The sequence below is a fragment of the Diabrotica virgifera genome, chromosome 4 (assembly GCF_917563875.1).
Source record: "Diabrotica virgifera virgifera chromosome 4, PGI_DIABVI_V3a".
Taxonomy (NCBI): domain Eukaryota; kingdom Metazoa; phylum Arthropoda; class Insecta; order Coleoptera; family Chrysomelidae; genus Diabrotica; species Diabrotica virgifera.
The window spans coordinates 130199059-130271147 of NC_065446.1; the positions used below are offsets into that span (position 1 = coordinate 130199059).

Below are 72089 nucleotides of genomic sequence, written 5' to 3' on the forward strand. Positions count from 1 at the left end.
GCTACTCATTTATACATAATTTTTTTTTCTTTTTTCCAGCTTCTGCACTTCTTAGCGAAAATATAAATTCGATAGTCTTACGGTGTATATAGATTTGTAGTATATAGATATATAGTAAAAAATATGGAGATAAAATAATAAGTCAATATATGGTAAAAATATGTAAAAATTGCAGTGGTAATAAAAAATTCAAAAATAAATAACGTTATATTAACCCTTGTAAATAAGTAGTTAGAATAATAATTTAAATGTATTATGCATATAGCGTATATTTGTTATATCGTATATTTATTTTGATAGGTATATTTACGATAGCAAATATTAAAATCATAAAAAATTGCAAAAATGTACTAAAAATCAGTAGTCAAATAATAAATGAATAAAAGTCAGCAAGGATAAAGTATACGTTGATAAATATGTAAAAAAAATCATATAAAATTGTATCATTGCGTCCTATAATAACTTAATATGAGGGTAAAAAAAAATCTTTGTATATTGATAAATATTGGTAATAGAATAGAATAATTAAGTAAAAATAGGTAAACTTGAAACATATATTAATGTAATTAAGGTAGCACATAATGTTTATACTTTATACTTTATATTAATCAGGAAATACCATAAAAATAGCTAATATGGACTTACCACTTTTACACGTCTTTGTTCGTATCACAAGTCCTCGCTGCACGTTCCATAGCATTGTCCATTTTCCATTGTCCCACGATGTTCCATCTCCATACTATTCCATTTTCAGCTCCGCGTCGGATTGATGTCTCCATCCATTTTACATACCACACTGTTGTCTAAGGTGGTCTAGGTGCCTGAACATTGACGTGTTTTCTCATTTCTCGTTCTAGACTGCTAGTTCTGAGTTCTCGCCTGGTCTTGGATCGCCATATGACAGCCCTGGCATTAAGGCTATCTTCTCCCGGTGAGGGTGGTTATCCCTTATCCGAGGGGTGGAATAATTGATACGCTTTTACTTGTTGAGTTGTTTTATTTACACTCGCATGAGCATAAGCTGGTAGCACCGCACCCAAAGAACGTCTCGTGTAGAAAGAGACACTATCTTTAATGTGGAAATATTACGTCTGATCAAAAAATAGAATGACGAATGTCTCCTATAATAATAAGAATTCCCTTGTTATAGTTTTGCTGTTTATATATTTAGAAATGCCTATTCAGCATCGACCATGAAAAGTGTTTATAATTGACTCTGCAATTATTAGTGAATCGTGATCTAGGATAACAATATTTATATAATCGAATGAAGGTTGTAATATTGTTATGATGACATAAATAACTGAAGGTAATTATCGTAGATAATTACAGGGTGTTTTTAAGATATATCTACTGAGTACAGATGAATTCTTGTACAGAGGTCATGTTTGATACCATTCGATAGATTTTTCAAAAACATAATGAAATTGTATTTTGCAGTTTTTCGATCTGATGTTTATTTTGCAAAATATCGCGGGTTTGAATTTAAAATTTAAAATTTACCCCCAACCCTCTCCGTGAGGGTCATGTTTGGTACCATTCAATCGATTTTTGAAAAATATTGAAGACATATTTTTTAGTTTTTTGATCTGACGTTCATTTCGCGAAATATTCGCTTTTTTTTGTGAAACTTTTTGATTCACGCATTTCCTTACGCCCCGCTCAAATCGTCAGATTTTTGAAATATACACTCTTTTGCATGTACTTAACTTACCTTATCTTATGACAATTTCGAGTATTTTTAAGGATAGATTTTTTTTTCGGGCCCCCCATAACGAACTTCCCTGTGTTAAGAGCCAATATATGGCAGATGTACATCTGCAGGGTTCCAGGTTTCTCCCTATATGATAATCTGACTCGCTCAAGTAACTGTAAAAATCCCCGCTTGGGCTCCCCTGCCATAAGCGCCGATTTTTATATAAACAAATATGAGCGTTCAAAATTTGAAACTTCATTGTTTATCTATGAAGCATAACGTAAACAATTAACGTAAAAAGTGAAATTATGTATAGTTCATATCATTAGCTACAAAAGGTAAAGTTTCAATTTTCTACCTTGTAAAAAACAAGATAATTTAAGCATTTTCCCTTAAAATCGTTTATTTTTTATTTAAACAATTAATAAACATAAAAAAAATTTTTATTGACTATTCGTGTATTGTTCCCGCGAATACATATGTCTGCAAATTTTCATTCATTTGCATTGAAGACAAGGTAGTCAAATTAACGTCTAAAAATTTGATGCAAACTATTGAACTAAATAAAAGCGTTTAAAAAAGGAGACATGGTGGTGTGTGATAATTGTAGAGGCACCACTCTACTCAATATGGCATACAGAATGTTGTCCAACGTATTGTACAAAAGAGTCCTCCCCTACACCTAAGAAATAGTAGGAGGATATCAGTGCGGTTTCCGTCCTAATAAATCAACAACGGACCAGATATTTACAGTGAGGCAAATCCTCGAAAAAACCCTAGAGTTCGGCTTCGACACCTACCACATATTCGTGTACTTCAAAGCCGCATAGCCACTCAGTTAATAGTTAATAGAGGCAACCTTCTACTTACTCTGGTAGAATTTCAAATAACGCTTCATCTTGTCCAATTAACAGATCTTACACTCACAGGAGCAAAGAGAATGGTAAAAATTCAAAACGATTTCTCAAGACCCTTCCATTGCAAAAATGGACTAAGACAGGGTGATGTACTATCTTGCCTCTTATTTAAGCTCTAGAGCTCCAGATTAATACGAATGGTACTATCTTTAACAAATCAGTACAAATTATCGAATACGCAGATGACACAGATATCATAGGTAGGTCCACAGAATCTCTGACTGAAGCATTTCGGTCGTTAAGATCATTTGCACAGAGAATGGGACTAAATATAAATGTTCAATAGACCATTTGAGGTTTCTGTCTAAAAAAATACAGGCAAAGGTTGAAGAGCTCCATTATAGGATAATGCTACTGTTTTATCTACATTAAAAGAGAGTAAATTAGAGTCCTACCAGGTCTTTATCGTCAGTAGATCCGAAGTTATAGTTTCATGAAAAAATGCAATAGTTGAGTTGCTCCAAGTGATACTGGTATCATCAGAAAAAAGAAAAATTTTCCCATCGCTTTTTAAATTAATGATGTCATTTATAAAGATAAGGAACAGAAGAGGACCCAATACTGAACCTTGTGGTACTCCACATACAACGTTTTTGAGACTAGAGTCAGTATCATTTGCTCTAACTAGTTGTTCCCTATTATTCAAGTAGGATTGGAACCAATTCAAAGAAATACCTCGAATTCCATAGAAATTTAGTTTTTTAATCAAAATGTCGTGATTTACACAATCAAAAGCTTTGGCATAGTCACAGAAAACAGTGGCAGTATAAAGATGATTGTTTAGTGCTCGGTAAACCTCATGTAGTACAGAAAACATGGCATCACTGGTACATTTATTAGTTAAAAAGCCGAACTGACTTTGTAATAAACTGTTGTTATCAATGATAAAGGACATAAGTCTATAAGTCACTCCATAATTCTCCATAATTTTGGAGAGTACCGGTAGTAAGGCAATAGGTGTATAGTTGCAGGCATTAGATTTCTCACCACTCTTATGAAGAGGAATAATAATGGCTGTCTTTAGGTACTCTGGAAATTTACCTTTTTCGAAGGAATCATTAATTAGTGAGACGAGGATTTCCAACACATTTTATGTGAGATTAGAGAAAATTTTTATAGATAGTCCATCAGTACTACAGGATGATTTGCTTTTGATACCATTGATTGTTTGGATCAGTTCAGAGTTATCGACTGGTCTTAAAAAGAATGAAATCAAGACGCTTGAGACCCTTAAATTAGGAAGATAGGAAATGGGATCTTGTTGCGGCAAAATAGTTGATGTTATATTTTCACTCACATTAACGAAGTAATCGCTTAGACTTTCAGGATTTGGAAGAGAAAATGATTGAGCTGTGTGAGTTTTATTTCGAAGATCGTTTATTCTAGACCAAGTTGCTTTTGCAACACTTTTAGAGCTTCCCAGATGATTTTGATAATAGGCTTTTTTTAGCTGATTTGACAAGTTTTAGATATGTTAACCTGTAATTCGTGATATATTCAGTGACAGAAACATTGGTAGTAAATTTCTTGATGTATAGTAGTGAAAGCATATTCTTGGCTGATATGCGGATACCTTTCGTAACCCATGGTTTCCGATGTTTTGGCTTAATAGGAATGAAAGGAAATGCCATATTGAAGATGCGGAGAAGCTTATCTAGAAAAACACTGAAATTATAGTCCACGTCTATAGAAGGAAAGTGCCAGTAAGAAGTTAAGCATAAATTTTGGAATTTACGAAAATTCTGGGCGGAAAACATCCTACCTAAACGCCGGGTTTTTGAGGAGGGTTTGATGAAGATGTTAAACTTCGTATACACTGCTTCATGATCAGATAGTCCCGCATTAATAACTGTAGAGCAGACATCAACGGGTAAGAAACCTGAGACAATATAATCGATTATGGTAGATGTAGTTTTTGTAATCTTTGTAGGAGAATTAACGTGCATTGAGAGACCATACGATTCAAATGTGTTGGCCAAGGACACTTGGGTAGCACAAGTAGCAGCATAATTAATGTTAAAGTCACCGCATAGAATTTTTTTGCTTTTATGAGGCAGGTCATCTAACAAATTTAGCAGGTTCTGAAAAAATAGTTCCACGATAGAGTCAGGTGATCTATAAATGCTAATAATATAAAGATTAAGATTTTTATTACAAACTAAGGAAAACTCAAAGAAGGATTCACTTAACAAAAAGTCATATTTTGTTACCAGAGAAATATCATTATTTCTAGAAAGAATTAGGTTGCCTCCATAAGCCGAACTTGGACGATCATACCTGGCAATTGTGGTATATTTTTCTACAAAAAAAGGCTCGTTGACTTCAAGCCAGTGCTCTAAAACCGCAACTATCGGGGAAATCCTAATTCCTCCAGAAACAAAAATATAATTCATCAGTTTTATTTCTTATAGAACGAATATTAATCAGAACTATGCCACAGCTGGCATCACTAAAATATTGAGGTTTCTAGTTCCTCAGAACACGTCGTCGTGAAATTATGCCCAACCTTGGGCTTAATGACCACCAGAAATTCAATCTTTGATATTTATTTACCGATCCCATCCACTGAGTTAGTAAAGAAATCTATATTATATTCCGCAAAGAAACTTTAAAACCATATCCCTTTACAACTTAAATCTGCAACATCTTTCCCAAAGTTCCGTAAAATGACAAAAGCCCTTCTACCTAAAATATCATATTATTATTCAGTAGAAGTATTTCTTAATCAAAAACTAAGAAAATTGGGTTTCATACGCAGTAGCTTAAACTTTTCAGTTCCTAATGTTGTATTTTATTTGTTGTAAGTATGTTCAATTTGCAATTTATATAAATTTTGCAATAAATTCTTTTTGTCTTTGCTTTTATATCTTATATACTGTATATTGACGATTTATCTAATTTTAGTAAATTGTAGTTGTTATTTGTTATTGATATTATTTTTCTTTTTACTGTATGTAAGCTTTGTCCATAAAATTATAAAAAAATTCAGTGACAATAAAGCATATTTCTATTCTATTCTATTCTATTCTATTCTATTCTATTCTATTCTATTCTATTCTATTCTATTCTATTCTATTCTATTCTATTCTATTCTATTCCATTCTATTCTATTCTATTCTATTCTATTCTATTCTATTCTATTCTATTCTATTCTATTCTATTCTATTCTATTCTATTCTGTTCTATTCTATTCTTTTCTATTCTATTTTATTCTATTCTATTCTATTCTATTCTATTCTATTCTATTCTGTTCTATTCTATTCTATTCTATTCTATTCTATTTTATTCTATTCTATTCTATTCTATTCTATTCTATTCTATTCTATTCTATTCTATTCTATTCTATTCTATTCTATTCTATTCTATTCTATTCTATTCTATTCTATTCTATTCTATTCTATTCTATTCTATTCTATTCTATTCTATTCTATTCTATTCTATTTTATTCTATTCTATTTTATTCTATTCTATTCTATTCTATTCTATTCTATTCTATTCTATTCTATTCTATTCTATTCTATTCTATTCTATTCTATTCTATTCTATTCTATTCTATTCTATTCTATTCTATTCTATTCTATTCTATTCTATTCTATTCTATTCTATTCTATTCTATTCTATTCTATTCTATTCTATTCTATTCTATTCTATTCTATTCTATTCTATTCTATTCTATTCTATTCTATTCTATTCTATTCTATTCTATTCTATTCTATTCTATTCTATTCTATTCTATTCTATTCTATTCTATTCTATTCTATTCTATTCTATTCTATTCTATTCTATTCTATTCTATTCTATTCTAAGGAAAGCAAGATCTACTCGCACTCCCGATGATTACTCATCGGCCGAATGTCAGTCTGTATCAGTCAAACTGATAAGTACCACTTTTGTTTGTTCGAGCAGAGAAACCATATTGCTCTTTAAGTATAAAATCTGTTTTCGACCTAGTGTCGCTTTACAAATTTAAATTTTAATTAAAAACCATGTAAGTATTAAAGAACATAAGTAAAACGGAAATTAAACTACAGCAGATAAAAGATATAAATGGAAATATGATAACTGAGGATGAACCCAGTATAGAAAGGTGTAGAGAATATTTCAAGGGACTTTAAAATACTGAAAATACAACAACTAGTATGATATAATTGATCCAAAAGATGGCATAAACCAGACATCCAAAGTGAAAGTTATCCTCCAACACCAAATTATTGTATATGGTCCACATAATGTTCAGAACGAAATCACACCATTTTGAGCGTCGGGTTTGGGGCTGAGGGGGGAGAAATCGGTAAATTCGTAGTTTTTTACGTTTTTTGTCAATATTTCTAAAACTATGAGGTTTAGCATGAACAATCTTCTAAACAAAAATATTCTACATTAAATTTGAATTAAAAAAGGCATAATTCTTCTAAAATGAACGGCTCCAAAGTTACGGAGGTAGTATAGTATAATTGGTCCAAAAAAAGGCCTAACCCAAACATCTAAAGTAAAAGTTTTCCTCCAACACCAAACTGTTCTATATGGTCCACGTATTGTTCAGTAAAAGGTTACACCAGTTTGAGCGTCCGGATTGGGGGGGGGGGGGGGAAAGTAGGTAAATTAGTAGTTTTTTAAGTGTTTCGTCAATATTTCTAAAACTATGCTTTAGCGTAAACAATGTTCTATACAAAAATGTTCTACATACAATTTAAAACAAAAAAGGTCCTATACATAATTGTTATAAAATCAACGGTTCCAGAGTTACGGAGGGTGAAAAGTGGAGGTTTTCGATACTTTTTATATTTTTGGGCAATTGATGATGATTTTGGGTGGTGAGGTTGACGTTTCTTCAAGGGCTTATCACTAGCATACCATCTGCCACAGAAATAGCAAATTTAATTTTCAAAACACAATTCTGTTAATGAAAATTTCTTTTATAAGTAATAATATTATAAATTGCCCGAAAAATATAAAAAGTATCGAAAACCTCCACTTTTCACCCTCCGTAACTCTGGAACCGTTGATTTTATAACAATTATGTATACAACCTTTTTTGTTTTAAATTTTATGTAGAACACTTTTGTATGGAACATTGTTTACGCTAAAGCATAGTTTTAGAAATATTGACGAAAAACGTAAAAAAACTACTAACTTACCGACTTCTCCTCCATATTCCCCCCAAACCGGACGGTCAAAATGCTGTAACTTTTTACTGAACAATATGTGGACCATATAGAACAATTTGGTGTTGGAGGAAAACTTTTACTTTGGATGTTTGGGTTAGGCCTTTTTTGGACCAATTATATTATACTACCTCCGTAACTTTGGAACCGTTCATTTTAGAAGGAATATGTATGACTTTTTTTATTTCAAAGTTAATGTAGAACTTTTTTGTATAGAAAGTTGTTCGTGCTAAACCGCATAGTTTTAGAAAGATTGACGAAAAACGCCCCCCCCCCAAACCCGACGCTCAGAATGGTGTGACTTTTTTTTTACCATTATGTGGTGTTGGAGGATAACTTTCACTTTGGATGTCTGGGTTTAGGTCTAGTTATACCATACTAAATAGAGAATCGCATACAGATAACAGACGAACCACTTGAAAGAGGTCAATAAGGCATTCATGAAACTAAAATAAAGATGGAAGAAGTTGAAGCGGCATTAGAAAAACTAAAAGTTGGTAAAGCAGCAGGGATCGACGGAATAGATGTTGAATTATTGAAATATCTTATATACACAACAGGGTAAACAAGAATTACATGACCTACTAAATTTAGCGTGGACAAACAAAAAATTCCAAAGGATTGGAACATTGCAATAATACTACCTATACACAAATAAGGAGACTCTAAAGAGTGCAGTAATTATAGGGGTATATCACTCCTCTGCTCAGCGCTGAAGATCTAAGAAATAATTCTAGACAAGAAACTACGAGAAATAGTCGAACCTCGACTGGCAGATATACAAAGTGGGTTTAGACCATCACAGCCATATATTCACTCTACAGCAAGTCACTGAAAAAACACTCTTAAAAACGATACACTGTACCTACCTGGCGTTCTTAGATATGAAAAAAGCGTTTGACATGGTCAATAGAGAAGGAATGTGGCAAAGCCTGATAAACAAGAAAGTAGATGAAGAACTCGTAAGTGCAATAAGGAGTTTGTATGTCAACACAAAAAACCAGGTCAAGACAAGTAACCTAATCTCAGAAGAATTTTCTAATAACGACGGGGTTAGATAAGGTGGAGTGCTGAGCAACCTGCTATTTATTTCTGTTATGGATGAAGTGATTAAGAACTGCTGCAAAAAACTAAAAATGGGCTATTGGGTTTAGAAATCTGCAATAAATTAAAATTGAAGCCTGTGTATTTAGTGATGAAATTGTTTTAGTTGCAAGAACTGAAAAAGCTCTTGCAGATAATAATAAGAATTTGGGTAGAGGAACTAAAAAGCTACAACTTAATACTAAATATGGAGATATGGAGAAAATGAAAGTAATGGAAATAGCCAACAAAGAAGGAAATGTAAATATGTATTGAAATCGAAGGGCAAAAAATTGAGCAAGTAGAGCTCTTTAAGTAAATATTTGGGAATAATGTTAAAAACAACAAATGTACACAAGAAGATGAAATTGGAAACAGAATAAAATTGGCAACGAGAACTTATTATTCACTGTATAAAAATTTCGTAAACAAAAAGGAACTATTGTCGAGTCGTTATATGGCAGTGTCCGTATTTAAAAGAGATTTCTGCTTTATACAATACATACGGCGGGCCATATGGTTTGTTTTTCGTTGTTTTAAGGTGAAGGAATGTTGGGCTTACTAGCCCACTTGAGATTGAAATCTTTGATAAGAATTTATCGCAGTTTTAAGGAATGTGTAGATATTGTATATGTTTTTTAAAGTTAGTCGAGTTTGTAACATTCTTCGGATAACATCCAAATAAAAACTTTGTTTTAAGCTACACTTGCGTATTTTTAATAGGGGTAATTTTCTGTAATCGAAAGTTATTTTCTATAATTTAATTTCGAACCTAGGGATCTTTGCGTAAAGGAACTCGTGGACATCCCAACGTAACGTAATTTGGCGACCGTGATAAGGACTTTTATACGGGTGTGCTTAAAAGTTAGTTGTTTCCGCTTATTTTAGTGTAAACTTTTTACCTTTTTAAGCGAGAAAATATGGCATTAGAATCAGAAACAAAACGCCGAACAGTGCTTCGTACTACTTTTACGATAGCTGCTAATGTTTTGGACAATTTGTTATCTGAAACGGTGGACACTCGACCCTGGCAACAAATTAGTGTACAGTGGGAACTTTTACAAGTTAAGTACAATGAGCTTTGTGTCGTGGAAAGTGTGGTATTTGAAGCTATGGTCGAAAAGGCTTCCGAAGCAGAATTAATCAGTGAGATGGAGGCAAAGGATAGATACAGCACACGCTACTGTGAACTTAAGTACAAATGTGATAACGGACCCAGTTTAGTATGTATGTATGTATGTAGATAGGGGTGATAGGTACACTGCGACCCGTAGGATCTATTGTGTCCCCCTTGCTTGCCATGAGTCTGATGTTTTCTCAGACCTATAGCAGCTCTTCCAGTCCTATTTTCCTAAGAAAGATTAGGACATCGTCGGGCTTCAATTCAGGCAGGTTCTCCTCTTCTATTTCATGTGCCCCTAGGTATCTGGCCCTGGAGTTCTGCAATGCAGGACATTCTGAGAGTATGTGTATTGAGGTTTCGTCCTCTTCCTCACAGAATCTGCATTTTGCTTCATCTACCAATCCTAGCTTCTTCATGTGACTTCTTAACCGGCAATGCCCGGTCATTATTCCCGTCAAAATCCGGATCTTCTTTTTACTGAGGTTGAGAAAGCTAAGAGATCTATTCTGGTTATAATTTCCCAGAATTGTCTTGGCTTGTCTCAATCCTTCCAACTGATTCCAGTACTTGGACTTTTCCCTCTCCAATTCTCCTCTTAGTTCTCCTAAGATTGCGCTACTGCTGATCCCACATGATGGTTCTGGTCCCAGATATGGGGTTTCGGCTCCTTTTTTCGCCAGCTGATCTGCTGTTTCGTTCCCTCCAATTCCTATGTGTCCTGGGACCCATAGGAGGGTGACAAGGTTCTTCTGGCCTAGTTCATTTAGCTTTCCTAGGCACTCCCAAACCATCTTAGAACTGATTATATGTGAGCTCAGTGCTTTGATGGCTGCTTGACTATCCGACATGATTACAATCTCTTGTCTGCGATAGTTTCTTCCAATGTTAAATTCCACACATCTTTCGATGGCACGGATTTCTGCTTGAAAGATGCTTGGGTATGTGCCCAAGCTTTCTGAGTGTTTGGCTCTCGGTCCAAAGACTCCTATTCCAGTTCCCTCTTCCAGTTTGGAGCCATCCGTATACCACTTTATGGCATTTGGGTTCAAGTTCTGTATGGTATCTTCGTCCCATTCAGATTTATTGCTCAGCTTAGTGATGAATTTTCTCACAAAGTTGAATTTCTTCGGCATATCATCTTGGGGCATTTCCCAAGTTTGATCAAATTGAAGTGATCGAGGTTTTTCTCTGATGATTCCTTCTCTGATCATCCTGTATATTGTTTTCTTCCTTACATTTTCTAACTGAATGTGCAGTGGGGTCAAGTTTAAAATCACCTCCATTGCAGCTGTGGGGCAGGTTCCCATTGCTCCAGTGATACATGCACAGGCTAGTCTCTGAATCTTCGAAAGCTTTTTCTTTGTCGTATTCAGATTAGCTCTTGTGCCCCAAGCTACTGCCCCATAAGTGATTAGTGGTCTCACTATTGGTCTGTACATCCATTGCAGAATACGTGGGTTACATCCCCAGTTTTTCCCTGCAATGTTCTTACACACCATGAGGGCCTTGGTGGCTTTGTGTATTACTTCCTCTTCGTGTTTATTCCAGAGTAACTTGCTATCTAGGATCAGCCCTAGATATTTGACCTCTGTTTTCCATTCGACGATATCCTCCCCTATTTTTATGGTTTTTAAATTCGGGTTCTTTTTCCTTGTAAAGGCTACTAGTGTGGTTTTAGTGGGGTTGATGTTAAGTCCCAACGAGTCACACCATTGGTTTGCAATATTCAGTCCTCTTTGAACTATGTCGCAGAGGATATTTTCGTACTTTCCTTTTGCAAGGATGACCATGTCGTCGGAATATCCTTGACATGGTATGCCTTCCCTGGTCAATTGACAGAGTAGGCTGTCCACAGTGAGACTCCACACCCAGTTTAGTAAGTTCAGAGTCATAAAATGTAAAAGGTAAGCGCAGTTTTAAATTACCTCTAATCGAATTCAATAAATATTCTGGAGACTTGATAGATTGGCTTCCATTTTGGTCGCAGTTCAAAGTAGTGCATGATGATCCATCAATTGATTTAAACGACAAAATAGCTTATTTGAGACAAGCCACTGTAGACGGTAGTAAGGCCAGACGTTTAGTGGAGAGTTTTTCTGCAGTAGCCGATAATTACTCAAAAATTATTATAAAGAGTTTGAAGTCTAGGTTTGGCAGAGAGGATCTCCAGATTGAAGTATATATTCGGGAGCTCCTAAAGTTAATTTTGAGTCGAGTTTCTAGTAGTTCTTGTAATGTGTCTGCATTATATGATATGATAGAGAGTCAACTTCGTTCACTTGAGACCTTAATCCGCGAGTAGTCGCGCGGTGAGATAGAATGTCAATTTTTATCCTTTTTCGCGATAACTTGACGAAAAATTTTGCAATTTTGAAAAAATTTCGTAAGTGGCTCGAGGAAGGGTGTAGTAATGCGTAGGAGTTTTTTCTTCTTTTTGTGGAATTTATGGCTTTGGGGAGTGCCAATTAGCTTTAACCCGCGAGTAGTCGCGCCGTTAGATAGAATCTCACATTTCATCCTTTTTCGTAATACAGTAAAACCTGTCAGTAACGGCCACTAAAAATGAGAGGACTATTGGCCAATACAGAAAGGTGGACGGTATTGCCAGTTTTTGTAGTCTACATATAATTGGTTTGGGAAATTTTTAAACTGGCCGTTAGGAAAGGTGGCCGATGTTGGCCGGTGGCCGTTAAAACAGGTTTTTTAAATAAAATTGTTAGAAATATATATTTTCAATATAAAAAGTAGATGAAAATAGTACAAAATAACAATTTGTTTTAAATTCGTATTTTGAGATAGAATCTCACACGCGACTATCGACGTTACAGAAGTGAGCGCGACTACTCCCGGGTTAAGCATAACTGCTGACAAATATGCGGCAATATTATATCCCCTTATTGAGTCATGTTTACCGGAGGATATGATCAGACTATGGCATAGATCTTCACAGTTTTTAAGGCCTGCTGGTTCCGTATCCATGCACAATGTCAAAGAATCTGCAGAAGTTACAACTTTGGAGATAAGATTAAGTGGGCTAATGAGTTTTCTACAAAATGAAGTTCAAAATGAACAAAAATTAATTTAGCAACGGAAGGTTTTGGTTTATCGACTGAAAATAAATATAAATCCAATAACCTGGTTGAAAAGAAGAATATAAAATTACCAAAGCAAGGAACTGATCAGCCATCAGCGACCGCTGCTGGGTTGATACATTATGACGTTGGTATGTGTATTTTTTGTGAAGGACAGCATAACAGTACCAATTGTTTTAAAGCACAAAAATTTTCTATGGAACAGAAACGACGAACATTGCCAGAAAAGAAAGCCTGTTTCGATGTTTGAAAGTAGGACATTCTTCGAAGAAATGTAGAGGACGTTTGAATTGTATTTGTGTTGTAAATCCCATGTTGTTTTGATGTGTCCTGATTTACCTATTAACAAAATTGATACATCGACCTCTAGTATTAGCCGCTCGGAAGAAAATAGGACTGAGGATCAGACGCTCTCGAATTTGAATAATACACAGGTTTTTTTACAAACTCTGCAAGTAAACATAAGAAGTGTACATGGTACTAAACAAGTAAGGGCACTTATTGACACTGGATCGCAGAGAACATATATTTTACAGCGTACCACACAATCAATGGGGTTTTCTGCTAAAGGAACGGAAAATATCGTACATACGTTATTTGGCGGTAAAAGTACTTCTGAACAACGACATAAATTACACAAGGTAACTGCTAGTGAAGGAGCTTACTCATGTTCATTTGATGCCCTAGATCAACCAAAAAGTTGTGCAGATGTCTCTCCTGTTTATCACGGCCCTAGGGTTGAGGAACTTAGTGACATGAATATTTCACTCAGCGATGTCGGACATATAGCACCAAATGAGATTTTGTTTGGAGCTGATGTAGGCAAATTGTATACAGGGCTGAAATCAGTTACAGTGTGGTCTTGTAGCAGTTGAAACTTTGTTAGGCTGGACTCTTATGGGCAAGGTGCCGGCAGTTGCTTCTAATTTCAGCACATCTATGATGTCGATTTCATTGTTTTTTGATAGTTCTTCTGTAGCGAAACTCTGGGAGTTTAATATTATTGGGATAACCGATCCTGTAGAAAAATTGACACGATAGGCCAAGGAGGCTAAGAATTTTTTCTATGAGACTATCCGATGTGACAACGAAGGTAGGTATGAGGTTATGCTACCTTGGTTGAAGAAGCATCCTTTAATTTCAGATAATTTAGTTATCGCTAGAAGAAGGTTAGAGACTACTTTAAATAAGTTGAAAAAGTCCAATTTGTTTGAATCGTATAGTTTAATATTCAATGAGTGGTTGAATGAGGGTGTGATCGAAATAGTAAATAATCCCGAAGAGAATAATTGTGTGCACTATTTGCCTCACATGCTCGTTATTAAGAATAGTAGCGAAACCACGAAAATTAGGAGAGTCTTTGATGCATCATCTCATGAACAGGGTCGTCCTTCTTTGAACCAGTGTTTAGAGGTAGGGCCTAATCTTATTGAACTTATTCCTTCTGTGTTATTACGATTCAGACAACAAAAAATAGGTGTTGTGTCGGATATTCGAAAGGCTTTTATTCAAATTTCTGTAAATTCGAAGGACAGAGATTTTTTGAGGTTTCTATGGGTAAACAATGGAGGAAAGGAATTTGTATTTCGACATAAGAGGGTTGTTTTTGGAGTCAACTGTAGTCCATTTCTTCTGGGTGCTACTATAGAATTTCATTTAATAAAGGCGCTGGAGAAATATAATGATATGCCTTACTCTAAAAATACAATTGAAAGGCTTATGAATGGGTTCTACGTAGATAATTGTGTGACTAGTGTTACCGATGAGAATGAGTTGAGAAAGTTCGTATCAGAAACAACTGCCATCATAGAGGAAGCTAAGATGGATTTGAGAGGGTGGGAGGCTTCTGGTAGTACAAAAACAGTTGTCCCTGTTCTTGGTCTTCTCTGCAACTCCTCAAGAGACATCCTAAAAATCAATGGTGAAATTTTTCAGAGAATGGTCGGAAAAGAACCCATAACTAAGAGACTGATGCTTTCTATAGCTCAGAGTATATTTGACCCTATTGGTTTTACCTGTCCAGTATCTCTGTTCCCTAAACTGTTGCTGCAGAAACTTTGGGAAAAACGCCTGGGATGGGATGCACCAGTCGAGAATGACATGGCTGAAGAATTTTGTCAATGGGTTACTCATCTTCCTGAACTGTCGAGTATTGAGATTCCACGTTGGATTCAGGCTGGGCCCATTGAAGCTGACCATTGGAGTTTGCACACCTTTTCAGATGCAAGTAAGAAAGCTTATGCGGCCGTAGTGTTTTTGAGAGTTCTTTGGAATGATGGTGTTTCGATTTTTCTTGTAGCAGCTAAGAGTCGTGTGGCTCCTTTAAAGAAGATTTCTATACCTAGATTGGAACTGTTGGCAGCCACTATTGGTACTAAACTTTATCAGTCAGTCAAAAGACAATTTTCTCAGCATCTTGAGTCTTATTTTTGGAGTGATTCCACTACTGTTCTTTCTTGGATTCAACGTAAGGATGACTGGTCTGTTTTTGTTTTTAATAGAGTTCAGGAGATTAGAAATTTAGCCAATGCTGAGTGTTGGAAATATGTGCCTGGTTCTCTCAACCCTGCCGATCTTCCATAAAGAGGCTGTGGTGTTCGGCAATTGTTCGAATCTCGATGGTGGGAGGGCCTGAAATGGTTGTACAGAAACGAAAATGATTGGCCCCAACAAAAAGTAGAGGTTGATGAAGAAGAAGTCGGCACTGAAAAAAAGAAAAAAGCCATTTCGTCACTATTGAATATGGCGTCCGACGATTGGCATCTGCGTTACTTTTATCAGTACAGAAAACTTTTAAGAATGATGGCTTGGGCGCTACGATTTTGTTACAATACAAGAAATTCAAATGGAAAACTTACAGGCGAATTGGTGGCGGAGCAAATTGACAAAGCCGAAATGTTTGTGTTGAAGCTAGTGCAGAACGAAGCGTTTGGTTTAGATACGAAACGAATTTCCTCGTTAAACACGTTTGTCGATGAATTAGGACGTATACGTTTAAAAACTCGCGTTACCGAGAGAATTGACACGGAATATTTTTGTCTGCCTATCTTACTTCCGGGTGAACATTTTATAGTGCGCAAGTTGATTTTGAGCTTACACAAAAACTCTTGTCATGTTAGTACACAGGGACTGCTTAGTTTGCTCAGCGAAAAATATTGGACTTTAGGGGGTAGACGGATTGTGCGGTCCATTTTAAGATAATGTGGTGTGTGCAAGAGGCAAGATGGGAAATCATTCGAAGTACAAACTGAAACAAAATAAGAAAAACTTCTGTTGGAGTGAAAGTAAAGAGAGTGATAAACTCCAACAGAAGTAAGGAAAAAACTAGTAACTAGTGGGACAAAAATGAAAATAGATGGGATGTAAAGAAGAGAGTGAAGTGGTTTCTACGTTGAGAAGCCGCAGTAGGAAAAATACTACTTTCCGGTAGTATTAGTGGAGGAAAGTGGAAGGATGTAGAAGTGAAGAGGAGGAGGCAAACTGAATAGAGTTGGGCTAGCAAGAGATGCAAGAGAACAACTTGACACTCAAGGATGGATACGGCTCGTTTGCATGCCTGTCGAAGAACAGTAGCTCAGAGTAGATGCTGATGACTAAAAGGTGAAATAATAAGATAAGAATAATATTCTGAAAATGTATAAAAATGAATAAGTGTTAAAGAAGAACCAATTAAATAAAACTAACTAATCATGGGCGCCAAGAAAATGATCTTCGATCACTCTCCCAGGTTTCTTACACTCCTGTCAATTATTAAATATATTAAATATATAGGTAAATGTAAATATAAAGGAAATAAGAATAACTGATATGAAAAATAAATAAACATTTATTAAAAATAACTACTAGATTTTTAACAATCTCTGAGTTAGACAAAGCATATACTGTGACTCTAACATGACAAAAGTTATACAAAAGTTATACATGAAAAAAGTTATATCTAAGATAACAACAATAATGTTACCTGTTACAAAATTTACATAAGTACCTCTTACTTACATATAGGGTACAACTCACATGAGTCCTCTTTACCAAATGGTTATAGTACGCTTGCTACATACAACTATATTAAAACCCGAAAAATATTGAAAATATATAAATAAATAGGCACAAGCCTGACGAAGAGAAAATACAATAATGAATTAAGCAGATTGAATTAATAAATAAATACCGAACGATGACCTAAATTATCCGAACAAATGGAATCAAGCGAATAAATAATAAAATATTTGGGAAACAAGCAAGTAATATTACAAAATAAATATCAAACCAATAATAAAATATAAAACCCTAATTTTCTAGGCCTGATTACATTGTGCACACAAGTAACTTACCATAGATCGTAAGTAAGTTTGGAAACCTAATACAATAGTATACAAATATGTCATATAAAAAAACAAAGGTAATCTAAATCTGAAAAAGTAATGTCTAAAATATAAAACCAATAGTTACTCAAAGCACAACACTAAATGTTCCCAAAACAAACCCAAACGACTCCTAAAGGTTGCTGCTGCATCCTTGAAAATGAGCACTAGGATGGTGCCAAATCATGCCTCCTGTAGGCCCAAGTGTCCAGATGAAAATTGAGCTGGAACACTTCAAATGCTTGTTCCCAATGACATACTCCCAATGGTGACTTGGCTGTGGCTGTCTCAGGGCTTCTCAAGATGTTTTAAGGGCTATGACTTGAGAACGCGCTCAAGCAATTGGACTGGAACTATTAAGTGGCGTTTCAACCCCCCTACAGCTGCATGGTGGGGTGGATTTTGGGAGCGATTAATAGGTGTTGTGAAAGGACTTTTGCGAAAAGTTTTGGGTCGAGCGTCTCTCAATTATGAAGACTTTGTCATATTAACATTGTTGTGTGATTGTGAGAGTATAGTCAACTCGCGGCCATTGACGTATATTTCGGATGATCCTACAGAGTTAGCCGCGTTGACGCCAGGTATGTTTTTACGTGAGAAAGTCAGTTACTAGTTGCCGGATTGTGATTTGCTAGAGCAGAATTCTCTAACACGCAAAATACGCCGTTTGCAAGAGTTGAGAAATCATTTGCGAAAAAGATTTCGTGCTGAATATCTGGCTCTACTCAAAGCGGGAACGAAGAAGACGAAAGTGTCTAAAGTGTCCATCGGGGATGTCGTTTTAGTAGGCAACGACAACATCAAGCGTCTTCAGTGGCCTTTAGGAAAAGTTATTGAACTTTTACCAGGTAGAGATAATCAGGTGCGATTAGTTCGTCTTGCGACGGCACAAGGCCAACTTCTGAGACCATTGCAAAGGCTTTACCCAGTGGAAGTCGTGGAGGCAGTGACTGCTGGCGAGAATATCCAGGGTATTACCCTACGGAATGCGACTTCAGGGACAGTGCCTCAAGAAAACGGTTGTCAGCTCCAGGCTGAGGAAGAATCAAGTGAAATAAGTGCGGGAGTGACAAAAAGCAGAGCACTCGATTTAAATGAAAGATGTACGCGAAGTGGCCGGATAGTTAAAACTCCTGTAAGATTTAAGTGACATTTTCTTGACTTGATTTTTCATGCCTCTGTTTGTTTTTTTGATATTTTACTTTTCACTTAATTTGATATTTTGTTGTAATTTTTCGTGACTCTCTGTATTTTTTGAGAAATTTTGTCAAATTCCCCAAGGTGGGAGAATGTCGAGTCATTATATGGCAGTGTCCGTGTTTAAAAGAGATTTCTGCTTTATACATACGGCGGGCCATATGGTTTGTTTTTCGTTATTTTAAGGTGAAGGAATGTTGGGCTTACTATTCCACTTGAGATTGATACGTTTGATAAGAATGTATTGCAGTTTTAAGGTATGTGTAGATATTGTATATATTTTTTAAAGTTTGTTGAGTTTGTAAGATTCTTCGAATACCATCCAAATAAAAACTTTGTTTTAAGCTACACTTGCATATTTTTAATAGGGGTAATTTTCTGTAATCGAAAGTTATTTTCTATAATTTCATTTCGAACCTAGGGATCTTTGCGTAAAGTAACTCGTGGACATCCCAACGTAACAACTATCGAGTAAAACCAAGATGACAGTCTATAAAACCGTATATATGCCAATTACAATATAAGGGGCAGAAAACTGGGTACTGAAATAAGTGAAAAAGAAAAAAAAGATTACAAGCTACAGAAATGAGATACTTAAGATAAGTGGTGTATGTATATAATTTAGGCATAATTAGGTCGTTACAGAAGGTGTTGTTTCTATAATCAAAAACAAAGCGAAGGTTGATTGATAGAGTTTGTATAAGTAACCTCGCAAGTAAGTAAAGATACTCACGTACCGTTTACTTTCAAAGTCCAAAATAAAGAAAGATATAAAAAGCCCGAAGAGGGGTAAAATAGAGGATTATCAAAATTACTATTATAGTAGTAGCAGTCGTGCGAGATGGGTGTCTGAACGACTACCCCGCGAAATAACATCTTCTTAACCTTACGTTTATGGATGTTGTAAACTTTAAATAGAAGTATAGTTTAGAGTCAGTGTTTTCCTAAGTTCCGATAGTTGGCTCCCTTTCCGTCTCTTAAGGACCCAACACGACAGGTGGGAGCAAGAAGGTTAGACAAAAGAAGAAACGAAGTTCTAAGACATGAACTACAGATAAAATCGCTGAACGAAAAAGTTGAAGAAAAGAAGTTAACATGGGCTGGATACATGAAAAGGATGAGTGGTGACAGACAAGTGAAAATGTCATGGGAGGCCAAAGCAGTGGGCAGTTCCAAAACCTGGAACACTAGTGTAAACTAAATACTTATGAAAAGAGGAACATCGTGGCAAGAAGCAAAAGTTTTAGCAGCAGATAAAAAGAAGTAGCGTAAATTTACAGAGAGTAGCATATAAAGGAAGAAACCTCGACAACCATGGGTATAAGAGGCAATCTATTATAATGTATGTATCTAAAAATCATGTAATATTGAAGTCCTAATTACAACTAGTGGGCTACTTTCAATTACTACACAGAATTTCACTGATGATGATCTGATTAGATCGAAAACGTTGTAATGCCTTTTAATCCATTCGGATGACTTTTTAAAGTTTTAATAAATGTTGTACCATTATAAAAATCGAAGGTTTTACTTCTATGTAAGTATTTTAATTCTTTTAATCTCATTTTCCTGAGTATCAGACCAAAAGTAGACAACTGTCTACTTGTTGTCTGGTATTCGACACCCTCCTATTTTATTCGATATGTTCTGGAAAAACAATGAGGAGACTAGCTAATTGGAAATACGATATAAATACGAGAACTTTGTTTGTAAAGTTAGTCGTGGTTTGAATGTCGCCTAGTAAAAACCTCAAAAATAAATTGTACAAATCAGATACTGTATGTTTTTAGTATAAGTATGTTTTAGTTAGTGTGTTTTTTAAATTATTGTAATAGACAAGGCGAAAACGGCGGGTTCGAAGGGAAAAATATTCCCATGAGATTTTTTTGCATAATCACATTCGTGAGATATCCCAGAATAAGGTTCAAGAAGTCGCCCACGTGAAAAGTGGGCCAATTTTTTTTTAACAAATTTTTTTAATCAAATTGCAAGAATCAATATTTTTGGCCCCAACAATTTTTTCTTTAATTTTTTGGACCATTCTGGACAAAAAAGGTCTCTTATAATTTTTCTCTAAAGTTGATCGTTTTCGACTTGTAAGCAATTTAGAATTGAAAAAAACGAAAAATGGCGATTTTCAAGGCTTAATAACTCGGTTAAAAGTTATTATTATGAAAGTCAATATATGACTAAATCAAAGTTTAAAGCCACCCCTACAAGATCCTGAAGAAATTTTTGTCAATATTGTATTACTAAGCTGTTATTTTTAAGTAATAATAATACGCGCCATGCACGTGTGCGGCCGCTGTAAATTCTGAGTGCGAGAGAGAAGCCATTCCAGCAGTCCTATTGTGCATCTTACTCGCACTCACATTTACAGCGGCGTCAATATGATCTAACCGCTCTATTTTATTAATTAAAAATAACAGCTTAGTAGTAAATGAATGACACAGATTTCTTCAGGATCATGTAGCGGCGACTTTAAACTTTGATTTAGTCACTTTCTGACTTTTATAATAATAATTTTTAACCGAGTTATTAAGTCTTAAAAATGGCCATTTTCGCGTTTTTCAAATTTTAAATTGCTTATAACTCGAAAAAGATCAACTTTAGAGAAAAATTATAAGAGAATCTTTTTGTCCAGAATGGTCCAAAAACGATAAAAAAAATAGTCCGGGCCAAAAATATTGATTTTTGTAATTTGATTAAAAAAAAATTGTTAAAAAAAATTGGCCCACTTTTCACGTGGGCGACTTCTTGATCCTTATTCTGGGATGTCTCACGAATGTGATTATGCAAAAATATATCATGGGAATATTTTTCCCAACGAACCCGCCGTTTCCGCCTTGTCTATAAATACAATATTGTGAATAATTTAAAATTTGGCCCACTTAAAAATTTGGTCCTTTTTGATATATCATATTTCCTAAACCTGCTGGCCGATTTAAGAGATTTTTTGAACATGTTATAGCCTGATTCTTTAAAAATCTCGCTGTAATAATATTGTTGCTAAACAGGTAAATTTTCATTGTATACCAGGTGTACCAATCAAACTATGTTTTTTTCTCAAAGTTCGCATCACCCTGTGGAATATTCTAGCATTTATAAAATACTTAAATTAAAGCCCAACTATAGCCTCAGGTTTGCTACCCTGTATGGTCTGACATCTTGTGATATTCTTAGCCATTTTTTTGAAATATTGCCTTTCTGCTATTCTGTTATATTGCCTTTTAGGTCAGAATTTTGTATTGGCGATGTATGTGTTTGTCGCTGAAGCTAAGTTGCAAATTCTTTTTCCATTATCATATTTATGTTTCTTCGTGAATTGTTTCTTTCCCTGCAACTTCTCCATTACTCTCCTCTTTCCAGCTGACGTATATTTTATTTTATTACGAGCCGACTATATACAAAATTAGGTCGATTAGACACCGACCAATCGATGCTATTGCGTGAAGTATGGTAACGCTAATGGATCACGGCAGTTAGAATTGCGGTGAAATCGAAATCACACTGCGGGGCTCTTAGTAGAGTTGGAATAATCCTGTTCAGTTGGCCGTACGATACAAGAGCAATTCAGGGAATTATATGCTTAATCATGGGATAAATGGGACGTGAACCAGCATCATATTTCATATTTGAATCAAAATTCTATAGGCCTGGATCCCGCGTACCAAAAAAAGTTTATTAATAGCAAGCTGAAAATATGTTAATAGCTTAACGGTATCTAGTCGGACAAACTTTGACGTATGGGAACATTGGAAAAGGGAAGTTTTAATTGTGGAACAGGTTACAGGTTGACTACAGTTGACCCCTCTGTGGCTCAGTGGTAAGAGCGCCTAACCTTTGGATCGAAAGTTCCGAATGGTAGTGAGTTCGAATCTCACCAGGGTCAGGAAATTTTTCATTTATTATAAATTAATAAATGTAAATAGTTTCTGTCCTTGTGGGATCGGTACTCACCGGAGGGACCGCAGACGTTCGGATACAATTAGCGTCTCTTTGCAAAGACAATGACGTCGACTTTGCAAAGTAACAAGACACTTACTCAAAACACACACTTCACATTACACCTGAGTTAGTGATAAGTTATACAATTACGTGGCTAAAGGTTCTAGTTAACCAAGGCCAGAATCAGAAAAAAAAAAAGGTTACAGGTTTCGAATATCAGACTACAAAAACGTCCCATGTATTTAGTCGGACATAACTTCCAATTGATTTGCTACCCTTTCATTAAACTCTCATGCAAAACATCAGACTGCTATTTACCACCAATATAATTGCTGTCATTTGACATGTTCTACATGTGGGACTTATTAAAATGCCCAACATATTTGTCGTTGTTGTCGAACATGTTTCTTCATATACAGGCTGAGTCATGAGGAACTGTACATACTCCTACCTCGTATAGAGGCTCCTATGGGGAATAACAAATGACCATTAAAAAGTGTCTGCTCCCATTGTTTAATAATATACAGGGCGAGTTTCGCATTTTGACAGAAATTTGTATTCGTCATAATTTTTGAACGGTCAGATCCATGTGTCTCTTATTTTGGCCAAAAGTTACACTATTACAACCTAATCAACTAATTTATTCAAACTAGAAAAAAATCAGGTCCGGCTTTAAAAAAATTAGTTCGTTTGGGTCTTAGAAAAAATTTCACCCTGTATACGCTTTTTGAAAACTCTAATATGAATTTTACAAATTAGACAAATAGGCAATTAAAATGGCATATTTATTTTTTTTCCGCACACGATTACTTAATTTTTTATAAAAAAATCAAATTTCACTATGAATTAAAAGTTTGGTAAAGTGAACCATATATTAAAAAAAAAATAACTTTTATTACAATAATTAATTTTTTTTGCACAAATAAGTAATTTATGTTACCATTAAATCAACTGATTTATTAAAACTAGAGAAAAATCAGGTCCGGATTTAAAAAATTAGTTCGTTTTGGTCTTGGAAAAAAATTTCACCCTGTATACGCTTTTTGAAAGCTCAAATATGAATTTTAAAAATAAGACAAATAGGCAATTAAAATGGCATATTTATTTTTTTCTCCACACGATTACTTAATTTTTTATTTAAAAAATCAAATTTGTCAAAATCGGAATTTTAACCTAAAAATGAAAAAAAAAAAATGAACTCACGGTTTAACTCGCTACAACTCTGTTCCATTTTAATATTTTTTTTCTGAAATTTTTACAGCACATACCTCTTACCATTGTGAAGACTATGAAAATTGTTGTAGACTTTCAGTCTTCTTCTTGTAAAAGTTGCAAACTTGTAAATCGCAAAAATTAGGTGGAAAAATTTAAAATTTATCAATTCGATCACGTCTATGTTAAACTATAGAGTCCAAAAGAAGTGTTATGGGAAGTTTTAGATCTAGACGTGTTATAGAAAAAAAAAAAATTGTAAAACTTTTAATTTTAAGAAAAACGTTGTTTTTGTAAATTAATTTTTGTAAATCTATGCAAAAACTTTGCCAAACTTTTTATGCATAGTCAAATTTGATTTTTTAATAAAAAAAAATAAGTAATCGTGTGGGGAAAAAATAAATGCGCCATTTTAATTGCCTATTTGTCTTATTTGTAAAATTCACGTTAGAGTTTTCAAAAAACGTATACAAGGTGAAATTTTTTCTAAGACCCAAATAAACTAATTTTTTAAATCCGGGCCTGATTTTTTTCTAGTTTGAATAAATCAGTTGATTGGGTGATAACATAAATTAAATATTTGTTCAAAAAAAATTCATTTTTGTAATAAAAGTTATTTTTTTATATCTATGGTTCACTTTACCAAACTTTTAATTATTCATAGTCAAATTTGATTTTTTTTATAAAAAATTAAGTAATCGTGTGGGGAAAAAATAAATACGCCATTTTAATTGCCTATTTGTCTAATTTGTAAAAATCATATTAGAGTTTTCAAAAAGCGTATACAGGGTGAAATTTTTTCTAAGCCCCAAACGAAATTATTTTTTAAATCCGGGCCTGATTTTTTCTTATTTGAATAAATCAGTTGATTGGTGGTAACATAAATTAAATATTTGGTAAAAAAAAATTAATTTTGGTAATAAAAGTTAATTTTGTTCACTTTACCAATCTTTTAATTCATAATCAAATTTGATTTTTTTATAAAAAATTAAGCAATCGTGTGCGGAAAAAAATAAATATGTTATTTTAATTGCCTATTTGTCTAATTTGTAAAATTCATATTAGAGTTTACAAAAACGCTTATACAGGGTGAAATTTTTTCTAAGACCCAAACGAACTAATTTTTTTAAAGCCGGACCTGAGTTTTTTCTAGTTTGAATAAATCAGTTGATTAGGTGGCAATAGTGTAACGATTGACCAAAAAAGAGACACATCGATCTGACCGTTCAAAAGTTATGACGAATACAAATTTCTGTCAAAATGCGAAACTCGCCCTGTATATTATTAAACAATGAGAGCAGACACTTTTTAATGGTCATTTGTTATTCCCCATAGGAGCCTCTATGCGAGGTAGGAGTATGTACAGTTCCTCATGACTCACCCTGTATAATATAGGGTGATCAACTTCTGTGACAAAGTCCAATATATCTGTTATTATACAATATATGAAAAAAAGTTGTTAATAAAAATTATAGACACCTTTAATGTACACATTTTAAAATTAGTGAGAAATATACAGGTTTCTCCATAATACGGTGCCAAACCAAAGTTTTGTTTTTTTAAATGGAACACCCTGTATTTTATTCAAAATCTGGTTTCTCTACATTTTTCTGATTCTAGAGATATAACACTTGTCTAGGGTTATACCGAGTGTTTCAAAGTTACGAGCACTTTTATTAAAAAATCATACTGATTTGATCGCCCTGTATGTTTCTAACGGTGTAATATAAACTTATTTTTGTAATTCTTTTGACTGTAAATATTAAAGTAGTTTTGCAACAATGTACAATTTTTTTATAACTACACAAATTGTATACAGGGTAAGTCAAAATGTAAATACAAGATTTTCTTCATAATTTTAAATGGAGCACCCTGTATTTTATATTATTATCGAAAAGTTCTATCACTATACTTACATATCTTTTAAATATTCCCTATACCTAAAGTTATTAGTTTTCGAGATATTTTAGTTTTATTGTTGATAACAACATGTATTACTTAGTTATTAATAACAATACTTTAGTTTATTAAAATTTATTAAAAAACTAAATTAAATAAAAAAAAATGTTCAACGTACTTCTTATGTTATAACAGGTGTTCAAAATGACCTCCCATAATATCTACACAAGCCTGGAGACGTTTCGAAAGACCTACTGATGTTTGTAAGCATTTGTTGTGTGGCACTTTGAAAGGCGTTTTGAATCCTTATTTCATATCGTCAACTATTGTTGGAGGTGTCCTATATACTACGTCTTTAATATAACCCCAAAAAAGAAGTCAACTTCGTTTAATTCTGGTGATCTGGGTGGCCAGTGAACTGACCCATCTCTTCCTATTCATCTTTCAGGAAATAGTTCATCGAGTTCACCGTTGACAAGTGCGTTGTGGTGAGCAGGGGCTCCGTCGTGAAGGTACCACATATGTTGGCGGATATTTAATGGTACATTTTCAAGTAGAATAGGTAAATGATTCACTAGAAAATTTAAATAAACCTCACCATTTACTGATTCCTCAAAGAAAAAAGGACCTATAACGTAATTGCCTATGATTCCACCCCAAACATTTAAGGAACATCTCGTTTGACTATGTGTCTGTGCACAGTACGGATTGGTTGTGGAATAATAATGAAAATTGTGTCTGTTTAAACTACCATTTTTGTGGAATGTTGCTTCGTGTCCAAAAAAAAGAACAAACTCAAAAAAATCTCTCTGTATAACTATTTGTTGTTGTGACCATTGACAAAATTGTACTCTTCGTTCGAAATCATCCCCAACAAGTTCCTGATGCAATTGTATATGATATGGGTGCATGTTGTTTTTCTTGAGTATGTTTTGGATAGATCCATAACTTATATCTTGATATCTTGTAATATTTTGAATACTTGTATGAGGATTTTCTGTAACAGGCAGTAAAACATTTAATTCATTTTCATTCGTAATAATGATTTTTGTTTTTTCCTTTCTTCATAAACAGAACCAGTACGATTAAGCCTGTCTAATAAGTTTTCAAATGCTCTCTTATTTGGTTGTTGACGCTATGGACACCGTTCCTTATAAATTCTTGTGGCAACTAATGAATTTTTAAAACACTCTCCTAAAATCTATATCATGTCTGTCATTTCTCAACGACTAAAATTCATTGTTAGGTAACAATTATAACAATTTGGCAAACAATTATAATCAATAACAAAAATTAAAACGTACAGATAATTGAAATCTAATATCTGACAGTTCTTGTGTCAATTATTTAAAAGCCACCTTAAACAAGAACTTGCAGCAATTTATAGTTCCCATTTCTTCGCGAAAAATTTATATCATTTTGTAAGTAAATATAAAATTGTCGTTATTGTATAGAATTTACCATAAACTTAGAGAAAAAATGAAATGCAGTCTAATTTTAATTATTAGTAGTAATTGCACAAGAGCTCTGAAATTATTGAATTTTTCCCGAGTGACACTTTGACAGTTTTAATTTCACGAGCCGAAGGCGAGTGAAATTATGTCAAAGTGTCACGAGAGCAAAAATTCTATATTAATTTCAGAGGTCGAGTGCAATTTGTTGCGATTATTTCATGAATAAAACTGTTCAAAACCAAAATTTTATTGTAATTTATTTATGTAAGTACCATTAAACACACAGTTTTTATAAATATTTGACGATTGAAAGTCATCACTTTTATAATTTTTAAAACATTAATTGTCATTAATGTCACTGAATGTATTTTTTCGTAGCAACGAAGGGCATCTGACGTAATATACTTAACGACGGGAGATTATCAAAAATTATCGATTTAATTCAGATTTCTGTAGCTTTCTATTGATCAGAATCTCCTATGAATGAAATAATCAGTAGTAATTGCACAAGAGCTCTGAAATTATTGAATTTTTCCCGAGTGACACTTTGACAGTTTTAATTTCACGAGCCGAAGGCGAGTGAAATTATGTCAAAGTGTCACGAGAGCAAAAAATCTATATTAATTTCAGAGGTCGAGTGCAATTTGTTGCGATTATTTCATGAATAAAACTGTTCAAAACCAAAATTTTATTGTAATTTATTTATGTAAGTACCATTAAACACACAGTTTTTATAAATATTTGACGATTAAAAGTCATCACTTTTATAATTTTTAAAACATTAATTGTCATAATTGTCACTGAATGTATTTTTTCGTAGCAACGAAGGGCATCTGACGTAATATACTTAACGACGGGAGATTATCAAAAATTATCGATTTAATTCAGATTTCTGTAGCTTTATATTGGTCAGAATCTCCTATGAATGAAATAACCATTAACAAACTCATTGGAGGTTTCTAATATTAAGGGTAATTAATTTACTGTAATAAACGTATCTATGAGTTATCAACAATAAAACTAAAATATCTCGAAAACTAATAACTTTAGGTATAGGGAATATTTAAAAGATATGCAAGTATAATGAAAGAATTTTTCGACGGTAATATAAAAAACAGGATGCTCCATTTAAAAATATGAAGAAAATCTTTTATTTGCATTTTGACTTACCCTATATACAATTTGTGTAGTGATAAAAAAATTGTACGTTGTTGCAAAACTACTTTAATATTGACAGTCAATAGCAGTAAAAAAATAAGTTTATATTATACTGTTAGAATCATACAGGGCGATCAAATCAGTATGATTTTTTGATAAAACTGCTCATAACTTTGAAACACTCTGTATAACCCCAGACAAGTGTTATATCTTTTTAATCAGAAAAATGTAGAGAAACCAGATTTTGAATAAAATTCCTTTAAAAAAAACATAACTTTGGTTTGGCACCGTGTTATGGAGGACCCTGTATATTTCTCACTAATTTTAAAATGTGTATATTAAAGGTGCCTATAACTTTTATCAACAACTTTTTTTCATAAATTTTATAATAACAGATATATTGGACTTTGTTACAGAAGTTGATCACCCTGTATAAAGTTTGCTATTGAATAAGCTTAAGAACATCCTGCTAGTTTTCACAATCATAAACTTGTCAGGTGACACGTTCCACAATTAAAATCACGTTCTACAATTAAAACTTCCCCTGTTCCAGTGTTCCTATACATCAAAGTTTGTCCGACTAAACACCGTTAAGCTATTAACAAATTTTCAGCTTGTTATTAATCAACTTTTTTTGGTACGCGGTACCCAGGCCTAATACGTACATATCCATAAAAAGATGGAACAAAAAAAAACGAGTAGTGGCTGAAAGTGTGTAACGAAATCGATAATTTAGTGTTAACTTCCTTAAAATAACTTTTATTTTCATAAAAAAAGTTTATAAGGGCATTTGGTTATGACGTAATAAGAAATAACCATTCCTCCTTGTTTTTCTTCTTCTTTTTGTGTAGACATAACTCTGTCTGTATTTTTCAATCTGCCTCCAGTAAGTTGTCGTTCCATCATTTTCGTGGTCTTCCGACAGATCGTCTTCCTATTTCTCGCAGCTTTACTTCTCTATACCCTTACAATCGAAGTGTCTTACCATTGATTTTTCGAAGTGTTTTTATCTGTGCTGTTTCTTTTGTGACGCGTTTTACTTCAAATTTAGCAAATATTATGGAAAAGTCTTTTAAAATAAAACTAGAATTTTATTTGGCATCAAAATGAAAATATATTTTCGCGCCATGTAATATTCATATCAGATCTTTTGTAGCTGGAATATTGTATGCGCCACTCATTTTTACGGCGTTTAGCGGTTTTTTATTCTAGGTCTGGATCCCGCGTATGAAAAAAAAGTTGATTAATAGCAAGCTGAAAATTTGTTAATAGCTTAAGGGTGTCTAGTCGAATAAACTTTGATATGTGTGAACACTGGAACAGGGGTAGTTTTAATTGTGGAACAGGTTAAAAATTTGGAACGGTCACAGCACGAAAACGGCACATTTATTTTGTCCGACGGAACAGACTTAAACTCTCCGAATAGAGATTAAACTCTCATGAAAAAATCAGACTGCTATTTATTACCTGTCATAATTCCTGTCATTTGACATATTCTACATGTTTCACTCATTAAAACGCCCATTTGGTGATAAATAGCAGTCTGATTTTTGCATGAGAGTTTAATCTCTGTTCAAAGAGTTTAAGTCTGTTCTGTCGGACAAAATAAATGTACCGTTTTCGTGCTGTGACCGTTCCAAATTTTTAACCTGTTCCACAATTAAAACTACCCCTGTTCCAGTGTTCACACATATCAAAGTTTATTCGACTAGACACCCTTAAGCTATTAACAAATTTTCAGCTTGCTATTAATCAACTTTTTTTTCATACGCCGGATCCAGACCTATTCTTGTTTGTTTTACATTCCATATAAATTAAAATAAGGTAAACTAAATTATTATCATGTGGATGCGTGTATAGTTGTGCATTTTGTTGTTTCTTTTAGTAAATTCGCGAAATATGAAATGAAGAGGGCACTACCGACTAAAGGGTTGACGCCTTTGCTAGAAGACGACTCAGATTGTAAAAATGCTGACTACCTTGATGTGGTTTATGTGCCATGAGCCATGAGAGACAGATGAAATTTCCGATGTAGAAGATATTGATGATAATATTGTTGGTGAAGAAGGAATAAAAACGAATATTGCAGGTAGATATGAAATGCAAGTGAATAGGAATTCTGACGATTCTGATTATGATATTCTTCTGAACCACAGATCAAAACGTCCAAAGAAAGAACCAAGCAAAAATAATAAATACAAATTTATCCAAAGTTGGGTAAAACCAGATATTGCTTTGTACTCAGCAGTAATTCAACATCAGTCTCATCGATATTTAGAAAATACATATAAAAGCTAAACATGGAGGCAAGTCACCTATTAAAGTTTTTTCACTCTTTTTTGATGTGAAAGAAGTGTGGACATGCAGAGAATAGTGAAGAAACCGCTACATCAGTGTCAAACTCAGTAAATGGAAGTCCATCTAAATTTGCTTTACCAGATAAAACTAAATTCGACAATATTGGCCATATTATAACAATAGCCGATAATAGCACAAGAAAAAAAATGTAGAGTGCATCTACACCCCGAATGTTTCAAAAATTTTCATCTTAAATTTGAATTTACATTTAAGATACAATATATTCCTTTATTAAAAATTGTACCCGTATTCGGCCAAAGGGTATACGCACCCATCTGTTTTTCCTCTCTTGAGAAAAAAAATTTTTTGGTTCTAAATTAGTTTTAATTTATGTGAATTATTAATATGTTTTTAATACATTCTAATAGATAAATTATCAAATTTCTCTTTGTTTATTGTCTCGGCCGTTAATGGGTAAACGGTGTTTAGTCGGACAAACTTTGATGTACGGGAACACTGGAACAGGGGAAGTTTAAACTGTGGAACAATTTAAAAATTTGAAACGTCTGATTACGAAAACGTCCCATGTATTTTGTCGGACAGAACATCGAATTGATTTGTTACCCTTTCATTAAACTCTCATGCAAAAATCAGACTGTTATTACGAACCAACATGATTCCTGTCATTTGACTTGTTCTTCGTGTTTCACTCATTAAAATGCCCAGTTGGTAATAAGCACCAGTCTGATTTTTGCATAAGAGTTTAATGAAATGGTAACAAATCAAATGGAAGTTCTGTCCGACAAAATACATGGAACGTTTTCGTAGTCTGGCGTTCCAAATTTTTAACCTGTTTCACAATTAAAACTTCCCCCCTCTTCCAGTGTTCCCATACATCAAAGTTTGTTCGACTAGACGCATGGTCAAGCTATTAAGGCCATGGGTACATAATTCGCAAATATTTCACGGCTATCCCTACCTTTTCTGTCTTTACATGACAAATTACGTGTAGTAAAATTCAGACTGGTATGAATATGTAAATATTACTAGAATGTCATTCTACTTGACAATGGGCGCGTTCACCAGATGCAAACGTTGGCAATCAGTTTGCGCTTTATGCTTCTGAACGACTTGCTAACGTCAAACATGTTTGGAAAGCGGTCGCCATTTTTGCAAACATAAAATATTTAAGTTGAACTTTGCAAACGTGTTGAATATTGAAAAAATATGGCGGGAATTTAAATTGTATACCCAAGTAGCAATTTGTCGACGCGACAACGTTGTCTACCGCGTGGCAACGTTTTCTTACAACGTTGTTATTGCCTAAAAGACGACCCTATTCTGCACTGATTTGGTGGACGATTTTTGAGTTGTCTTGATGTTGCCTAGGCAACCTCCTGTTTAAGCAACATCGTTTCGTAACCGTTGCATAAGACAACTGAAGCGACTATAAAAAGCACCTGCGCGTGCAATGGTTGCTCAAGGAGTCAGACTAGTTATGTTTTTTACCTATATTTTTAACACCTGTATGGTGAATGCGAAAACCAAAAAGTAAACTGTTTTGACATCGTATTGCAATCGTTTAAATTTATATGATATAAATACATAAGGACTTATTACCTGATGTTAAATTTATAAACGCATCTCAGATTACCGTCAAATATGGATATTTCACCTTTAAAAAACACACGCGCTGCTTTTTTTTTATGACATTTTTGACAAAAAATATGCAAATTTAAAAAATCAAATTTTAATATAAAAGTCAAAATTTATGTTAAAGATGTTCTGTATAAATTTAATGTATTGATGGTGCTTTTAAAATTATCAGAAAATGCCTGCATTTTTTATATTCTGTGTTTTCATTTTCTTTACATCCCAAAAATCTCAAGTAAAACCAAAATGGCGCATTAAACAATATTACCAATATTACTAAAAAAATACCTTATTACCAACCTTAGACGGATCCGACAAACCCGGCCGCGCCGACTATTAAAACCATTTTAGAACGCACCCTCTTATTGGGTGACAGAGGTCATGTGACCAGTGTCAAAAGTGTATCATTATCATTAACAGCGTTGCCACATTTAGTAGATTTCTACTTTTTTGGTAGATTTTTGATATTTTTTAAAAAATTCTAGTAGGCAATATTTTTTAGTAGATTTTTGGTATATTTCAACAGAATTTGATCCATTTTTTTCGAATCATGAGGAAACTATAATAAGTCTTTTTGAAAAATTTAAACGCAGAATGAAAGACTGCATTATTTAGAAAAACCAAAACGTTTCTTTTGAACGGGATATTTGGAATTAAAAGTCACTAAATTTTTTCTTTTTTTCACCCCTGTAACGTATTAAAATAAACATAGAAGTTTTCAGGAACTTTCGGTCCTCGGTAATAACGTAATCTTTCTTTGTGCGTTTAAATTTTTCAAAAATACTTATTAATTTTCTATAAGGATTCGCAAAAAACGAAAACATTTAAAATATATTGAACATTTTAACAGACGACATTTTGCGCCTATCCCCTTAAGTTAGCTGTTGTTTTTATTATAAAAAATCCCAAATACATCCCAAAAATACTTAAGTATATTTTAGTTTTTGATTTAGTAGATTTTAGCTAAAAAATGATAATTACCAGTTGGTGGTTTGGAATAGTTAGGTTTCCAATTTTGTGGAATCGCTCTTGGGACATTTAGGACGGATGTGCATATCACTGTATTACCTATATTTACATGGCCTAAAAAGAATCTACTGATTTTGTGAAAACAAAACTACTGAAAGAGTTAAAACTGACCTGGCAACCCTGTCTACCAAAGCAGATACAAACAAGATGGTTATCAAATCTCAAATCTACTGATAAAACAATGGAATGGAAACCAGCTATTAAAAAAACAAATAAACAGGTTTTTAAATAAATCGAAAATTTATATCAAAATAAAATATATAATAATTAGTTTAGCATTATAACATTTTTAAAGTCGTTGCGATTGTTGAAAAAACTGAAGTGTGATATGTAGTTGTCAAAATGGTAATAAATTAGTTGCCCGTATAACTACAGATTGTAACATCGTAATGTCAGTCGGGGTAGGGGACGTTGGCCGAAACAACTGAAAATGCTCTCGGGCAACGTTGTAGATAGTGCATTTGTTTGTACTGACAACCAATGCGTCGAAAAATTGCTACTTGGGTATATTGTAGAATATATTGATAAGGGTTTTATATATAAAATAAAGGCTACTGAAGACATTCTGCTACGTTATTATCTATTAAATAAATTTTCTTTTTTCCTTTAATAAAAAAAATAAATTCAAAAACGTATTTATTGAGAAAATTTATTTTAGGTTACGTTCAAACCAAGCAAGCAAAATGTCAGATTTTAACCTAAACAACCAACCGTTCAGCTCGCTGTCAACAAGTTTAGAATCAAAGCGCAAACATTTGTGAACGTGTTTGCATCTGGTGAACGCAGTCAATGTCATAACTAACTCAAAGATATGGCTTTTGAATGTTCTTGGATAACTGTTATTTTTTGTATAATTGCAAATTATTAATTCAGTTAATAAATGTGATAATTTTTTCACTAGCTATGTATTCAGTGATTGTATTAATTTACATGTACCTACAACAAAAACTAATACTCGGTCGAGAAAAGAGGAAAAGTGTTAAAGTGATTTTTTAATAATATATTGTTATTATGGAACGCTTACAATTTTGAACATCTTTAACAACAAAATACTTTGTATCACAGAATATATCTTGATGTATTCTCTGATTCTATCTTCCATTACTAGAGAACGGTAGTTCTCGCCAATGGCGCACACCAACACCCCCCTACACGCGACACTATAATAAACACGAAATTTTCGATTTTGTAAATCTGACTGATTTGAAAGATGGGTCAAGTCCCATCTTAAAGTTCAGGAAAAGACTCACCCATTATATATGTCAACCATCCATTTTGGTCCAAGGGTGTGGATTTTACGGCTCTTTCTATGTAGGGTCTGTTTTTCGTTCTCGTCCCTAAAACTTCCAAAAACTTCAAAAATTTAAGTCCGACCTTTGCGGCTTTTAATAGTACTGATCATTGCCTTTCCAACGTATGTCTAATTTTGAAAATCGGTTATACCATTCAATTATGACTCAATTTTTATTTAAAAAAGGGAAAATGTTTGTGGATATGTATGTGTGTTTGAAAGTTAAACCGATTTGAATTTTTTTTCTGTGTTTGAAGAGGGGGTCAGGGCAGATTCAAAACTGGTGTAGTTTGTGACTTTTGACCACCCATAAGCCAGCTAGAGGACTTGGTAAGTACAAAACGGCATATTTTTGGGGGTATATATCTTCGGATCAAGAAGAGACAGGAGAACCGCAAATACATCAAATCAATAGTGTTGAGTTAATATTTCAAATGGTGTCTAAGCCGTCAGGATCAGATATACACACGGCTCAGTATAGCCGAAAAACTGAAAAACTATACTTTGAAAATTTTGGCTTTTCGACAATTACTCAAAATTTCAACCTACGAATTGCGCCAATAACTGAGCGTTTGTAGAAGGACTCTAGACAAATCTAATAGTGTATACGTCATATCCGGGCAATTTCGAATTTTTAAATTATAGGCTTCATAAATATGATCAAATCTTTTCCTGCGGCAAAAACGGTTTCTCAAGCTTAATAATTCCTGTAATAGCTTCAGTTAACATACTTGACCTTAGATCCATCAGATACTACTGATAAATACGTTTCAAACTCATGTTTACTGATCAAAATCGGTTAAGACTTTCGAAGTTATTAAGCTACAAAAGTATAATCCAATTAACGATTATTCCCGAAATGGTTTATGTAGTTGTAGTGATTACGACGCCAAATTTGATCTTGCAACGGGCAATCCGACTTCATTTACCGGTCATCTCAATATTTTTTTTTTAATCTATTTCGAATAGAAAAAAATCTAGTGTACATTCGATGGACACTATATCATTTGGGAGATAATGCAACAAAGGTGACCGTTTATTAACGAGCTTAACGAGAGGAACATTGCATTCAACTTCATACATTTAATTTATAAATTACTTTGAAAAACTCCTGATACAAGAATAAAGAACCGCTAAACGCCTTAAAATTGAGTGGCGCATACAATATTCCAGCTACAAAAGATCTGATATGAATATTACGTGGCGCGAAAATGTATTTTCATTTTGATGTAAAACAAAATTATAGTTTTATTTTAAAATATTCTTCCATAATATTTGCTAAATTTGAAGTAAACGCGCCACAAAAGAGTTTCAAAATTCAAACTGTATCAAAGTTACTCTTTTGTGGCGCGTTTACTTCAAAAGCAAATATTATGGAAAAATCTTTTAAAATAAAACTAGAATTTTGTTTTGTATCAAAATGAAAATAAATTTTCGCGCCACGTAATATTCATATCAGATCTTTTGTAGCTGGAATATTGTACGCACCACTCATTTTTAAGGTGATACAGTAGCGATCAACAGGTAGCCAAAACGCGTTCCAATATTGCGGCTGTAATTTTGAATAATTTTTCGAGATATTTGGCACACGTATTCGTAATATAATAAAGAATGGCGGTACAGAGCCCAATTTGAAAAATATATTAATATGTGGAAATTACTCTGTAATTAAATACAATATTAAAAAAACGAGCCTGTACCGCCATTAAGAAGAACAAAAAAACACACTTTCTTCAAATAAACTTTTTTATCCAATTCCTAGATTTTGTGTCATTTTGGAACTACTAATGAAATAAAAAATTTTAGTAGTTCCAAAATGACACAAAATCTAGGCATCGGATAAAAAAGTTTATTTGAAGAAAGTGTATTTTTTTGTTCTTCTTAATGGCGGTACAGGTTCGTTTTTTTAAATATTGTATTTAATTTCTATCTATATAATTAATTTCTATCTATTTAATTTTAAGAGTAATTTCCACATATTAATATATTTTTCAAATTGGGGTCTGTACCGCCATTCTTTATTATATTACGAATACGTGTGCCAAATATCTCGAAAAAATATTCAAAATTACAGCCGCAATCTTGGAACGCGTTTTGGCTACCTGTTGATCGCTACTGTTTCCTCTTAAGGCGTTTAGCGGTTTCTTGTAAATAATACACAATAAATAACTTTTTATAAAGTTCACGTCTTAAATCAATTATTTATCAAATACACTACATATCAATATTATTTAATCAACAACTCAAAATATTCCCGATTCATGTCAAATATTTAAAATTGTCACTAATTGTCAGTGTCTGACTGACAATTTGCTGACAATATTCTATTCGACTGAGTGCGTTGTATGATAAAAATAGATTTGGAAAATATTACCACGGACATTGTGTTCATTTTTTTCGAATCCTGAAAAAACCAATAAATATTTTTAAAAATCTAAACGCAGAATGAAAGACTAAAATATTACCGAGGGCCGAAAGTCCTTTAGATTAAATAAAAAGTTTATTTTGAATGAGATATTTGAAATTAAAAATAACACTAAATTTTCTCTTAGTTTTCACCCCTGTAACTTATTAAAATAAACATTATAGAAGTTTTCAGGGACTTTTGGCCCTCGCTAATAACGTAATCTTTCATTCTGCGTTTAAATTTTTCAAAAATACTTATTAGTTTTCTCAGGATTCGAAAAAAATGAATCCCCATTTGAATAGCATTGCAGCCAAAAATACGTACCCATCCTCTTAACAAATTTTCAGCTTGCTCTTAATCAACTTTTTTTGGCACGCGGGATCCAGGTCTATAAACTTTCTAAACTAAATATATTACTTACTTTAAATATTAAATTAAAGGTAATATTTGATGGTAATTATACCGTTACTCTAAAATACTTGGATCTACGAAAAAAGGTCGCCAACAATTGGTCGAGCGAAAAAATGTCGCGCACATTTGAGCGCGTATCAAAAGGTCGCCGGCGAAAAAACAGCGCCGACGAAATAAGGTCGCGTGCAATTGATCGCGCGAAAAAAGATCGCGTCAGAAAATATGTTTTCATTTGCATACTTTAACTTTCCTTCACACTTAATCCAGGCTTAGGTCAGATTTAGATGATGCAATAGAACTAAAGGATTGCTGTTAAATAATGACCCAAACAGTTAAATATTTTCTTATTAGTCATTTTAACCTATTGGTAAAAAATATTTCGTCAACCCAATATTGACTTCTAAATGACTTTAGTTTTATTTTCCACTTTAAATAATAGGAAAATAATTGGAAGTAAATAATCCTATTTGAAATTGATCATGTAAAATGTTCGACCAATTTAATGGTCGAATTAAGGTAATTTTAACTGTAAATGTTGTAGGGAAAGTACCTAGAGGTATTATTTCACGACTTGGCAGTGTCGCAAAATTTACCCTTGGTTATTTAAGAGTAAGTTTTAATATAAGCTTAATATATTTTACAGGGTATATACTACATATAGATAGGGTAGGTTAAGGGCTACCATCTTTATTAAAATAAAATTTCCCAAATAAAATAATGATATTGTGGTTAAAAATTATATAACAGGCACAATTTCATTAATACATTGTCACTGGTGAGTACTTATTGAAGATATCATAGTTAAAGAATACATTTATATTAATAACAGATTTGCATACTTTAACTTTCCTTCACACTTTATCCAGGCTTAGGACTGGCAGTTAGTAACTGGCGTGTTTAAAAGTTTTTTTAATTTTAATTTTTTTATTTTTTTCTAATTTTTTTTTTTTTATTTTTATTTTTTTGTGTTTTTTTAATTTTTATTTTTTTTTGTTTTTTTTAAATTTTTTTTTTAATTGTTTTTTAGTTTTTTATACTTGCAGTTGAAAATTTTGGGCAATTCCTCTTAAATATTCTAGATTTGGCCGGTTCCCGTATTGCAAACAAATCGTTTTTATTCGCCGCGCTGTATCTTTATAAATTTTTTTTTGAGGTTGTTGGTTTCCAGCTATGTATTGCTCCACTTTTAATCGATTTAAACTCTCTTCTTTCTTTAGCCCCGTAATAAACTTCCATAGATTTGGGTGTGCTGCATTTAATATCGAGGAGAAGCTGTTGTGCCAACCTTCGACAGCATTATTAGTACGCGGTAGATCTTCCTCTATAAATTCGAAGCAATTCCAAAGATTCCTTGGAAACATTGGCGGTCTTCTTTGTTGTCGTCGATCCAATCTGCCTATCCATACATCCTCAAAGTAGTTTATTAAAGGTGTTAGTAAATTTTCATTTTGAGTGTAAAACTCGCTGTCCAGTAGCTCTCCGAATGGTGCAACAACATCTACTTCAGGTACGAAGGCTAGGGCTGCCAATTGTCGCAGATGTAGAGCAAAATTCGCGTCTTCTGTATAAACTTGTTGCAGTCCTGTACCTTGCATGTTTCTCCACAAACATTGTGTGAAATGAAAGAAACATCCACGGATTCTGACTTCAGGAAACTCTTGTTGTAAAGCATTAATTGCTGCTTTTTCATAATCCACCATTATTGTTGTAGGACGTAAACCTGGTCGTAACGTTTTTAATTCATGGAAGAGTCGAGTGTATGTTGCCTGAGTTTTATTAGGAAGTAGAGCAAAAACAGTTGGAATAACGTTGCTATACTGTACGCCATGTATTGTATACAGCTGACCAAACAATAGAGGAGTACATGTGAATGTTCCATCGGCATACCAGTGTTCACAGCTCGCCATCAAAGTTAAATTTCTTTCAGTGGAAAATATTAAAATTCTCTGTTCGTTTGGACCACTGTCAAATAAAAGAAACGGTTCGCCGTTATTGTTTCTGGTGTATTCTTCCGGAATAATAAGCTCTGTTAAGCTTCTTGGATTTGCCGGAATAGCTTCCACTCTTTGGCGTGTGTTCTGAATAGTTCGCTTTAGGGATGAAATAGAAGGTAGCTGCCCAGTTGCACCCACAGACACTTCTTGTGAAACGGTAGCTATGATTCCTTGTGTTGTTAGTTCAACTTGATGAGCCAGTTCTTTCATTCTGTTACAAGCCTTTTTTGCTTCTAATATTGACGCATCGGCAACGTGGTTGTGACTTGTACTTTTCACTACTTCATCTCCCACTGTGTGAACTCTCCCGGTACATTTATGCTTATTGTACTGAGCGCACTTCCAAATTGTCTTTTGATCAATCGTTTTTTCCTTTCTATGGATATATCCATTATACACCAACATATTGGCACCTTTTTGACTCTTTACGTAAGTTAAGACCATCTTGACAAATCGACAAGCTAATGAATAATGAGATATACGATATTTTTCCCATCTTCTTATACATCCAAAATACATTAAAAAGTAATAAAAGTACGTTTCACGAATATGGAATAATAATTACCACATTAGTGAATAACGCACAATTAGACAAATAACTTTTGTACAATATTTATTTTAGCATTTCCAATAATGTCTTATCGTAATGACTTCATGGAATTCCTAATAAATACCTACACAATAAGGTGGCCTTATCTAAACTACTTATTCTTCACTAATCTGCATAACGACTTTCTACTAAGAACCAATTATGCTAATTACCGGTCTCTGAAAATACCAAAAATAGGTAAACTGGTACCTGGTATTCGTTTGTATGTAATATATACTGTAAATAGAACTATTATTACTGTACATTTTTAACGATATCCGATTAGGAAGAGCAAACACTTTTAAACACGCCAGTTTTTTGCTGACAGTCCTAAGCCTGTAAAAAGTGTGAAGGAAAGTACCTTTCTGAATTTAGATCCATATATTAAAATTATTCACGTAGAACAAAAAAAAATACTTTCTTCATGTTAAAAATTGTTCAATTTTCAAGTATATTCACTTGAATAACCTGAAAATACCATATGAAATAATTTCCCATTCTCCTATATTTCCCATCTTCCTACACATCCAAAATACATTAAAAAGTATTTAGATATACGTTATTTTTCCCATCTTCTTATACATCCAAAATACATTAAAAAGTAATTAGATGGAATTCCCAGACTAATCGGCTCATAATGCATAAAGTTAAAGTATGCAAATAGAATTTCTTTAGAACCTTTTTGAAAACCAATTGAATGGTTTTAATAATGTAAAACATGACGCGATCTTTTTTCGCGCGATCAATTGCACGCGACCTTATTTCGTCGGCGCTGTTTTTTCGCCGGCGACCTTTTGATACGCGCTCAAATGTGCGCGACATTTTTTCGCTCGACCAATTGTTGGCGACCTTTTTTCGCGACACCAAAATACTTACCACAAGGAAATAAAAACTCTTTTTCAAAAGACCAACAAACGGGCCCTGTTGGTTTATCAAGTAAAATTTTCACTGTGTCTATCAAAATAAAATGAAATTCGAAGTTCCTAATTACTCTGGATTTCTAGGGAGCACAAAGGTGACGAAGATCTTTATTTATCAAATATTCAGCAACTCTAAAAGTGTTCAAAGGTGAAATGAAAAACTTACAATAAGTGGTCGTCTCTCTGCTCATAGCTTGAGAACTTACTAATTCCAACTGATTAAAAATTAAACCTTTACTAATAGGGGAGTGCAATTAGAACAAAAATATGCATTGTTTCGGAAAAAATCAAACAAGCTTATATTTTTCTAAAACTTTTTTTGTTAGTTTATATACATGTTAAAGTAAAAAGTTTAAACAATAACAATTGTTTTGTATAAATATCATTTTACTTTGATCAAATATGTTTCTATTTTGTTTTTGATTATGCTGAAACCGAATATGGCATTACAATTTAAAAATTCTTATACAGAAGCTCTTATACAGTATGTCTGCGCAGCTAGGATCCACATGCAAAACTTTTTTATTATCAATTTTGCGAAAAAAAGTTATTCTTCATAAAATGCTCTAGATAGTCAAAAATTTAAAACTCAACCGTCGCATATCAAATTTTATCAATTTTATACGAGTTATGTCAAAAATATAAATTTCGTTAAAGAGTAAAGTACCTTCATATTCCAGAATATCAAAAAATGCTATTATGAAAAGTTGTTTGAAATTAAAAACTATGTTTTAATATATATATATATACAATAGCACTAAAGGCCTTAGAGGCCCATGGCTTGAAAAGTTTGTTTTTTTTCTTTCTTCATTTTCACGTTTCTTTATGTGCTGAGCTCTTCTCTGGCTTGATATGTGATTTTCCTCCATTCCTTCCTGTCACTCATTTTTCTTTTTTGGCCCTCTAGCCCCATTCTTTCCAAATCTTTTTCGACGTCTTGCTTCCATCTATTTTTCGGCCTTCCTCTTCTCTTTCTTGAAGTTATAGTGTAGTTTAGTATCTTCTTTGGAGTCCTCGTGTTTGGCATCCTTTCAATGTGACCTCGCCATCTAAGTCTCTGAGCCTTTATCACTCCTATTATATTAGGTTGGTTGTATAATTGTTTTAACTCATCATTTGATCTTCTTATCCATAAACCGTCCCTTATTTTTCCTCCATATATCTTCCTTAGTATTTTCCTTTCCCAGATCTCCAGTAAATTTTGTTCATTTTTTGTCATTGTCCATGTCTCACTGCAGTATGTTACTATTGGCTGTATAGTTGTTTTGTATAGCTGTACTTTTGCCCTTCTTGATAGAAACTTGCTTTTCAACATTACATTAAGCGCATGTACACTTCTATTGCCTGCCATTATTCTAGCTTGTATTTCTTCTTTAATGATAGGTTTACGTGATATTATTGCCCCTAGGTATGTAAATCTTTCTACCATTTCGAATTCGTATGATGTTCCTTCTTCTACTTCTACTTTAAACTTTTGACCATTCCTAAACTGACCATCTGTCCACTCCATACATTGTGTTTTAGTTGAATTTATATATAGTCCCATTTTCTTCGCTGCTTTTACTATTCTCTGTACCATCTCCTGTAGCTCTTTTTTTCCTCTTGCCAGTAACACCACATCATCCGCAAACGCCAAAACTTGGTGTCTTCTTTGATATATGAGTCCTTCTCTATTGATTTTTGCTTCTCGCATTATTTTTTCTAGGCATAAGTTGAAGAGTAAAGATGACAGAGGATCGCCCTGTCTTAATCCTTCGTTTACTATAAATTTTTCTGATGATTGATTGTTTATTTTGACTCTGTTTTCTGTATTCTCCAGAGTGAGATGTATCATGTTACGTAGCTTTCTGCTAACTTCCAATTCCTCAAGCGCCTCTTTTAATTTCTTCCTCTTTATTCTATCGTATGCTTCTTGGAAGTCGATGAATAGTGCTATCGTTGGTAGGTTGTGTTCATAGCTTTCTGCTTGTAATTCTCTGATTACGAATACTTGGTCCGTTGTGCTTCTCCCTCTTCTAAATCCGCACTGATATTCGCCTATTATATTTTCAGCTTCTTTTTCAAGTTTGTCTTTTATTGATTTTCCTAGGATTTTGTATACGGTATTTAGTAAAGCTATTCCTCTGTAATTACTGCATTCTGTTTTGTCGCCTTTTTTATGTAATGGGCAGATAATTGCTTCCTTCCAGTCCTCTGGTATTTGTTCTTTTAACCATATATCTTTTATGATTTTGTGTATCCAATCATTCAGCAATTTTCCACCATATTTCATCATCTCTGCTGTTATGTTATCGCTTCCAGGGCATTTGTTGTTTTTAAGATTTCTAATTATTTCCTCGATTTGTTCTTTGCTCGGTGGATTATCTTCTATGTCTTCTAACTGTTCATTTTCTGTCTCTGCTTCTATGGATTCATTTTGGTTTGGCTTATTCTTGCCATTTAGTAATTCGTCAAAATACTCTTTCCATCTCTCTACTATTTCTGCTTCGCCGCTTATATTATCTCCAGCTTTGTTTTTAACGAATATGGGTTTTTGTTGGTATCCTCTTTTCTCGTTTCTGGCACCTTGATACAGGTTTTTTATTTCTTTATTTCTGTAGTTCTCTTCTATTTCTTTTAGCTTATTATCTAAGTGTTTTCTCTTCTTTTCTCTCAACAACCTCTTTACTTTTTGTCTTTGTTCTATATATCTATCATGCGTCTCTGTTGTTTCTTTCTTGATCATTTCCATCCTTAATGATTGTCTTAGTTCTATTTCTTTTTGGCACACTATGTCGAACCACTCCTTCCTCTTTTTAATCTCTTGTTTATTACATTCTTTTGCTGCTTTGTTCATTACTTGCTTTATGATTTCCCAGTTGTTCTCCGTTTGTTCTTCTATTTGTATCTTTTTTAGTTCCCTTTCCATTGTTTCTCTGTATGTTTCTTGCTCTTTTTTTGTTGCAAACCGAATTGGTTTATTTATACATTTCTTTTCTTTTATTTTGTTTTTGTTTTCAGGTATCAGTTGCTTCATTTTGATACCCACCATGTAATGGTCGGAGTCGGCATCTGGTCCTCTGTATGTTCTAATCTTCTTTATACATTGCTGCTCTTCTTTTTCGATCAGCACGTGATCTATTTGGTTTTTGGTCTTTCTATCTGGCGATATCCATGTTTCCTTGTGTATTTCTTTTCTTTCGAAATATGTGCTCATTATGATCATATTTTTTTCTCTTGCAAAATCTATGAGGAACTGTCCGTTTTCATTAGTTTCATTGTGTTTACTATGTTTTCCTATTGTCGGTCTAAATACTTCTTCCTTCCCTATTTTGGCATTTGCGTCGCCTAAAATAATTTTCATGTCATATCTGGGTATACTTTCGATTGTTCTATTTAGTTCACTGTAAAAAGATTCTTTGACATCATTATCTTTTTCTTCAGATGGTGCGTGAATATTTATGAGAGTGATTTTTTGGTATTTTCCCTTGATCCTGATACTACATATTCGATCTGATATTGGTTTGAATTCTACTATTGCTTCCTTTAGTTCTTTTCGTAGCATAAAACCTGTGCCTAATGTTCTATTCTTTCCGCCGCTATTAAAAAACACTGTATCTTCTATTTCTAATATATCATTTCCCAGCTGTTTCGTCTCCTGCAAGGCTACTATGTCAAATTGGAACTTTTCGATTTCTCTCGCTAGATGTTTAAGTTTACCTTCTCTATATGTGCCTCTTACATTCCATGTTCCTAAAAGTAAGTGTTCTTTTCGACATGTTCTCTTGTGTTTTTGTCCGGTTTTCATTTTTTTTCTCTTTTGTCCTTTTTTTGAATTATCGTTATCCTTTTTCTGTACTTGTGTCGTCATCGTTATTCCCATGGTACAATTGTCTGCTAGTTTTTTGATGTTGTTTTGATCATTTTTACTTCTTTGTCGTTCCACTTCCATTCGTTGTTGTTTACCCATATTTTTTTTACTCCAATCTTGACTTCATTTCCTTTGTTTCTTTCTTCCTGAGCAATGTTTCTAATTGTTTTCTGTATTTCTCGTTCTCTTATGGTTGCATCTTCGTTAATATATACCTTCAGCCCTCTTATTTCTTTTAACTTATACTTTTTTTCCATTATTTTTCTTTTTTCTTCTTGGTTTTCTAATTCAATGAGGCATGTTTTTTCTCCTAGCTTGTGAGCATTCCTTATTTTAACCTCTACTCCTAAGTGTTGTTTGATGAAATTGTTAGTTGTTTCTTTTAACCCTGCTTGTTCATATGTGTCTATCCTTAGACCGTTCATGACTACGTTATTTATTCGTCGGTGTTTTTCCATAACTTCCATGTGGTTTGTTATTTCTCTGAGTTCCTCCTTGATTTCTATATTCTCTTGTTTTAGTTCCGCATTTTCTTTTCTCAGCGCTCTGTTTTCTATAATGAGCTTTTCTATTGCTTCCTTGCTTTCTTTTTGATTTCTTTTTATTTCCTTAATGTCATCGGTGAGGTGTCTCACCATTATTAATAATTGATCAATTTTTGTTTCTTCATTTCTTTTCTCTTGATTTTTTGTTGGTGTTCTCGAGAACTTTTTGCTCTTTCTAAAAATATCATCTTCCTCGTTATCCATATATCTGTCCTTCCTTTTTGACCCTCCTTCTGACTGTGTGTCATCACTGTCTAAAGTTTCCAGATACCTTTCCATTTTCCGGCGCCAAACACTGTCTTCCACCTCAAAAGTGCAGAGAAGACAGCGTTTACCGTATTTATTTTGTATATTTGTTATCGGTTGTTATTTTCTGTGGTTACCTGGAAAATCTACTCACAACGGCAACGTCGCAATTTCATCGGCCAGAGTTTCGTGTCTACGTTTTGTTGTTAAACAGGCTTAACAATTTTAGCGATCTTACTTTTTGTATGTCCTTGGTTCTATTTTGATGTTATTTCACCGATTTTAATGTTTTTAATTATCACTAACCTTAACTTAATGTCTTATATTGTTCACTGGATACTTTTAATAACTTATTTCCCGTTGCAACTCTCTAAAATTGAGTTTATTGCAGACGGTAAATACAATATTTGTTTTCGTTTTGACTGCCGTGTTGCCATCATGTTTTAATATACAATTACATTATCCTAATCGAAAAAACTTTTTTCAATTGTTTCTCTAATTACGGATACCCATCATCATTTTATTACAATTGTGATAACTAGTTTATTATCAATTTTACGAAAGTTATTCACCATAAAATGCTCTACCTGGTCTAAAATTTAAAATATAACTAATAGATATCAAAATATGAAGTAAAAAATATGAGTTTTACTTCAGAGTTAAGTGCCTTTATTATTCACAATATTTCAATTAGAAGGATGTAATTGAATACTGAAACATAATTTTAAATCCAACCAACTTTTCTTAATAACAATTTTCGATATTGTGAAATATAAAGGTACTTAACATATCTCTTGAGTGAAATTCATATTTTTTGACATACCTCGTATAAAATTAATAAAATTTGACATTTGATGGTTGCATCTTAGATTATATACGATGCAAGGTATTTTATAAAGAATAACTTTTCGTAAAACTGACAATAAAAAAGTTATCAATAGGTCTCATGTTACGCAGACATACTGTATAAGAGTTAAAATAATTTTTTTTATTGAACATTTATTATTGTTGAAGCTTATTATTAAATGTATTTTACAGTAGGAAAAATGAAAGTATACCCATGAATGAACATATAAAACACGCTGTATTTTCCTGTCACCGTGTCACAAAGAAAATTGTCCAGTGCAAGTACATGTAACAATAATTATTACATGTACTTGCGCTGGCCAATTTTTTGTGTGACACGGTGACAGGAAAATACAGCGTGTTTTATATGTTTGTTCATGGGTATTCTTTCATTTTTCCTACTGTAGGTAAGTTTTATAGAAAAAAGCTTTGATTACTTTGTATAAACATTTTTTTAACTGGTAATGTTCGGTTTTTGTATTACATTTTTGTTATATTTCTTAATATATGAAGGTTTGTTATGTTATACAGGGTATTTACAAAGTAGTAACCAATGTTCTATGAAAATCGTAATAATTTCAGCTCCCTGGTTTCATTTAAAAAAAAACAAAAGTTTGGTCTGCCACTATGTTATCGAACAATCTAACTAATTTCGTAATTTGAAGCTGAAAGTTGGCCACAATTTTTATTATTAACTTTTATTGCTATCTATTACTATAGCGGATCTACTGAGCTTTACCACACTCAATCACCCTGTATATTGAATTTAAATTATTTTAGGACGAAACATTTTTTTGTCATTACTTTTTAAACCACAGAAATGTATGGCAATTACAGTTCATATTTCTAATAAATAATGTTTAAAAAGTAATGACAAAAAATTTTTTCGTCTTACAATAATTTTAAATTCGATATGTTTACCTGTACAAGTGTGCTGCGCAGTAATGAACGCACCCTATATCAGTAGCCAGATGGCCGGTACGGTGTTCGAGGAAGCATAGGGAACAATATATTAAGAAAGAATCAGCCGTCTTAAAATGATTTTTTTTTTCAGCGTTTCTTGGTCATATGATAGAGCCAAAATTACTTATTCTAACGAAAATTCATTTTTAGAAGAAAAACAATTGTTAACAACTGTAAAAAATAATTATCGTTTATAAACAAGGAATTGTCAAGATTGGATCAAATGTAACAGAACAATTTAGAACGCGATCCTATATCATTCACAAGGAATAATACGAGGAAAATATCAATACTATAAATATATACAAGAACTATCCGAGAAACTTAAAACAATAGGAAATAAATTCAACATTTCAACAACATTCAAAACAACAAACACATTGAGATCTATTTTATCTAATACTAAACCGTGAACAAGAAAGAACAAAGAATTGTATTTACAAAATACCTTGTGTGTATGCGAACAATTTCATTTAGATGAAACATCAAGACCATTAAACGTTAGAATAAATGAACATCAGTCTTATATTAAAAATAGAGAATTTGATAGATCTTAAATATGTCAACACGCATGGGATAATGAGCATAGAGTTCAGTGGAGAGATTTAAGGATAGTCCTGAAAGAAACAGATAGTAAAAAGAGAAAAATCAAAGAAGCGTCTCTAATTATGCTAAATGAAAACAATTGTGTCGCAAATTTCTCGGTATAATGCAGTAGGATGTGGTTACCCATACTAAAAGAGGATACTAATAGAAAGAAAATGCCACGATTAGTAAGTCAATAACATATCGAGGATAGTACCTACATATTTTATATTTTAGTATTATTTATATATCTACGTATTATTAATATTATTTCTAATTTAAAATAAAATACATATGAAGTCAGAATTTGGTGTTCGTTTTGACAGTATATTGAATGTAAGACCAAATACTTACAATGTCGGGATATTACCAAGAAATTTTTTCCTGTTTTTTCCTCGTGATTTGCTATGGAATCACTAACAGGAGAATTTTACTTTCACCTTAACATGTGGCTATCTTGTTTAAAGAGAGATCACATGCTATGATTTTTTTGTGACGAATATTCTTGAGTTAAAGTTGATTTCATGTAATCGAATAAACTATGTGTCAATAAACGCAGATATGTGTCCCAGAAACGTAACTCATAAATATTGGCATTATCATTTTAACGTCTTCTACTTTAAAATGTAATATGTCTGAATTGCCGATATAAATGAGTCAGATTAAAGCATAGAGCTGAAAGAAACAGATACTAAAAAGAGAATAATCAAAAAAGCTGCTCTAATTATGCTAAATAAAACCAATTGTGTCGCAAATTCCTCGGTATAATGCAGTAGGATGGGGTTGCCCATACTAAAAGAGGAAGTTAACAGAAAGAAAATGCCACGATTAGTAATGAATTTTTTTACTAAGCAACAGCATTTCTGTTTAATTTATTAATATTTTATATTTTGACAACGACATCCGAAGTAGAATCGAAACATTAATAAAATTATTTGTTTAAGTTAAATTGTGGCTTATTTCCCAATTAAAATAGTTAATTACCAAAATGCCACACATAAATAGCTTCAGAACAATATTAAGGGTAATTAGCTATTTATCTTAGACCTTAGTATAGTATTCGTATCACTAATTGTCTTTCAGAAAACCTATATATATAATATAGTGATATTACTGCACTTATCAAAATCGAATAAACTCGCGAGAGCGAAGTAGGCTTGACTCCTAAGAGAACCACACCAAAAGTATCTGTCTTTCCTTCAGGAAATTATAAGCTCTCCTAAGAAAGTAATAGTCCCAATTGGGCATTTTCTCTCTAATTTTGAAAATTATCAGCTAGCGAACGTGCCAACTTTCTAACCTAATTAAATCTATTAATTTAGAAAGAGATTCTAAGAAGAAAGTATAATGTATCTAATTGGAAATGGTTTGGAATCTAAACACCCCCCGTGCGATAGGGTTGAATTCTCGGGTCCCGGTGAATTCGTAACTATTTTAATCCCCCATCCTAATTACAGGCCAATTGGTAACTCTGGCCCTCAGGTAACTTTTCGGTAACCAATCAACTACCGGTGAATTCTTAACTAAATAAAGGTATACTGTTTTAGACTTGAAATAACATATTTATGGAAAATCTCTTTGTTTTTAAATTATCAGATGGATTTAAATAATTTATCATTGCTAAACATCTAAATATTGAATTTACAATTACTTGATAAAAACAAAATCGTGTAGAGCTACACTTGATGGAAATAATATTTATAACACGTGTTAATGAAACACTATAATATTGTTTCAATTATTTTATTAAGTTATTTCAATTTTTGCTATTTTTTATAGGTACATATAATACAAATATAATGTTTTTAAGCAAACCAAGAAACATTCGATTTATATTTAAGCTATTAGATTTAATCAATGGTTTCGAATTCACCTGAAGAAAGTTTCGAGTTGGCAGATCAGGTAATAGAAAAGTTACGAATTGGCCGGTGTACATTTTGATTTGAAAATTTTTGTCATTAAAAGTTACGAGTTGGCGCGTGTCCCAATTCTCAACAATTCGATTCGATTTCTTAAGGCTGCGACAAAAATCGGGTTACGTTTTCACGAATTCACGAAGCATAAAACAAGCAAATACCGTATCAGTAGTATGTTGAAATAACACAATTAAAAGACAAAAAAAATGTTACACAGGCCCCTTCCAAGAAAAGAAATTGATAAAGAGGAAAGATAACTCTTTTCCGATCAAAAGCTAACGTTACTTTTTTTCTATATCCTTAAGAGGCTACAGCAGCGATCAACAGGTAGCAACAAACGCGTTCCAAGATTGCGGCTCTAAATTTGAACATTTTGTCGAGATATTTGGCACACATATTCGTAATATAATAAAGAATGGCGGTACAGAGCCCAATTTCAGAAATATGTTAGTACGTGGAAATTACTCTATAACTAAATAAAATATTGAAAAAAGGAGCCTGTACCGCCATTAAGAAGAAAAAAAAAAACTTTCTTCAAATAAACTTTTTTATCCCATGCCTAGGATTTTGTGTAATCTTGGAACTACTAAAATTTTTTATTTCTAACAAGAAATCGAACATAATATTATAACTAAATAACTAATTACGCACATAGAGAAATTATCACTGTAATTTTGACAAACCTGCGTCAGATTTTCTCTAATCTGTTCTGTCGTCTTTATCGATATCTGTTCAGTGCAGTAGTGTGTTAATTTAAGAATTCGTTTTTGTTGATTCATAGGAAAGTAGTGTTTGTTGATAGTTAATTTATTATATATTTGTTGTTGTTGTTGTATAAGTTGTTGGCTTCTTTGAAAGAATAGATTGTTGTTAATTGTGAGTTATAGTTATATGTAGGTAGGTAAGTATATTTTACGTAAATGTATTTCGAATTCTAATGCGAGTATATCAACTTTTAGGAGGATTTTTTATTCTAAAAATATTATCAATAGTTTAACAAAATGGAAAAAGTAAATCAAACGAAAAATAAAGTGAAACCTTCCAAGAAAAAGTCCATTAAAAACCGTGCCAAAATTATGCGAAAATCTAAATTTGTTTCGCTTCACAACAAAATTGTATGATTATTTATTATTGTTCTTTTATTAGAGATTTCATGCAAATACCTTTCTAAATGCCTATCTTAACATAAAATTTTCACCCATTTTGGTTTATTTTTATAAATATCTATTTATTAATAATAAAATCGTTTTCTATTACTTCCATTTAGCGCGACTATGATATTGTCAAAATTTAATCTTAGATAATGTCAAAGATTACCACTGTTGCGAAAGTATATGATACTATCTCCCGAAGTTATATTTTGTTGCTACCTGTTGATCGCTACTGTTTACTATTAAAAGATATCCTATGAAAGCACATCAAAAAAAAGAATATTTGAGTGCACTTTGTTTATTAGATGTGGTAACAACCATTAGATTCGAGATATAGACAGCTAATACATAATATACATATATGAAAGTGCAACTATGATAGTACAACTAGATGAAAATACAAATCCCATCCCCATTAAGAGAGGCGTGAGACAAGGAAACGTAATATCGCCAAAACTTTTCAACCTAGCCCTAGAGGACGTCTTCAAAACGACAAATTGGTCAGCCTATGGCATTAACGTTAATGGCAAGAAGCTAAACCACCTCAGATTCGCTGACGACATAGCGAGCTCATTCGAGGAACTGCAAATTATGATGGAGGAACTAGCAGGCAGCTCCCAATACGTCGGCCTGAAAATGAATATGAGAAAAACAAAAAGAATGACAAACACAGATGACCCCAGACGTATAACTATAAATGGCAGTGAGATAGATAAACTACAGGAATATATCTACCTAGGCCAAATCCTGAAACTTGACAAAGAGAACCAAAGTGCGGAAATTACTAGGTGAGCATGTGAGCAAGACTAGCAAGGGCAGGATTTGGAAAACTTAGTTCAATACTTAAGAACCGAAAAATACCCCAATACTCGAGGAGCAAAGTGTTCAACCAGTACATCCTACCTATCATGACATATGGATGTCAAACCTGGACGCTAACCATGGCAAATATGAATAAACTAGCCACAACAGAAAGAGCAATGGAAAGAGCAATGCTAGGTATACGACTGTCAGATAAAAAGAGGAACGACTGGGTACGATCAAAAACAAAAGTCGAGGACATAACAACAAAAGGTGCCAAACTTAAATGGAGCCTCGCAGGCCACATTGCTACACAAAAAGACCAACGTTGGAATGCAACAATACAACATTGGATACCTTACCAAAGTAAACGACCGAAAAGAAGACCACAGATGAGGTGGGTTAATGATATTAAAAGAGTCGCCGGAACAAATTGGAAATATGTTGCTCAGGATAGAGACCGATGGAAGGAGTTATGAGAGGCCTATGTCCAAACGTAGACGATAGAAGGCTAAGAAGAAGAAGAAGAAGAAGAAGAAGAAGAAGAAGAACCACTATCTTTAGAGTAATTGTACCAGCAGTTTTAGCACATGGCAATATGGTTACACGCAAAGTTTTTACCTTTTAAACGTTTTATAAGTTATCACATGTCACAGGTTAAAATAATCCCGATTCATTTACCTACATTGTACCTATTACTTGTGACGGGCTAAGATTTAAATTTTAGTTTATTTACTATCAGTCTATTAGTTCAATTATGTTATAAATTAGTTTGTTGTGTATATGTTTTTGTGACAAGTTCTATACATGTTACAAAGTCACATTAAAAATAAAAAAATAGATTATTCAATAGCGTATGTTTGTCTTAAATGTACACAATGTATTAGTATTCGAATCCCGTCTTTGCTCCATTTATGCATTCACTCAAACTAATATCCAAATTCCATTCATCTCCACATCCCTGGAATTAACCTTTTAACAATTTTCTATAAAATTGATCGAACGCCGTTCAAGTAAGCCGAAAGTTATTCTATGTAACTCAGATCGATTGTAAGTTATACTTGGAAACTCTGATATTCCGTCTTACTCACAGTCTAACACGTCGTGACTGGCAAAATGAAAGTTTTTCCGACGATAATGCCAAGTATCAAGAACTATGTTGGGCGACGTCATTATCAATGGAAGAAGTTTGGGATCGCGAAGCCGGTGATTGGTCGATTTTTACGATTCATTTAACTCGAATACGTCGGGTGGTTGGAAAAGTGTTTTTTAACTCGGCAATCTGTCGTTTGCTGCAATATGTCGGTCTTGTTTTGATTATATTGGAGCTTGTAAATACTTTAAACTATAATAAACTAGCCCAATAACATTAACCATGTCTAATGTTATTGAAATACAGCATCGATAATAATATTGAATCAATATACGTTTTAGGCGACTGCTTATGGAATAAAATTATTTCTGCCCTTGTTAAAAAAAAAGAATGCGTGTGTACTTTGTACGCACGTAAGAAGTTATACTTTTATTATTATGATTTCAATGAAATTAATATACTTTAAACAGTTTATTTATATTTTATTTAAATATTAAACTAATTTTTTTACATACCACTTTTCAAAATTTTTATTAAAACAATACCAAAAATTAAAAAAATAAAAGAATAAAACACATTGAAAACTGCCACAAAAAATGATTTCTGAAAAAAATTATATAATAATATACATATAATCATAAAATGTATAAAAAAATAAAAAAATAAAAGTTTGTATTGGGGATTGAACCCGCGTACATTGGCGCAGTTAGTTTTGAAATTCAAGCATCTTTAGATTTTGACTACGGAGACATATGCATCATGTTGAAAGATAGACTATAGAGATAAAACATAGAGTAAGAATGCAATATTAGATGAATATTGGTAGAAATTTTGCTTTTAATCAAATTATGTAAATCAAAGCATAACATACTAGGTAGGTATATTTTACATTTTCCAAATAGGTAGGTACCTATGTAATTTTGTATTACTATACTGAAACATTTACAATTACGTACTTACCTGTTGCTTTTCAAAACTATTTAAAAAGTCATTATTTTATAAAAAATATAATCTTGCTTTTTCTCTGCCCTCACAACAATAAAAACTAATATACACATTTGTTTACCCATAGCCGACATATTGAACAATTTTTGACAGGTCATTGTAATTACCCAATCAGAGCACGTTTAACGTTTCAGCTGCGCCCAGGACCAATACTTTTGATGAACTCGCGCACATATAAATTTACTCACAACGCGCCCAAAGAAGTATAACTTCAAAAAATATAAAAAGCGTCGAGAACCGTTGATTTTTATATACAATATGTATCCCCCCTAGTTGGAACTATATGGAAAAGTTTTTATTATGAATTTTACGAAAAAAAGTTATTCTTCATAAAAATTTCTGCATTGTCTAAAACCTAAGATGCAATCATCAGATATCAAATTTTATGAACAGTATACGAGGGATGTCAAAAAATATGAATTTCTCTCAAGAGTAAAATACCTTTATATTTCACAATATTGGAAATTGTTATTATGAAAAGTTGTTTAGAATTAAAAATTATGTTCTAATAAGCACTAAAATTATTCCAATTGAAAACAAAAATTTTTGAACATTTTCTCAAATTTTTTTTTAATTAGAAGGACGTAATTGCATATTAGAAGATAATTTTGAATTACAAACAACTTTTATTAGTAATAATTTTAAATATTGTGAAATATAAAGGGTACTTTACTCTTGAGAGAAATACATATTATTTTTTGACACCTCACCTTCCCGGGTAGGGAAGCCGAGACCCTGCTGGTAACCGGTATAAAAGTTATAAAGATAAAAAATGTACTCAGCTTTATGTCTTCCCGTCACAGTTCCTAAAGGAGGTCCCCAATCCCTGCAGGTCTTCGGCAAAAGCTTTGCCAATGCTAGATTTTACATACCAAATAAATGGTGTAAGAGCACAGAGCACATCGTTAAATCCTCCGTATATGAATGGGAGAATGGGTACCAATAGAATCATAGAATAGACTAGTTTCGCGATGCCTCGCTCGTCGGTATTCGGCTAGGTACGAATACATACGCAGACGATTCAACGACGTGTCCTAATATTTCGCACCTCAGGTGCCTCAGGTTCGCATATGTATGTTTTTTGTAGTAAACCCAATAATACGTATATTGTATAGTGATTGTAAATAGTGCTTGTGTTAAATAATAAAATAATTATACCACACGTTTATTAATCAATTCAACACCGATTTACACCTTGCTTCGACTCAACAAAGGTTATCAGAGTCTACTTATCAACCACTACAGAAGCTGGTTCCCGTCTTATGTGAAGGACAAGATATATACACCAGGTCAATTTAACAACTGGTGAAGCGTTCTGCACAGTAGAGCGTAACCGCTCATTAACTGTGAGATAAAACCAAGAATATATAAGGCTAGCATAAGACCAACAGTAACGTTTTTTTCTTCTACGGCACTACAGCCCAAATTGAGCCGTGGCCTCCTTTATTTTTTGCCTCCATCCTTGTTTGTCTGTGGCTGCTCTTCTCCATACAAGGATTCCTAAAGGCTACTGTGTCTTCTCTGCGCTTCTTGGCTTTCCAACCGGTATCTTTCCCTGCATTCTACGATTCAGTGCACTTTTTGGTAGTCTATCCTCTCCCATTCTTATCATGTGTCAAGCCAATTGCAATATTTGTATTCCAACGAAGTCTGACATGGGTGTTTCCTTATAAAGTTGATAAAGCTCGTTGTTGTATCGAATTATGAAAATTCCGTTTTCCCTCACAACTCCTAGTATTCTCCTCAGTACTTTCCTTTCGAATGTGTCGAGTTTGTTTTTGGATGTTTCTTTTAGGGCCCAAGCTTCACTGTCATAGTATGCTATTGGTCGAATTAAGGTTTTATAGATTCTCATCTTTGTATTTCGGCGGACACTTTTAGATCGAAATATATTGGAGGGGGCAAAATAAGCTCTGTTTGCCTGCGTTATTCTTTTCCATATTTCTCCATCTTCTGATCCGTCGTCATATATTTCTACTCCCAGGTATATAAACTTTCCAACCGTTTCAATTTAATCTTCATGTATAATGTTTTTGGGAGTATATTTCTTCTCGTAGGTATCATTATTTTTATTTTTTCTGTGTTAATTTCCAGACCTAGCCTGTTCGTTTGCGTTTTTAACTCTGAGTATGTTTCCTGTGCTCCTGTTGATGTTATACCCATAATATTAATATCATCAGCATAAGCGGCCAGTTGAACCGTTCTATTGGTCATTAGGTTTCTTCGTCCAGTTTGCATTTGGCTAACCGCATACTCCAGTGCCAGGTTAAGCAATGTCTTCCTGCTTCAGTTCCTGCTAGATTGTGAAAAAGTCTGTCCGGTGGTTTTGTATTCGTACACACACCTGAGTTTCATCCATTATGGCTTTAATGAGTCTAATTAGCTTGTGTGGTATTGCCAATTCAGCCAATATATAGTACAGTCTGTTACTTTTAACGGACTGGTATGTCTCTTTGAAGTCTACAAACACGTTGTGAACATCATTGTCGTGTTCCCATGATTTGATGAAGATCTACTTCACTGTAAATATTTTTTAATCCAGTGTCGATCTTTCCCGTCGGAAGCCCGTCTGATACTCCCCAATAATATATTCTGCTAGTGGTTGGAACCGCTGGTATATAATATAGGTGAGGACTTTATATGCTGTACATAGTAGAGGAATTCCACTGTAGCTTTTGCACTGGAGTTTGTCTCCTTTTTTATTGATCGGACTTACTGTACTTTTCTTCCAGTAGTCGAGTATTTTCTCTTCTTGTCGTATGTCTTTGATGAGCGCGTCGATGCTAGGTGGTCGCCAGCTGCCTTATACAGTTCTGCTGGTATTTCGTCAACTTCCGGATTGTTTTTCTGGGTCTTAATAGCTTCGAAAAGTTCCTCTATGGTTTCAGCTTCTACTTAGTTCTCTACTTCATTCTCTTCAACGTGGTTTATACCCATTTCATCTTCCATTCTAAGTAATTGTCTTCCAAGTAGGGTCTAAAAATAATTCTTCCAGATTTTTGTGACTTTCTGTTGGTCACTGATATTTGCCCACTTTCATCTCCACTTTTTATCTTTTTTAGGTATTCAAAGCAAGCACCTCTAATTTCGTCGTTTTTGAAATTTTCTTCCATATTTTCTATTTGTCTATTTTCATAAGCTCTCTTTTTAATTCTATGTACATATCTTTTCTGCTTTCCGTCTTTCGACTTCAAACGATGTTCGTCTTTCCCGTGTTCTTCTTGTTACGTACATTTTGTGTGCTTCATTTCTTTGCTCTATTGCTTGTCTGCACTCATTATCAAACCATACTACTTTTTTCTCCTTTTTCTTGTTTCTTAGGGTGGACGCTGCTACTGTCAGTATTGCTGTTTTGATATATTACTCCATTTGCCCTCTATAGAGTGCAGTTCTAGCGTCCTCAACTCATTTGCGACTTCTTGTTCGAACTTTTCTTTACATTTTTGAGTATTCAGTTTTTCTAGGTCCATTTTGTTTGTTGTTTGTTTTCTTTCGTTTTTTTCTCTGTTAACTTTGCAGCTAAATTTGATTTGTAGTAAAAGAAGGTTTGATCCACAGCGTGCTCCTCGTCATGTTCTCACATCGAAGATACTACTGGCTGCCCTTTTGTCTATCAGCAATGGCCGATTTGATTGGTTGTGGTTCCATCTGGTGAAATCCATGTCATTTTGTGTATGTATGTCTTTATGTGGGAAGCATGTGAAACTTATAACCATGTTTTTACAGGTGACAAAATTTATCAAAACTCCCCATTATTGCTTATTTCACTGTGCACTGAGTGTTTTCCTGCTGTGCCACAGAACTGTGACTCCTTGCCCATTCTGACATTCACATCAGCCATTATAATCTTGACGCCATTTTTTGGTGCAGTGTCATATACTATCTCCAGATGTAAGCGTTCCTTTGTATCTTGCTGTTGTTCTTTTGTTGCATAATAAATGTTTATCATTGTTATGTTGACGAAGTGGGTTCAAATTTTTAACTTGCATATCCTTTCAGTGACTGCCTGGCAGTCTATATAATGACGTACGCATCAAAAATAAGATTCGATATATTTAAAACAGAAAATACTGAAAACTACAGCAATGAGAATACTCAGAAAAATGAGAGGAAACGTACTGAAAGTCCGAATAAGGAGTAACAAGATTAAAACAAAACGTAATACTTATACAGAGTATAAATGAGTGAAACTAAATATTACTAAATAATAATAATAAAGAATGGTTCAGAGAGTAGCAGGGATACTTGCCGTGGAACAAAAACTGACACCTGTCAGTAGGTATAAAATGCACAACCATTAATATGGAGAATATTGATTTATGTTTAGGATCGCTGCCTGGGGATCGCCAGGGCACGTCTGGAGCCGGCGCTGGACGTGACAGCATGCGGGACGTCGGTGGCAGCGTGTTGAGGAGGCGGGCCCCTGTCATAAAATCAGCTACAGCCCAACCACAACCACAACCACAAGCGAGCCAAACAACAACAAGAGCTCCACCCGCCTAAGGTGCTGCGCTGGAACATCAGCCGGCGCTCACTCAAGCGGGACGACCGAGGCAGCGCATGAAATGGACTGTGTCCATTAACGAAAGCATTTTGCGCTTCTATTATAAGGTGACAAACCTCGGTCAAGAAACGATCGACTACAGACAACAGCTATATGCCGAATTTTGCAGGGAGTACCCAGATATTCAAGTATCGGAGCAAAGAGTATCAGATCAATACCGGGTAATCATAAGAAACAACCTTATCCAAGAAACTAGACGCAATACGATCAAAAGCGAAGTCGAACGGGAGATTAATAACCAAGAACTAGTTTTAGATCAAGTCCCTAATGAAATCCTTGATGAGCAGATTCCTGACATACCCATACCAGAAACTCAACCTGAAAATACACAGCAGGAAAACAACGAGTTGCGCGATAGTCTAGCAAACGAAATGGCTCGCGCCGTACAAGAGTTTAATGGAACAAATCCACTTAGCAAACCACCGCTACCACGAATAAACTATTGAAGAAAGTAGGTGCGCTGTTACAAATTGTGAACACTGAAGTCCTACCCAATTATGTCGTAGAAGCCCACACATTGGAATATCTGCATATGCTAATCTACTGTGCAGCAACAGCAATTGCTAATGTCATGGGCGTTAAGATCAGAACACGACGGGGTACTAATAACGGAAGGACTGATAACAGAATTGCACTCTGGGAAAAAAGACTTCTCGGAAAAATTAAGTTACTGCGTAGGGATATTGGTCAAGTCACAGAATATATAAGAGGTGTAACAAGTAGAAAAGTCATTAAGAGAGCTGAAGAAATAATGCGGAGCACTGCAAGACACTCGAGATACGATCCAAAAAATAACACAGCCCAACAGTGTCTGGATATATTAAAACAAAAACTCCCCGTCTATTCAGGACGATTAAGAAGGTATAAAGTTAGTAACAACCGAAAATGTGACAATGCACTTTTTGAGAACTCTAAAAAGGCGTTCTACCGAAAACTCAACTCCACCGTAGAAAGTGTCGACAAGTCTTACCCAAGCCAAGAAGAGATTCATGAATTTTGGGGAAATCAACTTTCCACACAAGCTGCTTTTAACAACAATGCTGGTTGGATAGAAGATACGACGCACAACTGTCACCACTACGTCACAGCCAACTACGAAACATTCACTACTAAAGAGGTCTCAAATATCATCAAAGAGATTCATAACTGGAAATCTCCTGGACCAGACGGAGTTCAGAACTTCTGGCTTAAGAAGTTTTGGAATATTTATGAGTGCTTATCAACATTAATTAATCATGTTATTTCTAACCCGTAGGAAATACCATCATTTCTAACTCAGGGAACCACTTACTTAATACCGAAGGATCAAAATAATACCCAAGATCCAGCCAAGTACCGCCCAACTACTTGTCTTCCAACTTTGTATAAATTGGTCACATCCTGTATAACCCGGCGTATCTACCAACACTGTGCTCTAAACAATATCATGCCTCAACAGAAAGGATGCGCTAAGGGTTCTATGGGTTGTAAAGCACAACTTATCATCGACTCAGTCATTTATAACCAGGCATTCACAAAAAAAGGAACCTCTTTACTACCTTTATTGACTACAAAAAGGCCTTTGATTCAGTGTCGAATATACAAAGTCGACGATAACATAGTGACTTTTTTAAGACATATAATGACAAGTTGGAGGACTAAAATTCACCACCAAATACCTGGTAAAAACAATATCGAAACGGAAAATATCGCAATCAACCGGGGCCTGTTTCAAGGCGACTCGCTGAGTCCATTTTGGTTCTGTTTGGCTATGAACCCTCTATCACAGCTACTAAACTCCACTGACTTAGGTTTTAGCATTAAAAACAACAATACTGTTGTAGTAGCGAAGCTTAATCATCTGTTGTATATGGATGATTTGAAATTAATGGCTTCTACTCGAGACAATCTAGAATAGGTGCTAAAAACAGTAGAAACATTCTCTAATGATATAAATATGCACTTTGGACTAGACAAGTGCCGCGTTTTAAATATAGTCAGAGGAAAGATACAGCCCGGTGGATTCTATATGCAAAATGGCCAGAGCATCGAGGCCATGGGTGAAAACGATATATACAAATATCTTGGAGTAAAGCAGGCGCGGAAAATTGACCATAAGCAAATGAAAACTGAGATTACTGAGTTTATATGAAGGATCAAACAGCTGCTTCGTTCACAGCTTAACAGTAAAAATTTGTTTAAGGCACTAAACACCTACGCTTGTTCTGCGCTTAGCTATTTATTTGGCATTGTCAAGTGGACAAAAACAGATACAGAAAATCTTCAGCGAAAAGTCCTAACACACCTTACAAAGGCACAAAAACACCATCCTAAAAGTGCAGTAGAGAGAACGACGTTAGCACGGAATCTAGGAGGAAGAGGACTTATAGATATAGGTGAGAAATTATATAAACAAATTGCTAATTTAATAACTTATTTTCAGATGCAAGCTGAGATATCTACTCTACATCGCGCTATTTACGCAGTAGATGACACAACACCGATCAAACTGAGGGAACCAGAAATGCGCATAAACCACCTCACTAAAGACGAAAAAATGCGCACCTGGATGGGTAAACCTCTGCACGGGCGACATCCCAATGAGGTCAGCCAAGACTATGTCGACAATACAGCGTCGAACTATTGGTTAACATTAGGAAAGATGTTCCCTGAAACAGAGGGTTCATTACTGGCCATTCAGGATCAGGTTATACCAACCAGAAATTACCTGAAATATATCATCAAAGACCCTCAGTTTCAAAACAACAGATGCCGGTATGGATGTCAAGCCCAAGAAACCATCCAACATCTTACAGGGGGCTGCCAGGAATTTGCTGCAACTGAATACAAGGAACGGCATGACGCAGTGGGAAAAACCCTTCATCAAGAGATAGATATCAAGCTGGGACTTTTCCAAACGGACCATCTCCCGTATTATCAATACGTCCCCGAGAGTATGCTTGATGATGGCAACTACAAGCTATACTGGGACCGCAATGTGCTCACAGACCAAACAGTGGCACATAATAGACCAGATCTCGTACTAGTTAATACATTAACAAGACAAACAACACTAATTGATGTGGCGATACCTAACAACAATAATCTACGTAGTAAATTTACTGAAAAGATCGCCAAGTACAGAGATCTGGAAATTCAAATACGAAGGCAATGGAGAATGCAAAGTACCCAGACGATACCGATTACCGATTATTCTTTCTACTACTGGAGTCATTCCGAAGACACTCCTCGAAAGCATAAAAAAGCTGGGTCTAAATGAACACCTTTATAAGACCATGCAGAAAGCTGTACTACTCGCGACGGCCAGATGCGTACGAAAATGTCTGGGAGAAACTCTAGCATACCAAGTCACCTTGGGCTCGATAACACGGAAAGAGTCCCACCAGAGCTCAATCCTTTTGATACCGTAGGTATCTGGGATGAGTAAATTTTCCCCTTAGAGGGAGTGTGAGCCGTATGGCTAAATCTGGATAAGGAATGGATCAGTCAAATAGTCAGATCTAAAAAATGAAGTAAAACTTATAATAGGGGGGTAAGGGGAGGCAAGTAGGTATGCTAAATTTGCTGTTACTCGAGCGTTATGGGGACATATTGGGTTGTAATGATTAGGTCCTAAAGCCAGAAACAGTTTTTTTTCATTTTAGTGGGGACTTTCGATTGATTTTTTAATTTAATTTTCCATTTCCCAGAGTCGTTTTTTCCGATTATAGCGCCATCTATCCATAATTCGAAAAAATGTGTCTAATAAAAGTTACCTACCTATTATTACGTAAGGAATCCAAATATGCAATAAAAATGGGGCTCCTATCTAGGATTTTAAAGTAACCCCATACCCCACCTCCGTGGGTGGTCATGTTTGATGTCATGCCATAGATTTAAAAAAAAATATTGAACACGTATTTTTCACTTTTTTATCTAATGTTCATTTTGCGAAATATAGCCTGGTACCCATATAAAATTTTTTAGTTACCCACACCCCTCACCGTGGGGGTGGTTCGTGTTTAGTTTTCAAGACTAAGTTTTTACTCTAATGGCATATAAAACAACATAATGCTATTCTCCACCCCACCAGAATGAAAACAATGGGAACCTTCTCTGGTTACACCTCCGAGGCTTCTACAATATGCAAGCCATACGGATGCTGAGACTAAGGAAGATGAGAGAATTCTACAATTTAAAATTCACGTCCCATCTGCTCAGCGCGGTAAAGTTCCAACGAGAATGGTTCCCTTCGTACTCCAATCAGAGTAAATGTAAATCAAAAAGGAATAACCATTTTTAATTTCGTTGCAAAACGAAAATACTGCCGAACCATATTCTAGTCCAACCAGAGAGTGCAGCAAGCACCTCTACCGGTTTCAAAACTTAGTCTCTCATCAGGAGGCACATATGCTAGTCTCCCTGATCCAACGAAAACAAACCCCAGCGTGCAGTCCCGGATTGCAACGAACGAAATGGCATAGATGCCCTAGCGGCAGCTGCTACAACAAGACTAAGTTTTATCTCTAATGGCATATAAAACAACATAATGCTATTCTACACCCCACCAGAATGAAAACAATGGGAACCTTCTCTGGTTACACCTCCGAAATTGAAAATGGTTATTCCTTTTTGATTTACATTTACTCTGATTGGAGTACGAAGGGAACCATTCTCGTTGGAACTTTACCACGCTGAGCAGATGGGACGTGGATTGTAAATTGTAGAATTCCCTCATCTTCCTTAGTCTCAGCATCCGTATGGCTTGCATATTGTAGAAGCCTCGGAGGTGTAACCAGAGAAGGTTCCCATTGTTTTCATTCTGGTGGGGTGTAGAATAGCATTATGTTGTTTTATATGCCATTAAAGTGAAAACTTAGTCTTGTTGTAGCAGTTGCCGCTAGGGCATCTATGCCATTTCGTTCGTTACAATCCGGGACTGCACGCTGGGGTTTGTTTTGGTTGGATCAGGGAGAGCAGCAATGTGCCTCCTGATGAGAGACTAATACGTTTCGAAACCGGTAGAGGTGCTTGCTGCACTCTCTGATTGGACTAGAATATGGTTCGGCAGTATTTTCGTTTTGCAACGAAATTGAAAATGGTTATTCCTTTTTGACTTATTTTTCAGTTTTTCGATCGGACGTTCATGCTTTTTGTTGTGAAATTTTGTGACCCGCCCAAATCGTCAGATTTTACAGGTACCTAACTCAATAATTTATCTTAATCTAACAATTTTGAGTTTTTCTAAGGATAGATTTTTTTTCGGACCCCCCTTAACGAACTCCTCTGTACTGAGTCCATATATGGTAGGGGTACATTTACAGGGTACAAGGTTTCTCTCCATGTGATTTTCTGACGCGCTCGAGTAACTGCAAAAATCCCCGCTTGGGCTCCCCTATCATTATTCAAATATCAAGCAACAAATGACCAAGTGGTCGAAGCATCGGCCGGCCGGGCAATAGATGTAACAATGATGGCAATGACAATCTTCAATTATAAATTCAATATGAATAATATTAATCTAAAATATCAATTATAATAGTATATTATGCAAGGAGCATTTAATGATGGTCATTATGAAGCGAGTATGAGGGATACGAAACGAGCCGCCTAGCGGCGAGTTTCATATAGGCACAGTATAAAGAAGGAACCTCTATATACTGTGGTATAGGGTACGAGCTTCATAATGATAATTGAATGCAAGTTGTATACACGATTTTTTCTATGATCATTCACAACAAAAAATATATTCAAATTTATTAATTTTGTAACGCAAACAAATTAAGTAGTTTGTCAGTTTGACAGTTTGTTTATATATTGAGTACTGTCAAAGCGTATGTATTTGACTCGCCATTGGTCACTGCGCGTGTGCCACCTTTATCGCGAATGCGATATCGCGATTCTATTGGTTAAAAATCTGTCATCATCATCATTCTCTTTGCCTTATCCCTATGCGGGGTCGGCTTCCCTAATTGCATTTCTCCACACAATTCTATCTTGGGTCCTATCAATGTTAATCCCCTTTACCAATATGTCCTGCCTTATCGTCTCCCCCCAGGTCTTCTTTGGTCTTCCTCTCCTACTCCTTCTTGGAATCTGCACTTCAGCTATTCTTCGTATTGGGTGATTAACTCTCGACGTTGAACATGACCAAACCATCTTAACCTATGCCATCTTATTTTGGCATCAATTGGTGCCACACCTAGACTTCCCCTAATATACTCATATCTAATTTTATCCTTCTTTGTCACTCCAGTCATCCATCTAAGCATTCTTATTTCCGCCACATGCATTCGTTGTTCCTCTTTCTTTTTCACTGCCCAACATTCAGTTCCGTACATCATAGCCAGTCTTATGGCTGTTTTATAGAATTTTCCCTTCAGCTTCATTGGAATTTTTCTGTCACACAACACACCACTCGCTTCTTTTCACTTCATTCATCCAGTCCTAATTCTACTGCATGCATCTCCATCCATTTCTCCTTTACTCTGTAATACCGATCCTAGGTACTTAAAACTACTGCTTTTCACAGTCATTTCACCATCCAAAGATACCATTTTATTTGTAGTAGCTCCATCTTTAAATGAACATTCCAAATACTGTGTTTTTCTCCTATTAAATTTTAAACCATTTTCATCCAGAGATTGTCTCCACTGTTCCAGTTTTGTTTTAACTCTCTTTCACTATGGAATGTTACCCTGTAGTTTCGCTGTTATCTGGCCCAAAACTAATGAGAATAAATACGAACTAAGCACAGAGCCTTGGTGCAATCCTACTTTCACATGGAATTTATCAGTCTCTCCCACACCTGTCCTAACACTAGTCGTTACTCCCTCATACGTATTCCTCACAATCTTTACATATTCACCAGGGACTCCTTTCTTATTGAGTGCCCACCACAGAATCTCTCGAGGAACTCTATCATATGCTTTCTCAAGATCAATGAATACCATATGAGCGTTTGTTTGTTTACTCCTGTATTTTTCCATCAACTGCCTTATAATTAGAGACTGGAAAATATGCACTAAAAAATGTCTAAAATATGCATGCAATATGCATTTTAAAACAAGCTGAATATGCACAATTAACATGCAAATATGCATTTATATATGCACTTATTTTTATATGAATAATTTTATGGTTTACGTTAAATACATAAATAAATAAAAAATAATAAAAATAAATAAATAGGTTTGAATTTAAACCAAATTGTATTATTATTTCTTAATATATTTTTTTAACTTCAGGTTTTGTGACAAATAAAACGGCAAAATATTTTATTTTGACCACAAGATAAATAAGAGTACAATAAAATAAATGTACATATTTTTATTGTTACAATATTGATTCATATTTTCTAAACTAATATTATAAAAAGAGTACAATAAAACAAATTTACATATTTTTATTGTTACAATAAATAATCATATATTGATTCATATTTTCTAAACTAATATTATGTCTTCTATCTGTTAATATTTGTTTATAGGCAGAAAAAGATCTCTCAACGTCACAAGATGTAATTGGGGCATATTTAAACTTTGCTATTAGAGACGGATCCATATTAATATTTTCATCGAAGTTTCCAAAATTGATTATATTATTTATTGAACGCAATAAAGTGAAACCCTCATTTTTGTTTAAAACGTCATCAAGTTTATCTTTAATTTTTACTCCAATTTCCCCATTCAGATTTGTTATTTTCTGTTTAACCGAATCAACAATAGACATACTATTGTGAAGACATAAATTTTGAGCCTCTAATTTTGTAATTGAACTTTCAATGATATCGAAATTCGATTTTATATACAACAATTGATTTTTAATAGACTTTTCTTTAAAAATATTTTGACAGTTATCAATAGCGGTACAAGTCGGATCAAAACTTGAAATAACGCTTTTGATGTCGTCGTAGTGTTCAGATAAAAATATAGCACTTTTAAGCCAAGTTCCCCATCTGGTTAATACTGGTTCTGGTGGTAAAGGAATATCGGGAAGCATCTCCCTATATACCTGTACACGTAGTGGTGCTTTCAGAAATACTTTTTTTACATTATTTATTAAGGTGTTTACATTGGGAAATTCAATTCTAACTTTCTCTGCAACTCTGTTTAGGCCGTGCGCCAAACATGTACAGTGAATTAAATTAGGGAAAAAGATTTTAAGATTGGATGCAGCTTTCATCATATATGAGGCGGCATCACTAAGCATTAATAATATTTTTTCAAATGGTACTTGATCAGGTAAAAAAAAATTTGTTAGGGATTCGTTAACAAATCTAGCTATTGTAGCATAGTTTGTTTTTTCCAAACATTTTACACTAATTAAGTATGAGTTTTTAAAATCGCCAGAGTCGTTAAGAACTCCAACAATTAGATTCGCAATTTGTCGACCCTTTGTATCCGTTGTTTCGTCGACGGAAATCCAAAGATAATCGGCTTTTAACTGATTTTTAATACTCGTCATCACATCTTTGTAACATGCACTGACATATTTTTTCCGAAGAGTTGAAGAACTTGGTATTTGAGCTGGTTTATCTTTAATCTTGCAATAAGTTTTTAAAAAGTTTTGACACGATTTATGTTCTAACTTGTGCAGAGGGATATTGCAGTTCAAAAAAAAATGGCATAAATCCTTTGCAAAGGTTTCTTGCCCAACTGACGTATTCTGAATCTGCAAACTGTTCTGTAGAATCTGCTGGCGAGGTTTATTATCATTTTTTGATAGCTTAGTTTGGTGAAGTGAAGTTTTTATGTGTTGAACTACTTGGAATTTCTTTTGACATGGAATCTGGAATATAATGATAATGATGTTTTAGATGTTTTCGTAAATAGATACCTACATTAAAATGATCAAACTTTTTAAACCTCCCCCAATTTTTTTTTATTTCTCAAAGTGAAATTGAAATCGTCAAACAATAAAGTACAGTCAGTGTACCGTAGTATACAGGGTGGGCCACTCTCAACACCTCGCTCTGTATAAGCCAAACCGTTGCGAACTTTAAAAAACAGTTTTTGAAGAAATGGGACGGTTTGTCATTTTAGAATAGACAGACACATAGATGTGCAAAGAAGTTTGATAAGTTTAAAAATCTATTGAAGTGGAGAACTTACCTTTTTATCACAAATGGTGCAAAACATACTTTCACTGTCGATAACTTTTAGATGATTGTTACTTCCAATCCAACTTCTGAGAAGACTTGATTTTTCCCTTGCTACTTTAGGCATTTTCACAATAATAATAAAATGATTTTTTTACACAGTATAGTCAATAACTTGCAATCACAAAAGTTGAATAATCGGCGATTGATTTAAGACTAACCATTCATAAAATAAAATAATCTATCCTACCCTTAAAACAGTGTTGCCAACTCGACCAATATAGTATTTGCCAAACCTCACAAGAATGATGGAATGATCAGTTCAACAGTAGGTATTCCATTATCAACTAATAAAAAATCCCTATAGCAAGCATAACCCAGTACAGATAAATTATTTGTTTTAAAAAATGCTGAAACATGATCCTGTAGTTAATAGTAATCTCATGGTCCACAGACATAAGTACTAATATAAATATTATTGAAGGCGAAGGGATTTGCTGATGTAGGTGTGTATGTGTGAATGGTTAAACATTTTTTGTTAGGAATCAGATTTGACTCACTGATATCAGTTTCAAGTTCCTGTGAGAGAGTTCCTAAGTTGTTTTAGTAATTGTAAGGCCAACATAAAAATTTGTTCTGAATTAGAAGATTTTCGATTTTTACTAAATAATTTTTATATTATTATTTTCGATTTTTACTAAATAATTTTTATATTATTTAATATGCTAGAAAATATGCTATATGCTAAACAAGAAATAAATAAGCTAAACAACACAAAAATATGCCAAATCTAGCATAAAATAAGCTAAATTGGCAACGCTGCCTTAAAATTTCGTTTTGGTTGGTTTTCCCAGAATAATTCATAGTTGGCCGACACCAGCAGAAAGTACAGGTAATATTTGTAATGTTATTCAAAATATAATCGGTATTTACTTAGGTAATTTGTAAATTCTGAGAAGTCTATAAATCTTAAATATCCGGATAATGATACCTGCAGCTATAAATAACGCCCATTATGTTTATGGGTACAACAACAAAGGAGCTTAACAGCAAAATATTTACTTTCACATTTTATTTTAATGGATGTTGATGTTACTAATATATACCTTATTTTTAAATGGGGTAGAGTAAATTCCCATCAAAATATGCATTTATATGCTCTTAAATCTCCAAATATGCAAGGCATATGCATTTATGAAAAACATGAGAAATATGCAGCATATATATGCATATGCATTTTGCATATAATCCAGTCTTTACTTATAATGAAAATTGCATCTGTTGTTGATCTACCCTGCATAAAGCCAAATTGATTCTCGGATATTTCTGTCTCTTCACGTATCCGTCTAACAATTACTCTTTCCCATATTTTCATAATGTGGCTAAGCAGTTTTATAGCCCTGTAGTTTGTACATTGTTGTATAATATCTCCCTTGTTTTTGTAAACAGGTACCAGTATACTGCTTCTCCATTCGTCTGGCATTTGTCCGACTTCCATAATTCTATTAAATATACCTGCTAGCCACCTTGTTCCTGTCTCTCCCAATGCTCTCCATACTTCCCCAGGAATATCATCTGGTCCTACCGCTTTTCTTTCTTTATTTCTTGAAGCGCTTGAGCCACTTTCTCGTTGGTTATTTTGGTGACCATTTCTGCTACTGTCTCCGTTGACTCTACAGGCTGGTTGTCAAATTCTTCATTTAATAAGCTGTCAAAGTACTTTCTCCATCTCTTTTTGACATCCCTTTCGTGAACTAGTATTTTATTATTTTCATCTCGGATACATCTAATCTGATTAAAATCTTTTGCTTTCTTTGTTCTTTGTTTGGCTATTTTATACAGGCTGAGTCATGAGGAACTGTACATACTCCTACCTCGTATAGAGGCCCCTATGGAGAATAACAAATGACCATTAAAAAGTGTCTGCTCCCATTGTTTAATAATATACAGGGCGAGTTTCGCATTTTGACAGAAATTTTTATTCGTTATAATTTTTGAACGGTCAGATCGATGTGTCTCTTATTTTAGTCAATCGTTACAATATTACCCTAGTCAACTGATTTATTCAAACTAGAAAAAAATCAGGTCCGGGTTTAAAAAATTAGTTCGTTTGGGTCTTAGAAAAAATTTAACCCTGTATAAGCTTTTTGAAAACTCTAATATGAATTTTACAAATTAGACAAATAGGCAATTAAAATGGCATATTTAGTTTTTTCCCCACACGATTACTTAATTTTTTATAAAAAAAATCAAATTTGACTATGAATTAAAAGTTTGGTAAAGTGAACCATAGATTTAAAAAAATTAACTTTTATTACAAAAATTAATTTTTTTTAAACAAATATTTAATTTATGTTACCACCCAATCAACTGATTTATTCAAACTAGAAAAAAATCAGGTCCGGCTTTAAAAAATTAGTTCGTTTGGGTCTTAGAAAAAATTTCACCCTGTATATGCTTTTTGAAAACTCTAATATGAATTTTACAAATTAGGCAAATAGGCAATTAAAATGGCATATTTATTTTTTCCCCACACGACTACTTAATTTTTTATTAAAAAATCAAATTTGTCAAAATCGCAATTTTACCATAAAAATAAAAAAAATAAAACGTTTTTCTTAAAATTAAAAGTTTTACCATTTTTTTTTTCTATAACACGTCTAGATCTAAAACTCCTCATACACTTCTCTTTGGACTCTATAGTTTAACATAGACGTGATCAAATAGATAAATTTTAAATTTTTTCACTTAATTTTCGCGATTTAACTTTGCAATTCACGAATCTGCACCTTTTATTTTTAAAAAGTCATAACTTTTACTAGAAGAAGACTGAAAGTCTACAACAATTTTCATAGTCTTCACAATGGTGAGAGATATGTGCTGTAAAAATTTCAGAAAAAAAAAAATATTAAAATGGAACAGAGTTGTAGCGAGTTACCGTGAGGTATTTACTTTTTCTCCACACAATTACTTAATTTTTTATTAAAAAATCAAATTTGTCAAAATCGCAATTTTACCATAAAAATAAAAAAATTTAACAATGTTTTTCTTAAAATTAAAAGTTTCACAATTTTTTTTCTATAACACGTCTAGATCTAAAACTCCCCATAACACTTTTCTTTGGACACTACGTGATCAAATAGATAAATTTTAAATTTTTTCACTTAATTTTTGCGATTTATCTTTGCAATTTACGAATTTTACGAACCTTTTATTTTTAAAAATTCATAACTTTTACGAGAAGAAGACTGAAAGTCTACAACAATTTTCATATTCTTCACAATGGTAAGAGATGTGTGCTGTAAAAATTTCAGAAAAAAATATTAAAATGGAACAGAGTTGTAGCGAGTTAAACCGTGATTTTATTTTTTTTTTTCATTTTTAGGTTAAAATTCCGATTTTGACAAATTTGATTTTTTAATAAAAAATTAAGTAATCGTGTGGAGAAAAAATAAATATGCCATTTTAATTAACTACCTATTTGTCTAATTTGTAAAATTTATATTAGAGTTTTCAAAAAGCGTATACAGGGTGAAATTTTTTCTAAGACCAAAACGAACTAGTTTTTTAAATCCGTGCCTGATTTTTTTCTAGTTTGAATAAATCAGTTGATTGTGTGGTAACATAAATTAAATATTTATTAAAAAAACTAATTTTTGTAATAAAAACAGTTAATTTTTTTAAATCTATGGTTCACTTTACCAAACTTTTAATTATTCTTAGTCAAATTTGATTTTCTTTTTATAAAAACTGAAGTAATCGTATAGGAAAAAAATAAATACGCCATTTTAATTGCCTATTTGTCTAATGTGTAAAATTCATATTAGAGTTTTCAAAAAGCATATATAGAGTGAAATTTTTTCCAAGACCCAAACGAACTAATTTTTTAAAACCGGACCTGATTTTTTTCTAGTTTTAATAAATCAGTTGATTGGATGGTAACATAAATTCAATATTTGTTTAAAAAAAAATAATTTTTGTAATAAAAGTTATTTTTTTTAAATCTATGGTTCACTTTACCAAACTTTTAATTCATAGTTAAATTTGATTTTTTTATAAAAAATTAAGTAATCGTGTGGGGAAAAATAAATAGGCCATTTTAATTGCCTATTATTCTAATTTGTAAAACTCATATTAGAGTTTTCAAAAAGCCTATACAGGGTGAAATTTTTTCTAAGACCCAAACGAACTAATTTTTTAAAGCCGGACCTAATTTTTTTCTAGTTTGAATAAATCAGTTGATTAGGTGGTAATAGTGTAACGATTGACCAAAATAAGAGACTCATCGATCTGACCGTTCAAAAATTATGATGAATACAATTTTCTGTCAAAATAAGAGACTCGCCCTGTATATTATTAAACAATGGGAGCAGAGACTTTTTAATGGTCATTTGTTATTACCCATATGAGCCGAGGTAGGAGTATGTACAGTTCCTCATGACTCACCCTGTATATCTTCGTTTCGCCTTCCCTGGTATCAAGTTGATCGTATAGGTTTGAATACGCTTCTGCTTTGGCTTTTGCTACTGCTACTTTCGCTTCATTTTT

General features: G+C 33.6%; 1 protein-coding gene across 1 annotated transcript; it reads left to right on the forward strand.

Annotated features, from left to right (window-relative positions):
* The first annotated feature begins 14183 nt into the window (after positions 1–14183).
* LOC126883662 (uncharacterized) lies at positions 14184–30308 on the forward strand. The gene is made up of 2 exons (XM_050649318.1): positions 14184–14911; positions 30191–30308. The coding sequence occupies exons 1-2, from the start codon at positions 14184–14186 to the stop codon at positions 30306–30308; spliced, it is 846 nt and encodes a 281-aa protein (XP_050505275.1).
* Positions 30309–72089: the final 41781 nt, after the last annotated feature.

Bases quoted from the DNA above. Each gene is read 5' to 3' on its own strand.
- LOC126883662 (XM_050649318.1), top strand. From the start codon at position 14,184: ATGCTACCTTGGTTGAAGAAGCATCCTTTAATTTCAGATAATTTAGTT. The intron at 14,912-30,190 runs GTGGGAGGCTTC...TGTTTCTTTTAG, and splicing joins GCTAAGATGGATTTGAGAGG to TAAATTCGCGAAATATGAAA.